Consider the following 72,089-nt stretch of genomic DNA (forward strand, 5'->3'; position numbering starts at 1 on the left):
GAGGTGAGAGCAGAGCTGGTTGTGAAGTGTCTTAGGATAATCCACTCTGACAGGGAACTATGCTGATTACAAGTTATGGCTTTGGAACAGTAAGGCTCCCACTGCTGTTCATGTATAAGTTACTGCTTTCTATTTAAAACTTAACAGTCACATCTAATCAAGAGAAATAAGGACAGTTTTATGAATTCCATGAGAAAAATTCCCCTCAGGTGTAGGCTGCATGGTTTGATCAGCTCCAGCATCATGTTTTAGCATTTCATGTTAATCCTGCAGATACTCAGCCAAGAACACTAGCTTTCTATTCTCCTGATGGCCATGCAAAAACATTTCAGCAATTTGTTATTATTTCAGCTAAACTTGCAATATGCAAATTAAGATTTATGGTAAATGAAGGCTTAAAACTATGCATTTATCTTCATGCAGAAAAGGTATCATATATTTGCAAGGTGCCAAAAATATGAAAGCTGGGCAGCAAACAAGCAAATTACAACTCTCAGAAGGCACTGGTGAGCTGTACATCAGCATTTCGTGTCCTGATGACAGGAAACAAACTATTTCACAGTTGAAGACTTTCCGAAAGATAGAGAGTTGACCCAGCCCCCAGCCTGAAGTATCTAGTTTCAGTTTTTCCACTTGAATATTGTTGAAGTGTCAGGTAAATTTAAGGTTTTCAACAAGACTACACTAAAAGAAAAAATATTGTTTTATGGAACAGAAGTATCCTGTTGAAAATACAATGATAGGAAAAAACGGATCGAGTACAGATAACATTAATACTCCCTACTATTCTCCCTACCTATGCATACACAATTAACATCATTCCCAGCCATGTGCTGATTCAGCTTTGCTGCAATTATACTAAGGCAAAGACAAGATACTGCTTATTCCATAACTCATCTTTCTGGGGTAATACGGAATTACACAGACCATGCAAGAAAGATTCAGATATGCTCTAGAGAGATGCAGTCCTGTGTGGTCTTATTCTGTGCTTTATATTTTGCAGTATTGAAGACAATAGGATGACACATGGATTTGAGAGAGATCTGCACATATTTTCCTTCATAAGTCAGGATTTCCAATGAAAAGCTCTGGAAAACAGAGATACGTGTCCAAAGATCAGCTCAGTCTGAGCCTTGGGGTCCAATTTTCATCTCAATCAGATGTAATTTCCCATAAGTCAAAGGATTCATAACCATACAAAAATCAGCACATACAAGCCAAACTCAGACCACATCTGGTAGTAAGGACAGCTGGCAATAAAGTAATACTGGATGCAGAGGTACAGGCCCAGAGTGCCTAAAAATGCGGCCAGCAGAACTGGACCGGGGGATGCTGGTCAACAGCAGATTAAACGCAAGCCAGAAGTGTTCCCAGGCAGCCAAGAAAGGCCAGCAAGACTAGGGAAGTGACTGTCCCTTTGCACATGGCTCTGGTGAAATCACATCTTGAATTCTGCAGCTTTGAGTCTGTCACTACAAGAAGGATGATGAGTTGCACAGGCACACACAAAGAGCAGCAAAGTTGGGGAAGGTACTAGAAAACAAAAATTCTGAGGAGTGGCGGGGGACTGGCCAGTTTAGCCTGGAGAAGAGAAGGCTCAGAGGAGAGCTCATTGCTTTCTATGATGATCTGAAGGGAGGCTGCAGCAAGGCCACTGGTGTCTTTCCTCAGGTAAAAAGCAATAGGACACGAGGAAATAACCTCAACAACCTGGGGAGATTTAGATTGGATATTAGGAAGAATTTCTAATATTTAAGAGTATTTAAGAGATGTGGATATGGCACTAAGGGACGTGGCTTACTGATGGGACTCTGTAGGTCAGGTTGATGGATGGACACGATGACCTTGAAGGTCCCATCCAATCTAGATGATTCTATGACTTTAACAATGTGAAGGATGCTAAATGAACGGCACACTTCTTTTTTTTCTGAATCTATGCTTTCACAACTTACAGCTTCTGGTTTCTGGAAGCTGCTTTGCCTCACCTCTAGCTTCCTGGAAGAACAACTTACCTTTAGTTATGCATAACATTTATTATTCCCTGATTTTACTTGTATGAATAATATCTAGAATTTGAAAAATTGGTGTTGCAAGGAAGTTGTTCAAGCAAGGCTCAGACTTAGCTCATATAAATACGTCATTCTGCACTTCAGACTTTCTCATGGTCTTGGAGGCTGAAAGTGGTTTTAATTAGAGACATTTGATGTCCAATACTCATGGAGAAGGGGCTCTTTCAGCCCAGACCTTGCAGTTGATCCCTGCCATGGCTGATGTAAGGGTGCTCTCCAGTGTGAGATCAGAAAATGGCATGGCAGTGAAAGAATTATATTTTAGCAAGTGAATAAAAATATGTGTTCTTAGACAGCCACCTAGTGAGCTTAGTGAGGAATCAAGAGCTGGAAGAAAATTCAGTGAACTGTGGGAGACTGGAGTTACTCTACAGTTACGATGCTAAAATTACCCGTGAGCTTCACAGTTTTTTATCCTCATAGTAAATGCAGTAACTGAGAAAGGCTCTTGAATTACTGAACAGCTGTGAGAAGATTCCTTATTACCTAGCAATTCTATAAATTAATGTTTGGGTGGAAGCTTAAGTATTAAAAAAAAAAGGTATCAAGGCTAAGTGAATTTCAAACTGTTTAGGAACAAGTGTGCATGTGTGATTGTAATATTTCATCTCACCTATATATTATATAACTATTTCTAAACTAAAAGACTTCTACTGATAGAAAAGTTATACACCACATAACATTTAAAAAAAAAAAAAAAAAAAAAAGGAGCCGAAGTCCAGAGTCTAAGGTTTGCAATTGAGAATTTGGACAGAGAGTATGCATCACTGGCGTATGTGTTCAAGGAAACACTTCTGCTACTGAAACTTGAACATTGTGAAAATAACACAAAGACTTAAGTGATACAAGAGAACCTATGACTACTGTTCATACAAAGAATAGCATCTACGTTTACTGCTGTAAGTGTACTTAGTACTACATACCAAATTTCATCCCTGTGAAAGAAAAAACAAAAAACAACTAATGCCCCCTGACAGACAGCCATAAAAGTTCACAGAAGAATATTCAGGTATGATTTCTGAGTTTGTCTTTGCAAAGTTATTCCTGGGAGATCACCGCAAAGTTCCATACTTATGGCTTCATATCTTCAGTTAGTGCTCTGGATGGCCACAAAGGCAGAATATGCAATTTCATCCTCATGTTAGGAAGATGCAGAACGTGTGGATTTATAGCAAAGCAGCCAGAGCTTGAACCTCATCTGTCCAGTGGTTACATATTAACCACTGCTTCTTAAATTACTTTTTGCTATAAAGATGTCTTAAACGAGAAAGCTACCAGCTGGTATCTTTTAAAACTGTGATCATTGAAAATGAAAAGTTCACCTGAAATAAAACATTACGACACTAATGGAAAATATATTTAAAAAAAAAAAAAAAAAAAATCACCATTCTCCAAAGTTTAAGATTAATAAGCCACAAAATAACTGTACGAAGGTGAGTAGGTCAAAGAGGTAACAAACACTGTGGATTACAATCTGTTTGGGATGCTGTATAGTTTCTACAAGTGTCTACTTGCTATCTCCCAAAAATCAGACACAGAGAACTACCATAGCTGCAGACTGTGTCAGTCCTAAACCATTGCTGGAGCTTAAAAATACAGTTTCTTTGTTCTTGCAGACTTGTTTGTAATCCACAAATCCAATAACATAATAATATACTAAAAGTAGCATACTTTGAATCCCTCTCAAACACCACTTCCATGTGTCTAATTAAATACCCTTCACACACACTAAACAATTGCAAAGAAAAAGACCTCTCCCTCATGAGGGCCAGATGATTTTAATTAGGTCTCACTCAAAAATCTTCCTGCACTCCTCGCGTGGCTCAGCTCACTTCAAAATGCACAGTCACACTGAGATCTCACGCTGTTGTCCGAGCCTCATTTCCTTTCCACATTGGTTTCTGCTTTTCTGTTCCAATTTCCACCCTGTTCCTTAGGAATTTACTGTCATCCAGCCCTCAGAGCTCCAGTTCTGACACTACCTATACATGTAGGGCTGGTATCATTTGATTTGATTTTTATCATCAGCCCAGCAACTGGAACATAAGTAGATGTTTACAGATAATGCAACTATTTCTTCTGCTTCAGTGCAATTGATATTATCATAGCTTACAAAGTCCTGTAGCTTATTCTTATGTGATTTCCTTTCTTGATCTTAAGTATTTATACACAGACGAGGAAATAGCTACCTACTACTGTTTTAAGGCAGCATTATACCAAAGACTGTAGTTACAAAAATAGTCGAATGTTAATAATCACTATTAGCCCTGAAGCCATGATGGTACTGAGTTTTCTATCTACATATATAACACATTCTTGCTTTTATGCAGCTCACCTGAAGTGTAAAATTCATCGCTATCGGACTACACAGCAGCTAATACTTCTTAACACTTGTAAAAGTGTAAAATATATTCCTTCTTTGTTACATCTGCAAAGGTTCTATGTTCTTCTTTTAGGTAATATTTGTATGGCACTAACTTCTACATTATGCAGTTAACATCTTTTCAGTGACAAACCCTAGAAGGAATCCTTCTGAGTATTTTCTCTAATTCTGTGTTCCCATCATGTTTAGAGAACACTTTTTGCAAGTATTTGACCTCTGCTCCTGAAAAGTGGATGAGCTCTGCATGTTTATAGATATCTGATACAGAGAACACCTCTCTTGTGAACAGTCATTCAGATGTTACTTTTAAAAATTATTATTTTTTCCCCTCTGTGACCTTTTGTCCTGACATAATCTTGTGATTGGAATTACCCTCTGTGGCACTGACAGTAGCCATAAGACATTACAGAATTTCAGCCTGTAGCAACAAAAATGTGAACAGCTTCTGAACCTACAAGACAGCATAGCCTTAAATTCTGTCCCAGGACTTTCATTTATTCAACAATCTGTTCAATACTGCTGCTCTGCCACTTTATATAAGCAAAAACTTCCCACAGCTCATCCAGAACTTAATAGAGTGCCCACTTCTACCGTTTGACGTTTTACTTTACCCTTGTGAGACAGTTCCCTCCACTGATCTCCCTTAGTGGTCTTAATTTTGGAACAGAAGTGCTGTGTCATAGAAGCAGGCTGCACAGTGAGATGGTAGAATCAGTTGTTTAGAGAAACTCTTATGTCATGTGGGAAAAATTTTAAAGGCAAATTATAGATGTTTAGATCCTAATGAAATGATCAGCCCTTGCTATATATATTTCATGGACATTACTAATAGAAATGCTAAAACAGTCATACCCAGCAGAGTGCTATTCTTACTACTCGGCATCAGCAAAACCTGAGCACTTTTCACCTTGTCCCTGTATCTATATATCAAGAGATCTGTGGAACAAAATTGCAGAGAGGCTACCATTACAAGGCTCTGAAAACATGGGAAAAGTGAGCTCATGTCTACCACTCACTGTTGTGTAAACATAAGAGGAAACGATCAAAAGTTGGTGCTAGATTGGCAACAACACATCCTGGAGAATGGAACAAGACGACAACTGCCCAAGTACACTTGATTAAAATCACATGTCCAGGTTAAGCCTAAACCGTTCAAAGTTTTAGTTACACTGCTGTCAGCACAACGGAAAGGTTGGCTAAGCTACAGTTACAGGTTTGGGGAGGAGATGGCCTAAGTATGTCCAAAAAGCTCTGGTCAACCTTTGATTAAGGCCTACCACTGCCAAAGCACAGCCTGGAAGTAGTTTTGTCTGAATTCAAGTAGTGGTAAAACCATGTTTTTCTTACATAATGAAAAGCACAATGCTTATTTAAGTGGAAAATCGTGACTAGTAGCATTAATCCTGACATTTCATAGTAACTCTTCTCCAGAGATCTGAAAGCAGGTGGCAAAATTGCTACAAGAAGCTGTGCCCTTCCTTCCTTTTATGAGTGCACAAATATATTTCAAAACTTTCCAGCAAGTGACAAAATAAGGCACCACTTCATTCTGCTTTCATGCTATATCCACTTCATTCTGAGCTCCCCTAGCTAGAAGCATTCTATTCAAGTTGCTACAAATGGAAGCCAGTTTATTAATGTTTCACCTGTTCTTCTGATCTATACCTCCAAAAAAAGAAAAAGTGTTTATGGAGAAAGCCTTTCACAGCCTGTCACCAAGCTCTCTAACCCCACTTTGCAAGCCTACTTCATTGAAAGTACAAAATGGAATACTTAAGTGAGCAGTTGCATTCATACTGTTTGCCTGATGGTTTTCCATATATGTGGGTCTGCTTGTATTGCTTTAAGAAACAAATAATCTTGCAAGTAAAAACAAGAACGTGTCCTTAAAATTGCCCTTCTGAAAATAGCTCAGCCTACTTGTAAGAATTCCTGCAACTTAGCACATGCTTCATCTTCAGCTGAGAGTGTTAGCCAAGCAATAATCAGCACTCAGCAAGAATTAGGAAGCCAGTTTATCACAGTGAGGTCATGGGGAAGATTATTCGTGCTTTATGTCTCCATTTATAATAAATATTCCATAGCCTGTCATGGCAAGGATGTAGAACATACTTTCATTTCCAACCTTCCTTTTCACATACAACTGATCAACTTATTCTGATAAATTCAATAGAAGCCTATTCCCTTTCATCATTTTTTACATGCCTCCTGGCTCAGAATAACTAATAATCTACCTTAGAGTGCAATGGAGATACTGTATCTTTGAAAATAATGTAGCACAGATCTAGATTAGCAAAACTATTTCCTTTTAAGGTAAAACATGAATGAGTAAATCTTCTCAGAGTCATGTAAAACATGCAATGCACTTACTTCATGTTTAGGATTCTTATGACCATCTGTTGAGATATCATGATTCAATTTCACAGCTTCATCTCTCTCCTATTCGTGTATTTATTGCCAAAAATACTGAGGGGTTGGAAAGACAGCCTACATGACACTGTAACAGCTCTCTTCCTCTTTCAGAAACACTGTAAGAAAAATCTAGTCTATTTGTCAGAGTAGAAATGTTGTTTCGTCTGAGAACAGCATCACAAAATGCAAGCAGTATTTCACTGGAATGAATCGTGGTGGCCATTAAGGAATTAGTACTACCCTGAGGGATCTCACAAGTATATCCCAGATACTGCAGTTCTCTCTGCATCCACACATAGAGGTGCCAAGGAAAATGGTGACAAAGTTAGCTATTACATAGCTTGATGGGAGTATAACATGAAAACATTTTCTACGCGTGGGACTGACTACACTGATAAAATCATTATGGCATCTAAATAGTCATGGAATTCAGAGCAATTAGTATAGTCTATAATGGGTGGCTTTCAGTATGACATCTCCCATAAGCAGATAGTCAGGAAGGAATTCTGAGGACATTAAGCACTACTTTCTTACGTTCTCAGATTCTCTAAGGGAACATGACAAAGGAGCTGGCTGTGGTATTTTTAGAAAGATTGGAGACTCCTCAGACCAGGAATCTCCCATGAGAGCACACAGAGAACAGTTCATGTCATGGTGCTGCCAGGTTTGTAAAACAGACTGAACGTTCCTCGCTTCTTTTCATTCTGAACATCCTAGCAGCCTCGAGGTAACCATACAACTTCAAAAATAAAACAACAAAATAAATCAGATTTAGAGAGGTATTAGAATGCAGGTCCCAAACCACTGAAATGTCATAAGAAAGCAGTAAACAAAGCTTGTCAGCTAAGATTTTAACAGAATGGTATCTCAAAAAGGCTTACAACATGAAAATGGTCATCAAACCAAAGAAGTACTTATTTACAAGACATTAAGATATGTTGTATGTATCCACCATAAATATATAACCTATTTTGAATGCATATTTTTCAAGCAAATTGAGTACAGACAGCTATTTTTCCTCTTTACAAAACATATGGGAATCATCATGATGGGATTATTGCTTTCCGAAATTCAGGCATAGGTTGTTGGGGAACTTCCAGTTGTAGTGTAAGAAAATAACTGCTTACAGACAAAAAAACTTTTTTTTTCTTTGAAAAGAGAGTCTAATCCTACATGTCTTAATCCTATAATTCTTGCCCAAATGATTTTTATTGAAGTCTACTGCATTAAGTATTCTCAGTGAAAAATAATAATGAAAAAGAACAGTAATATATTTTAGCTGATAAAAAAGTAGGCATTTGACAAACTTGAGAAATAACTTGCATATCTTTCTTTTCATAATAGCACAGTAGTTGCTGATAGAGTTGTATGGCATTTCAAGGACGAGTTGATTCTACAATGATGTTCAATGTCCAGCAACGTTTAAGTATTTCACAGCTAACACAGGAAATCAGGACGCCTATGTGTAAAAGGAGGAAGGACATAGATCCTGGAAATACAGCAAGGAGAAAGGATTTGTTCCCCTGCTACGGCTGAGAATTTGTTAAGATCTTAAGCAACATTGTGGAGTTTTTCAGTCAATTCACATAATCATTATTTCAGGACAAGAAATCAGAAGAAGTTTGAATGCTCAGTTAGAAGAAAACCACAGTGAGAACAAAGCAGTAACCACACCTCTAGGTGTTCAAAAATGACAGAATTTGTATTTTTAAGTCTTTAAAATTGTCATCTTGCTTTGATAACCTGAAGTTAAATAGCCTCACCCCAGCCCCTGATCTTTCCTTCAAAACATACATCCACTCTCAGGACCAGATCTGACCTGGGTCAGTTCCCATGGCCTTCTCCCAGCAGGTCCTGACATTGGTGCCTGGCCATTAACTCTAGCTGTCTAACTCAAAATACTCATCTCATTTTCTACATCCTGGAACTGTTAACATCACATCATTCAGTTCACTGGATATTCCTGTCACTATTCTACGTGCATTCTGTGACATTTTAGCAGTTTTACTTTAATCCTCTAACTTGAAACTCCTGGTAATCCACTCAGTCGATTTTGCATTCTGACATACACGGATTTTCATGTGACATGTAAAATACTGCTGTAACACCAGAAAAGAAAAGTGAAAAGAATTTTAGTGTTTTTTGATTCTTCTGAGACTGCAGCATTTTACAGCTTCCAACATTGTATACAAACAGTCGATCCTTTCCAACCAGCTATTTGCACCTGAGAGTAGCATTACCATCCCTGTACTCGAGCAGGGGAGACAAAGGCAAGAAATTTATGTCCCTTCTAACGGAACAACTACCAGTAGGATCAGACCTACTTAGAATTCAGGAAAGTCATCTTAAATGACGAATACAATCCCACCCACCTTATCGAAACCTGTCCTTTCCCATGCTAATGAAACCTCACAATTTGTAAGACTTAGAAGCGAAGTATTTTGCTGAATAAGTCTTACAGAAAATAATAATACAATGCGAGCAGCAAAGGAAAGAAAAGCCCTGAAGTATGTCTTGTGTAGCAGGGAGAATATCTCTAGTTAAGAAGGGCTACACAATAAACCTTATAAAAGTCTTCTGCAGACATAAATACATTTTTTAAAAATCTGAACAGAAAATAATTTCAGTATAACCAAATACTATTTCTTACTGAGGTAAGCTAATGTAACAGTCAAACCTCTGGCACTTAATAGCACTTAGAAAAATACACAATGCAATCTTGGAAGTGAGGCAAAGACAGATGGAAATGAACAATAAATGAACGGATGGCTAGACAGACAGAACCCACTATTTTATCTGCCGTGTGCTTCTCCTCATAATTGTACCTTTATACAATTAATTCAAAGCTCAAGTTTCTCTTCCTGACACTAGAAATTACACAAGGAGTGTTTATGACAGAGTGGAATTTGTTTAAACACAAAAGCAAACAACAAAATTAAAACCTGACAGTAAGTATTTGAGAGCAGAGGCTCTTGAGAAAATCATCTTTAAAAATAAACACTCTTGTTGTTTCCTTTATTTTTCCATATTGTTCTTTAATCTTCCTCCTAGAGGGGGTCTGAATGACAGCAAGAGATAAGCAGAGAACAGATGAAAGAAGGAAAGATGCAGCTTTGAAAAACTAAGATCTGTTTCTTTTTGTCTAGCCAGACAGTGGTATCACTTGCAGCAATATGGGAAAGCAGTAGGAAATGTGCTGGGGTGGGAGACTTGCTCTGAGCTTGCCTTACAAAGAGTGTATTCCATACCACGCAAAAATGCAGTCTTTTTCACCCTTCCCACCAAGTCTAATAACAGTATTTGATACTTAGAAGTCAACACGTACCAAATTATTTCAAAGCGTAGTAAAGCTTCTTTCATTTAAATTTACATTGCTCCTAGGGGAAGAAGAAAGAACAACAAAAAGTGGTAAAGTTTGATAGTTACTGAACAAATTTCTTGGGTTTAGCTGCAGAAGTCAGTCAAATTTTCAGTCAAATTCTTCGACAAGATTCATATAGGAGGATTGGCCTCTTCTAGTCTTAAAATCTGTAATACTGTGTACCATATAATCAAAAAGATCTCAAAGGTGAATATGGTTAATATTTTCTCCTGTCATCAAGTGGACAGTGATAATATGAGACCAAAACTTCTCCAGGGAAGAAATGCTTTCCTAATAAATATAAAGTTAGTTCTTCAAGAAATATGTAAGTTGCTCTGAAAATAATACAGTGAAAGTTTTGGTGAATGCCAATAGCAGCCATTTTTTCCGCGTGGAGGAATTCAGTTCCACACCTTTGCTTCATACACACTGCCACATCAGGCGCCTTTCTGTCACACTGCCTCCCTGCTACCATCTGTAGCACAGCAACAGGATGTAATGCAGTGTTGCTGGGAAGATTCAACCTCTACTGCCATATCACCAACATCTGCCTCAGACCTGGGCCACCAAAATGAAACAGAAGGCATTATTTTTGCGACTCAGCCCTACAATACTTTTTAAAGCAATACAACTCCCACATGCTGGTATATAGGAATTGACTCACCAGCTGCATTACACTGTATCTACTGTAACTATCACCTTCCATCCCCATTTACTAGACTCAGAGAAAGCACAATAAAACCATTTTCAACAAGATTAGCACATTTAGAATCAATCAATCAGTGTTATCGATGCAAAGGACAGAGTGTTTTCTGGGAGCAAAAGAAAATATACATTTCCATTTGAAGCTTCCACTAATTTAGATTTCTTACTTAAAAGGAGCAAAACACTTGAAGCTGTCTCTGGTGGCCAATTCCTGATGAGAATGGGGTTGAGATGGAGCACTAAATCACTGCAATGAAGGACACTATTCTTTAGCACTGATGTAGTGCGTTTTTATAGCAAAAACATCATACTGCTTTCAAAACCATGCTGTATTCAAGCATTTCAGAGTGCTGTAAAGACTGTGCAAGAGTTGTGGCACCAAATTTTATCAGTTGTGTCAGTTTGATTGGATTGTATTGTAGCTTCAGAGATGCTGTCTATGTAGTAATATTTTATTGTTTGTATCCCTGACAGAGATTGTAACATCTCCCTCTAGAAATGTGCTTAGAAAGCCGTAAATAAAAAGCAAAAATTTGCAGGGCTAGTACTCCAGGCTGTGAACAGCAAGAACGTACATTCACAATAGAACACTGTTAGCATTTTGTGATCCCTACTTGAGTGTAACTGCTATTTTAGCAATTGAATAATGATGGAGAAAGAGCTGAAACAAATTTTCTTTAGGTCACAAGGAAGGACTGCATATTGATGCTGAAAAAAAACCTGCATTTCCATTTCCTGTATTTTAGTTCCCTATCTTACAGTCACTCAACAGAGAGCATTTTCTAAGATACGGTCTTATGATTAACTACTAGACTAAAAAGACTAATTCGACTGAGCAGAAACTTTGTATAAGGCATATAACAGCACATACACAGTGCACAGAGTTGGTGCTTCTGAAGATACTAACATGCATTTTGTGCCTATCTAGCATGCTACCTTCTACATTTGCAGAATTTGTATATGCGTTCAGTATCTCAGATGACGATATGAACTCAGCTAATAGTGAGTTTTCTTTTAGCTGACATAGCGGAGAGCTTCTCTCTGAGAGTGAAGAGCTGCAGAGTTTGCAACTCTTCTGTGTTGAACCTGATCCAAAATTCATTCCAGCTGATGAAAATACTCCCGTTGGCTTCAGCATATGGTATATTAGGCCTCTGGTGCAATTAATTGCAGTGACAGTATTTGAATGCTGAAGTTCTTGAACTCTCATGCTACCTAGATACATTAAAACTTACAGAAGACATGTAAGGCTGTACTAGAGGAAGCTATTCTCCCCAGCATCTTTCAGTGCCTACCACAAAAATACCACAATTTCTCCCAGCCACTGTGAAACGTTCCTTACACAATTTTCTTCTTGAAGAAGATCAGAGAACAATATCAACTAAACCATCCCAATATTAAACAGGTAATTCAGAGCAATGAAACTCTTATTTTTAGCAGTATGTAACAGCTCAAAGGTGGACTGCCCTGGGAATTGAGAAGAGTCAACCATTTTGTTTAGTAAATTACAAATTCATAGTAAAAACCTTTATCCATTTCAGGCATGCACCTATATCACACATGCCATGCAGTGCTTGGGTTGTTCTATGGACTGAAACATGCAGTTCTCTGGCAAGAGATGAAACTCAAAACTTTTCAAGTATCACCTTATGATATATGCTTTAAAACCAGTTTCAGCAGCCAAATTTTTTGCCCCTTCTGTTTGCTCAAAAAACAAAAAAAACCCAAACCTACTAACTCTAAAATTTACATGACATGTGTGAACAATTCCTCCCCTTTATAGTTGTAGTTAACTTGGCATTTTTGTCACACCGCTGCTGTGATTAAATATGTGAGATAACACAAACTCCTACTGACAAATCAGAAACTGGAAGTGCTTAAGAGGCTGCGAGTGCAAACAGGAACAGAAAAAATATGGAATGGAGGGAAAATCCCAAGTGCCTCAGTGATGTGAGATGTCATACCTAGCATGTGAAATTCGGGTAACTTGATGATCTTATGCTGCACCCTACTTACTTCTAGCAGACAAGCAACTCCCTCCACTGTTTAGTAGAACAATGCTTACACTCCATGACAGCAGTGTGACCAAGACTTACCAAGCTACAGGCCACTGACATCTGAAACCAAGGCGAACTGTACTACCCCAAGAACTTTTTGTTTCTTTAAAATAATAGAAGAGATCACCATCAGGAAAATGAAATATTCTGGAAGATTGTTTCAAGTGAGCAAGCATTACAAGCTATCCACAGAAACTACTTGAGGTATTTTCTAGAGATCCTATCATTGTCATAACAAAATTTTCATGTGTGAGGCAGATAAATATGGATAGCAACTGAGCTGCAAATTGACCTTGTAGGCTTGGGATAGATTTAGTCACTGCTGCCAAAAAAATTTTCAGGTACATCAGAGATTTGTGCCCAGGGGTCCTCTTCTTACCCAACTAACTTGTAATCACAACTGTCAGTTTCAGAACATTCATATGACCCTGTGGAGTGTAATGCGAGTCAACCATCTGAATGTGAAATTTGTTAGACAACTGCAGCGTGCTCAGTGGGAGCAGATTGTGAGACAACAGTGATGTATAAGAGAAGATGAAAGAGCAGGTTAAAGGGTTCCTGCAGTGGTTTTGCAGGTTTGGGAATAGGTGTGCACATATTATGCCAGTGTGTCTCCTCACACACCTCAAATGAGATCGTTCAGATGCTGTGAAAACTTCAGCAATAACAGAACTTGACACCTATCTCATCCAGTATCAGGGTATAACAATGATTGGACTGCACTTTAATAAGTCTTGCCATTTCTTGTTTATCAAGGACATCGGACTCTGAAAGCACAATTTGCTAGATTGCAAGCCTGCTGTAAGAGGTACAAGCTGCCCCCCCACATCATTCTATCCATTACCCACAGTACCTCTCAGTCTACACCAATCACTCATCTGTAAATCATTTCAATTATTTAAAGGTGTCTTGAACACCACTAACTTGTATCCAGTTCCAGCAAAGCTGATGTATTACCCCTACCTCAGTTACACTGCTTTAGCCTTCAAAAACTCAAAAATCATCTACTGATACAATTAAAGGCTTTGCATAAGGCTGAACCTTTAGGCAAAAAAGACTACTTGGCAGGCCCTCACTGAGCTATCTGTAATACTTTTTTCCCCCTCGTCTGATTTTAATTTTTTACTTCTCACTTCTATTTTTCCCCATAATTTCTTACTGCTGAAGTAGGCACTTACAGAGACAAGCAGTACTGCTATTAAAAGAATCAATACTTGCATTTCATGATACTTACACTGCTTTATTCTGTTTGCTTCCTATGCCCTTCATCTGTGAAGAATAGCGATCAATTATGAAGATCTGTCAGGTTTGTTATTACATGAGATCATTTATTCTGTTAAGAGGGTAGAGCAAAGTCAGCAAGCCAAGAACATGCGAAGTCAACTACAGTTTCAATGCCTACAATTAAAGCTTGCAACAAAGACAAGCATATATTCAGTCAAAGTTTAAAGCTTAAGAACAAAGGGACAACTCTCTTCAATTCACAATATGCCCTTCCAAATTTCTAAAAAAAAAATATATATATATATAAGGTATACAGCTGTGGTTTTCTCTTCCATATCTAAGACAACATCCACTCAGATTTACCAAAACTAAGAGATGCCCAAAGTGCACTGTAGCAGGTAAAAAGTATTAGCAGTGTTAGCAGAGTACAGGCTCAACATCTGTAAGAGCTTTTAATTGGTATAATTAAGCTATCCTATCCTAATAAAAAAAGCTAGACACAGTATCATTAAATTTGCAAACACACGCAGTTGCTAATTAACAAAAGACTCAGTTTTCAAACACACATGTATCAAGTTCAGGTATAGAAATAAAGTCAAAGACAGATTTCATTTCTCAAGGTTTTGTGGATTTGCTTTTCTTCTTGAGATAAAAGACAAAGAAGAGTGCAGAAATTCTTACAGTGATTTTCAACTGTTGCTTTGGAAAAGAATTTCTGAATATTTAAACTTTTTCTCACAGTGTGAATTCTGATATTCGCAGCCATTTCTAAAAAGGACCTTTTACCACTTACCTAGTTGAAACTGAAAGCAAAGACACTGCAAAGTCCAGGAGTAATGCCAGAACTACAAGTTCTCTGCTTAGTTACAGAGCAGGTAGAGTCAAAGCACAACATACTCAAGATGTCTTCTATCCTCAGCAAACATCTCACCATAATTTGGAAATGACTACATTGAAAATAAACGCTTGTTCATTTTGTACACTCACCTGGCAGTGATTTAAAGAGCTAATTAGTGCCAAGCTTGTTTTGGAAGTAGAGTGAGGCCCCGATCCTAAATGAGCTTAAGCACTCATTACCACTCACGTGCCACCTGGAAGTAAATTACTTTGTAGCAGCTGGACCCAGTCTCTACTGGAAGACACACAAACCTTCATCCTGGCTCCTCTCTTACTTTCCTGTCAGTAAAATCCAAGCACGAAGAAACCATCACATGTGTGCTTTGACCTTACAAATACGAAGTATGGATATTCCTATTTAAACTCCATAGAATGAAGTAGAAATTCTCCAGATATAGCAGTAATAAAGCATTTAAGACTGAACTTTTCTTGTTCCTTGTTATTCCCCTGTATTATCTCATGTGTAGCTTTCTTCTAAAATACGAATAATGTTAGCATTTTGTTAGTAAATACAAAATCAGAGCCTCCATTCTACTGTGAATGCGGCCTAATGGCATTTATGTTACTGTATCTGTCCTGGGTCTGCTGATATGTTACACAAGCAATGACAAGGTGTGGAGAAACAATTCAGAAGAAAATAAATGCAATGCCAAATGCTTTATGCCTATCTACGTTTGTAATTCTGGTCATGGATCCTATCTGTTTGTACATTTCAAAGCAAAATATCTCTGAACTTGCAAAGTTAGTGCAGATATGCTCATCTTTTTCTTGCTACATAAAATTAGACACGTACCAGAAAACTGTGAACAGATTAAAAGAGTCTCTCCAGCAAAATACAAGATACCAGATATTTTTATAAACTTTGCTGCTGACTCTTGACAGAGGTAAGAATTTAAGGTGCATTGAGATGCTTATGAGATTCCTACTATTGTGAGAATATTAAGAAGTGGTTCTTTGCTGAGAAGTGGCTCTGAATAAATATCACTGTGAAGTTCCAAATTTATTTTCTTTCAAAGTCTTATGGAATAAATTTCCCCACTTTACCGGTAAAGATATATTTTCTTTAGCTGACAGCCTTGCAAAATCTGAAAGTCACAGCTGTGCATTTAGCCTATGCATTTCATTACTGCTCTTCTGATGTGGCACCTTAGTTAAAACTATTGATAATTTAAGATGAAAAATCTTCCGAACTCCTTCCCATCAGCTCTGGTTGTACAGGATGAACAAGAATAATTCAAGAGAACCTTGGAGATCTTGTTTTGGTGTGAAAGAAAGCAGACACACAGGGAACAGATCTAATGAGTGTGACTATACCTAGCTTCACTTTTCTCCCAGAGCAGAGAAGGAGTACAGGGACAAAATTCTGTTCAGGCAGTTGAAGCAGTAACTAGATTTTTTGAACTCACTTTTCTCACATTCTTCTGCAGCTTACTTACCAGTCTAGGTTGCTTATACAAAAATTATGAAATAAATAACCTCCAAATTAAATAATTTCTGTGTTCTGACTATGAGAAATACCTAATTTGTCTCTAGTTCAAGCTATGAGTAAAGGTGCCACCTTCCTAATACACAGTACTGTGACTGGCTTAATAGTAACTCCAGAGTGCAACAACTCTATAGCCAAAGGCAGCTGTGCTCCGGAGCCAGCAGATGAGGGTAGCTTATACACTATGTTCAATTCCTCTGCTCAGAGATCAGAGCTGGCAGTTTCATTAGTATCAGTTAGCACTGCTGTTCTGCTCAGAAGAACAGGAAGTTAATTGCCAGAGCTTATTTCCACATTGCTTTCGTCTTTTGTTGAGGTGTGTGAACTCTCCTCTTGTGCTGATAAAATGCTTAACATAAACACAGAGCTATTCTGGGCGTTTCTATGCTGTGTTTGCCCTGAAAGATTCCTTCATGGAGACCAGTGCTTATGACTGTGATGGCTGTAGCTGCTGTGGACCATGAAGTAAATCTTCAGACATTTTGCTGCTGATCTGAAGTCCCCTTGACTTTAGTGGAAGACCTCTGTGGAAAACATCTCACTTCAGCTTCATGCTTGAATACAATTAGCCTTGTGATGTATTAGGAAACTGGGCAACCTGCAGTACAGCCACACATTAAGCTTCAGATATAAATCCTTTTCTAACAGCCACTGAATGTAAAGAACAACTAGCGCACATCCTAAGATTCCTATAAAGTTATAACCATGGCAAAAGAGGGACACAAATCACTCTGAGATTTGATTTCCCTGAATCATAACATGGTTTGAGGAAAGTACATTAATCTGCTGATCTGGGCTCAAAACTTTCTTGAAGGTTAGAGAACTTTTCTGAACAACTATTATGAGTAAGAGAATAAAAATCTAGTATTTTATCCTATTACGTCTAGGGCTTTCAGAGGAAGTCTGGGAATTATTTAGTAATACCACAGCTCTGATGGACCATTTTCATCAATAGATCTCAAATAATTCTGTGAGAAAATTATTTCATCATCCTATTTTCTAGATGAGAAAAATGAAGCACAGAAAAAACAAAACAAAACAAAACAAAAAAAACCATTATGATGCAGGAAATCCAGAATTTGAGCTATCAGCATCCCTTTGGTTGTAATTTCATTCACAAGCCACATTGGTCAGGTCTCCCTGAAGAGATCTTGCATCTGATGCTGGTGTCTTAGTCTTCTAGAAGAAGTAATGCATAACCAAACCTTTTGGTGAAACTTGGAATATTGCCCTTCATCTCCTAAATGCTGACTGTTAACTTCAGGAATTTTAAGTGATTTGTTCTATTGTATTTATCTCTACTGTACTAGATTATCCTTCATTTTTGCACCAACCATTGTGGTTGAATGAGGTGATAATTAAACACATGCAGTCTATAGAACAGAAAGTGTTATTCAAAATTAACCATCAAAGGTCACAGAATAAATACATTGACAACTTGCTAAGAAAGGAGATTATCCAAAGTCTTGACTTGGTGTTAGTTCAAATCCCAGAACACAAGAGAGTTTTTATTCCTTCTCAATCCCTTTGTTGTTTTGGGATTTCTGTGTATTGCTTAGATTTAATTTCTATCAAAGCCATCCCATCAACAGTGTTGATGCCTGCTACATAAAATTCTCTTCTAAACTCGGGTCAGTATGTACTGAAGAAGAAGGTTATCTGTGCTATTAAATCTTTGACTTCTTGTCTTTTAAAGAGATCATTTTGCATTTTGCTATGGCAGAGCTGTAATTAGATCTGTTAATTAAGGACAGAATGAACTTTTTAAAAACTCTAAACCCCCCTGCATTTTTGATAAGTTTTCTTAGGTTGCTACTGACCTTTGTATGGGGTTTGCCACTGCTTATTAATTGTTAAATTTTAATTAGGCATGCTGATGAATGTGCTAGCCTTTACAATAAATAGAAGGTAGCTTCATTTTTAATCAGATATTAGCCAGTCTACAGTGAAATTATCCGCTTTCCTAGAACACAGTTCACTTAAGATATTTTGAGAATAGTAATTGGTGATATAAAAAACTCAAAGCCAAACAGATATTGTATAATGTCTCCCTGGTCCACAGACTGCATTGCAGTGCAAGCTGAACTACAATATTGGATCTTATAAACATTCCACAGGCACTTGAACTAAATTACTTTAACAGCTGGTCAGATATTCTTTTTTTTTTTTTTCTTTTTTTAACTGAAATTCACCAAAAATATGTTTCCCAGAGAAGAATCATCCATTCCTACAGAAGATGCAGATACAGAAGAGGTCAGACTAGGAGTGGGAGGGGACTGGAAAAGTAGTGGGATGAAGAGGAGGATCACTTCTCCTGAGCAAGGTGAAATCTGCAGCACTAACAAGTAACCTGCTTTTCTTTTTCAGTAACCTGACCTATGCTTGCATTTGTGTGACCCATCCAGGGACACCACAGAGAAACCCACCGAGAAAGTTATGAAGCAGAGTAATGGGAATCTATCCTAAATGCCACGAAACACAGAGTACTAGGAATAAAAATATTTCTTTCAGATTGATCAATAGCTCCTTATCTGAAAGAAATGGCAAGTACCTATCCTGTTTGATTAGTAGAGTCTGTAACCACCCTGCAGTTCATCCCTCACACTGCCCCTGTGAAAGATCATCAGAGAATCTTCTCATGATGAGTGGGATGTGTAATTAGCTACATCCTTTACCAGGAAGACAGAGTTAGCAGTTGCCAGCGTGTAACATCGTATAGCCACGTACAGAAATTTATCCCCTGTTTCAGTGCCATAACTTTAAGCTGTGCAGCAAACTGAAAACACCAGAGACAGGCACTGGAGTTCTGGTTCAGACTGAGTTAGAGGTAAACTTCACCCATCCTTTCCACCTAGCCCATGCCAAAGTTCAGAGACCAACAGCACTCTCTTATCAAGATCCACTATGTACATAGCAAAATGCTGCTATGCTCAATGCTGATTTCCTAGCTGCTTCACCATTTGCCTTGAGAAGGAGTACAAGTGATTCACTTTTTACCGGAAAACTCAAGTATCTATTCCCAATGGCTGGCTAACTTGATAATTATGATGTTATCTGTATTATTAGTGATAAAATGCAACGTAAATGTCATTAGGGATCATCCAAACAGGTTCTGAAAGCAGCTGAAGCGCTCTGCTCAGAACAGCATGTGTAACACTGGAGGTTCCCTGTCCTCTGACCACCTCCAAGCATGTGGTCACTGCTGTTTGGTTTGATGCCAGTTCTTCAAGTGTTGAGTGCTGCTTTCAAGATTTGCACTGCAAGCAGCAGGGCTGATGATTGACTAGCTAGGATGATTTCAGGCAGTCATGAAAGCACCGCTCTTCAAAGGCTGGAGCTCTGGGAGCATTCTACCATACTGCGGGAATATTTTGCCAGCAGTACACCTAACTGCTAACTGGCCTTACAGTGATGAAAGGCATGAGAATTCAAATACAGTAGGCAAATGAATTTTCTGGGCCCTAATAAGTATGCTTTCCCAGAAAACAAGTTTCAACAGACTTCTGATGTGGGACTCAGTGATATGTGTTTGATTATCTCCTGACATTGACAGAGTTCTAAGCCAGTTTTCAGAGTGTTTAAGCAACCTATCTGCTGTTAACCCTGTTTTATCCACAGATGTTCCTGGCAAGTCTACTGAGAATCAATTCTTTTGAAATCACATCTGATTGCATGACTGGCTTCACTTCTCCTTGCAACGAAAGAGCAAGAGAAATGTCTGAAAGCTTTATCCCTTACTGACATAAAAATGACATTACATCTTCGGCTCAGGATGGGGCATGCTTCATCTCATACTCCAAGACACAGGCTAATGCATCTTATGCAGCACTGTTGTTGATTTAAGTGCGGACCAACACTCTAGAAATACAGTTGTTACTGCAGCAGAAAATGAGGCATGAAATAGAAGCCACATATCAGTCTTTTTAATAATGATCTCCTCAGAGCCATATTAACGAGCTGGAAGCAAAGAATTATGGTTGAGCAGAATTTCTTTCCCTTGAACTTCGATAGCAGCAGGACATGAAGGAGCTGTAATAGAATGTTATTTTACAAGAAGTAAATAATGTAATAGAGTCTATAAGGATGTCAGCAGGAGAGTTAGAACTGTCATAGCATAATCCTGACTTGAGCAGCAATGTGTGAAAAAGTAGCCTGCAGCAGTTTTTCCAGTACTTCAATAATTTCTGCTTTCTCACTGATCTTTGTTTACTCTACTTACCTTGTCAAAAAAATGTTTTACCTTATGTTAAAATGCAAGTTAAAAGAGGGAAATGTATTCCCAGAAATCCCAACTTTTCAAGCATACATATTTTCTTTTCTTTTTTTAGTTGTGGTTGTGGAAGAGATGGGAGAATTGTATTCCCTTCACTTAAAAAATATGAAGAGTAGTAAAACTATAAATAAAAAGAGAAATCCTATGACTCTGTTGCTTTTCTCCCCCTTCTTCTGATGAATAATTCAAAAAAATGGCTGTATTACACCTCACATTCTTGTGATATGATGGCAGTTTTTCTAGAGAGTCCTCAAATGTAAGCTCAGGAGGGTCATGAAACTCCACAGTTACCATTACCGGAATACAACACCTCCTTCCAAGATACTGTAGCACCTTTTTATCATTATCAAAACCAGCCAGAGAGGACAAGTTTGCAACTAAGTAAATCACTACATAAGAAACTGAAGTTACAAAAAGGAGGACGGGGGCTGAATCTTTTTTTATTTTAAATCACTGTTACAGGAATGTATTAAAGACTCAAGTACAAACTACACTTAACTTCCATGATAACTCTGTTCCTGCCCTGATATCATGTGAAATATTCAGAGCATATACCTCCAGAAGAATACTGTCATCAGTCTTTCCTGGCCCAAATTAGATGTTCCTTTCAACAGTATCTAGGTGCCTAAAAAATGAAAGTGGTCTCCTTTCAGATTGTTGCTTCCATTACTATTCTGCTAGTTGGTGCTGTGTCACAACCCAAGATCCCATGCAATTATCTCATCCCCATCCTAGTCACAGTCAGGAATGGTATGCCATGCTTTTAATTCTCATTGTGTTGGCTCCTCTAAGTTTGAATTAGACCTTTAACATCAGTTTGGTGTAATGTGTTTGTATGGAATATTTGTCTCAGCTTTAAGGAAATACATTTGAAACCTTTCACTGAGAATATGAGAAATTGCATTGTCCTTGAAATTGTGTTAGGTCCTTCAAAGCCATTTAATCTCAATTAAAGCAAAGCATACAAGATAAGGTGCTCTGAAGATGCATTAAAGCATGTTACAGTGCCAAGCCTCCATGCTCTTTGACACATCCTAAAAGCTCTGTGGCACTGGTTTAAAGGTATGGTTCAAAAATCTCCCTGTGACCCATTATCCATGGATCATTAGTATAATTCAGAACTATTACAGTGTATTGTGCCAATGCGTGCTAACAAGAACTGCTAATGTACGAAGTCTTGACATGATAGATTGTAATGCCTCTGGCTCTGTCATGTCAATGGAAGCTTATGCATTAAGTAAAACACACCAGGGGATCAGATAGCTAAAAGAATGAGAATGGACTACAAAGCCTTTTAATTCAAAATCACCATTTGTAATCCATGCTGGAGCTGCAAAGCTTGACCTTGGATGGATGGTCAGAAGTTTATCTGATAGAAGTTTAGCATTCTCAGTGCAGTTCTTCCACCACAGGACAACATCCTTCATATGATTCCTACTGGGATCCTAAAGACTGCAGGCAATATGAAACCTGGGCTACTCTCACAGCTGACTGAACACAAGACATTTCAGGGCAACATGAGCAAGTTTATGCTGCCATTGATTTTCCTCTGCTAATTCAGAGGATAAACAGAAGACTCAATTCTCCAGAGTTATCAATCTGGCACCTTTTGAGTACATTTAGATTGGCATGGGCTTTTGTTTTCTATTTTCTTTCTTTTTTTCACCTTACTAATTACATGTTAAGTTCAACAGTGTTAACAGATGTCACTAGAATATAATTCTCAAGGATTTCAAGAGCAAAAAACAAGGGAATAATTGATGCAGGAAAAATGTTTAGTCATCACTATTGTCTAGAACTGTATAATAAATTATTGTAATAACAATATTGAAAATACATTTTCTTAAATGCACACTTCAAAGATGGTTTTTGTACAGTTGTTTTGTTATAAGATTTTGCCAAAGTTGCCAACAAAATGTTGAATGACAACCACACAGGAAGTAGACAGTGCACCAGTGGGAATTCACCTGCTGCAAAGATGAAAAGCATTTGCTCATGGTTTTTGCACTGGTCTCACCTCCATGTCTGTAATTTGTTTCATAGTAACTTCTTAGTGTGGCAGAAAGAGTCACATCAGTGCCATGCTAAAAACTACAACAATCAAGAAATACATCAGTATCAGTATATTCTACTTCTTTTTCCTACTTCTCTTTTGGGCTTTGAAAATCATATTCATATTTCTATTCTCCTTAATCTGTTAACAGTGATTTTTTTTAACATAACTCACCTACTACATAAATTTGTTAATGCATTTATTGCTGGTTTAACTGATAAATCTAAGAAAAGAATTACATAGGACCCTTTAGTAATTAATGCCTACTTAGATTGCAGTATAATAATGATCTCAGAAGCACAGAGTTCCCACAACTCTCAAGGAAGTCAGGGAAAGCTGAAAAGATTAAACCTCTCTGAATAAAGAGCACTTTTAATAGATCCACACACACGTGAGCATACATGCTGAAACTGATGCCTGCAAAATTTATAACTTCAGGTACATCAATCGTTGATTAGTGGTTGAACTTCTTTTTGGAGTTCCATTACCATTAAGTTTGCCTAGGTATTTTACACTAACATACATAGGAAATTTTTGATATGTAACTGTTTAGGACTTGGCGAAGCAGGTCACAAACAAGTAAGCATGCTTACATAAGAACACTCAGTTCAGAGTACATGTGAGGTTCATGTACGTAGACTTTTGTTTGTTTAATGCTACCTAGGCCTACTGCCAAGAATAACACTGATAAATGTAGAAGAACAATCTGTGAAAATTGGTTTATGTGTAAGATGGGAATCTCTGTGACCTTTACTAGAAACTGTTTTTATCTTTTACGAGATCACAGTGCTGGAATTGTATCAGCACATTGGGTTCAGACAAATCCCTCCTGCACATCCTGAGCTGGCTGCCTCAGGCAGGTGTGGGAGCCCATGGCCAGGCCAGCCAACAGCCAGCGGAAACCTGGCCAGAGAGAAACTGCCTTGTCTAGCCAGCTGAAAGCATGGGAGAAGCAGTTGTGTATATGTCTGCATCCCATCCGATCTTTCTTTTCTATTTTTTTTCCCTCCAGCATTGCCCTGGACTTTGGGATGAGGTCTGCCCATTCTGAGTGTGGTATCAGGGAGCTACTACCCCACTTGGAGGAAAAGTAGTAGCACCTTTTTCCCTGTTATTTGCCCACAGGCTCTGAAGTCTCAAACACCAAAAAAGAAATTGGCCAACAGACTCAACTATATGTCTACTCCATACCATGGAAAAAAAGCGGTTCCAACAAAGCAAATTTTGCACTTTTATCATTACAATAACATATTCTCCTTACTTAGTCTGCTGCTTAAAATGTAAGTAGAACCTGGCTTTTATCATATTAGCAACCTGGTTCAGGCTCATAGCTCCACTACTTTTGGTACTATTTCAGTGATGAACTGTAGATGGAGTTATTAACCCACCAGAAGCATCTGACTGAGGGAAAAGGCCCTCAGCACGTTCTTCTCTGAAGCATTTCTAAGCTCTCACAATTGTTTGTTGTACTAAAAACAGTATATTTAAGAGCATAGGAAATGCAGCAGGCTATTTGAGGCACTGAGGCACAGGACGGGTACCTGGCTGGAAATGTCATATGCTTTCTTGTCCATATACCACCTCCCACTTCTGAATACTTCCTTACAAATTGTGGATGGATACAAAAAGATGAAAAGTCATAACTCTTAACAGGAACAGGAGAGATCTCAAGATCGAAAATCCAAACTAATACACAAAAACATTCCTAGAAATATAAACAACCTGGACTAAGTTTAATTTAAGACAGATCACTTTATCTTCCTCTTTTGTCTTTGTTTTCAACTGCTTTTGAACTTAGACAATGACCCTTGCTTACCAGCATCACCATTGGACAAATACAATCAAAATCACCTTCATTTTCCAAGACATGCCTATTTTCTACTGAAAAGATTAGGTTGGCATTCCTTCCCCGTGGAACATATTATTTTTCTCTCAATTTCTACATACTTGCATATTTCTAGGGAGCAGAACACTCAGTCATTAGTAGGTTAAGAAAATGCCCTGGAACTACATCATAAGCAAGTTTTATTCCTGTTCAGTGATTTATTTAAATGCTGTTATCTCTGAAGGATAAGAAACAAATCCTTAGGGTAGTCATAGCAGAAGGAGTTAGAGCACAAGAGGATTTTCACCTTCAGATTGAATTAACTGACTCTATTCTAACATGAGGATAATCAACCTGGATGGCCAAAAAAGTATTTTCTGAAGACTGTAGCACATGACCAGCAGAGATGCTCTGCTGACCTGAAGGTGTTCTGGGTAATCAATCTGAAACTTCAGCTGTGGGAGTAAGTGAATTTTAGCACAGACTGCTGGGGCTGATAACAAACACCCAGCCCTAACAGGGATCCTGGAGAGCTGTTTGCTTTTAAGAGGCTCTTCATCTTCTCCACCTCTATCCATTTTACAAGGGATTTGGTATACATTTTCTTATCACTCTCAGCAATACGAAGCTATCAAGATACAGTTTGTACAGGTAGGGAAGCTGGGCTAATCTCTTCTAGCCAGCTGCTCTCAGCAACTGAGTGCCCAGAGAAACATGGAAGTGCTGTTTTGCATGGGAGAATCCACAGGTGAACCTCTGGAGCAGAGGGGACACACCAAGCAGGGCACTGCTGCTGATGCACTGCACAAAGCAGGAGACACTGCTCCGTGTTTCAAAGCATCCCTGCAGTGCCCTGAAGAGCACATTTGTCACAGAGCCTGCAGGCAAGCTGGCTTAAGAGGTTCTCATCCTTCAGCTGGACCTGCTCTCCTTTCTTCCCATCAACTTAGGGTAATAAGGAAGGGACAAGATAAGCAATTTGCTTGGAGATCAGTGTAACTTGTATCTTTTCAAGACTCATGTAGATTTCCTTTATGCTTTCTGAACATGAATGAACACACTGATTATCTTAATAATACCTGCTCCTATACACAAAAATACCCCTATTTGTACACACCTAATTTGTACATACCTGATTGCCTAAAATCAGACCTTTAATTTACACAAGATCATTCTGAAAATTGCCACAAAGATATTCATTATTGTCCATCAGAGAAAGGTTGTCCTAACAGCTTCCACCCAGGCTATTATAATAGGAACATATGCAAGTTATTATAATGCAGATAATACCAAGATATTCATTGCACACAGAAAATCATCCCCATTTCTAGGCAGCATGAAGACCATGCCTTTTAGCTATCTTAAATGTATGCAGGGTTACTATTTAAAAATAAAATGCTTTGAGAAACATTTTTATAATTGTTATGATACTGCAATTGCTTGAACTAAAAAAAATCCACATCTCGTGAGACAAAAAGTCTGATGGCTTGCTAAAAGAAACAAGTCTTAATAATGTATTCTTGTTAAGATCCTGCATGGAAGAACTAATTGAAAAATCTGTCTGATTCTCTGTTACTCTATGCACACTTTGGATTGCTCTGATAAAACAGCCTGAGATCATCTACGCTGTTTATACAGCATTGCAGAAATATGGATTCAGGCTAATATTTATATGCTAGTAAATGTATAACGTTTCTGATACAGTGCATTAAAAAGACAGTAGAATTGGTAAATGAGATTTAATAGAATGGATGATTGCTATCCTGAGTACTTTTGATTATTGGAAGAACAGCACTGTAGAGTACGTTTCCTTCTGTTAAGGAACACTAGAGGTCTCTCTAAACCTATATCCTTTTTATGCAATTTCTCTTTCTTTTGGAGTCCTTGTATACGAACACTTATTTTGGACCACTATTTATGCATTAGACAATTTACCTTATATAACCTGAATGCTTATTTCGTAACACCCACTTATTGAATTAATTGTTTAATGGGCCAATTAACTTTAGCGATTTCTCTAAGTGCGCAAATGAGATAATTCTCTTCCTCTACATAATACGACACTATTGTAATGCAAAGTTAAAGGAGATTGGATAGCTTTAGTCTTTCGGGCATGATCCAAGAATTATTGCAGGCCGCAGGACTTCTGATATTGACTCCAGCTGCATCAGGATTTGCAAAAAGCCACTTTGCTACAATAGAGATGTCCATTATCTGTATCACTTTAACAGAATCATGCATCACTCCACTAGCTAATGCACAGTTTAGTGTTAACTAATCTGTCTTACATTTTGTAATTCTTTCCAGACCATCCAGCTGGTTGGTTTATAAAGCATTTTTCACACTCTTTTCACATTTAGAAAACCTGTCTTGCACACTCAGATGGCACTCACTAAACAGTGTTATCAACAGAGCACGCAGAAATTCCTTCCCTTCAGCATCTTAGGCTGACTCCTGTCAGAATATGCATAAGGATCTGCTTCAGCACCATCATCATCCCTATATTAACCTGTGTAACAATGCTGATGCACCTTCCAGCCGTTTCCCCCTCTCCTCCACTGCAATTACCCTTGGCAGGAGTTGCAGGCCTCTAGCACTCTGAGTTTGCAGCCAGGACTATGCAGGACTGCAAAGCAAAGGGCTCTCTCCCCTCACCTCCTGCACAGTCCTGTCCCATTTTAACCTGCTTTCTTCTTCCCATATCATCTTTATCACCAGTTGTTGGAAAGAAGTGAGCTTAGGATTAGACCAAAAAAAATTACAATCTACCTTACCATCTACTGCCATGGGTCTAGAATTTGGCTGTATCAAATGGATCAGTTAGCACATGCCTTGCATCTGTTGAAGCCCCTCATAGTCAAGTTTCATGCGGTCATCTAGTTTATTGTTCTTCATAGTAAACAAAAGTCTTTTTTTTTGGTTGGAGGATGTGCTATTATTTCCAGCTGGGGAACAGAGTCTAATGAATATGAATTTACTGAAGGAGTACTCAAAACATTTCTGGGCCAGGAATGGAACTGTAAACTTGAACACTTGTTGTTCCACCATGCATCGGGTAATTTTCTAACCTGGCAGCATGTAAGTAAGACTACACAAAATGTAACTATTTTTTCACAAAATGCTTAATTACAGAATTATAGAATTATAGAAGTAGTATTACTGCATTTATGGAGTTCAAAAATGGGTTCAGAAGGCTTTAGAAAAGTTGATCACCACAAGTGGTCCATTACTAATCACTAAATATAGAAGTCCACATGCAACAGTAACAAGTCCAGCTCATCAGATAAGGGGAAAAATTCACTGTTACACACATATTCCTTAAACACCATCCTTACCTCCCACCTTGATCCCTTCTAGGGGCAGGGTATTTATGAAAAGGGGTCTGTGTTAAAGTTACCACTCCAGCTGAGAAGACAAACAGGAAAGGGGTAGTAAGTCATGTACTGCTGAGTGCAGTTAGGGGTATACAACACAGCTAAAATTTACAAAGAATAAGTTATTTTTATGGTTTTTAGATTCTCCTCTAAGGTTTAGAGACTTTGTTCCTGCAGAAAGTATCACGTCTTATTTCAGAACGGTTGGTTAATCATATGTAACATAACCAGCAAACAATAATCACACACCTTGCAGAAGACTAAGCTTCAATCCAAGTGTTTTTCTCCTTTCATTGACAGGAAATCAATCCTTTCTGAACCAATACATTGACCTATCACTCACTAGATTACCAGCTATGGAAATCAATACACAATAATATAAGACAGAAGTTTGAAAAGGAGCTTTTCTTCTGTGTTCAACCCAGGCAGACTAGAAGGATTATAAGGGTAATTTTGAAACTAAGGGCACTGCAATGTTGCTTTTGTTTTGCAAAGCAAATGCCAGTTCTACAGATGTAATGTCAACTGATGGCAGCTCAAGGCTATATCCGTTTTTATTCCACAAGCGTACCAGGAACTAGCAGTGCCAGGAGGCTGCTACAGAAAATGAGGGGATCTAAGCAACTACTTGTTTATGTATGTATTGTAAATATTCCTCTGGTAAAGCATGGTAGACACAGCACTAATTGCCCTTATCTGCTTACTGACTTCTGTGGCTTCATCTACTCAATGTCAGGGCTGAAGGAGCTCTTTGTTTGGCAGTCACTGTTTTCCCCAGTGAGTGTCTCTCTCAGTCTGGCTTTATCTTTCAAGGGAGCTGGATTTTGTCAAAAAAAAAAAACCAAAACAAAAAACCCAAAACCAAAACCAAAAACAAAAACAAAAACAAAAAAAACAAACCAAAACTAAACAAAAAAACCCCACACCTGATCTTCCTATTTCTCATTTTCATACTGAGCCATCCTTCTGACACAGACTTTATTTTCTTTTTCCCACTATTATTTTTTTAAAGCTGTAACTCTAGCCAAACAGAAGTATCAGGAGAAAAGCTTAGTTCCAAATTTTAAAATATCAGTGTGGGCCTTTTTCTCATATTCAGTAACTTCTCTTAAATCAGTTGAAACATTCTGTGCCCTTTAAAACATAAACACTTCCACTTTTATTCCTAAGGATTTTTTTCTCTTGAACTTCTGAATTGCATTTAAGCAAATTTAATCTCTAAACAAACTGAAAAGATTGTTTTCTTAAAACTAAGGATGAAACTTAAATTTTATACAGTTTTGCTATTTTGGGCAAATAACATTCTAATTTTATGGAGATCTGCAACCTGTGATTATTAACCTCAACTGACACCTCTAATAAATCATTATTCACCCAAAACTATTGCTTGTTCTGGATTAATTCTCCAGTTAGGCAGACGGACCATCCATGACACATCCATGTGATCATTTTGCCATTTTTTGCATCCCAATGGCTTAACTGATGTTATGTTTGGATAATAATGTGTAAAAAGTAACTTCATTGGTGACACCCCACCCCTGATACTGAACAAGCCTTACTTTCAAACAGCATTTTGATATCCCCCCACAGTCCTAGATAAATGGACAGACCAATACCATCACAAATCTATCTGTTGTTATTTTACACTGTATAACTTGGTTTTAAATGGGATATAGTTTGGCTCTGAATATTTTCATTTAGACTCCAACTGGTTACATGCTGTTACCATTAAAATAACATTGGGTAGGGAGAGCAAATTCTAGATAAAGACAGTGAGATAAATCTTTGCTACATGCAGAGTTACACAATCTTTAAAATAAATGCAGCACAAGATGTCATTTTGTGAAGTCTAATTTGAGCAAGTCTTAGAGGTAAGAAAATTAACACAACCTTGCCAAAGTCTGAAGAACACACGCTGAAGTACCAGGATTCATGGATTTTAAATTAAAGAGATGGAGCTATGACTATGACTTGCATTGCTCAGGCCAAAGAACTTCATCCACTAAATACTCTTATCAAAAGAATTATTGTTTCCTTCCATGTAAGTAATCCTTAGATCCCGTAAGTTGTGGCTAAATTATAGCACACCTTTCAGGAAGGCATCCAGTTTCTTTCCATCCTATAATGCTTATGAGTCCAGGCATAAAGCCTAATAAACCATCTCTATTCCATTTCATAATGCTAGAACTTCATCCTGCTATGTGAAAATAAACTTACATTGCTGTGATGTAGCACTCCCATGTACCACTGGCCTTAACTCTTGCCAAGAATTCTACCTTTACTCTATGAGATACATATTTCTTCACTAGTGATTACTGAAAGAAATCTGTCAATGGGAGGACCACTATCTACAAAAGGAGAAGTAGTTCCCTTTTGGTTCTTTTTGCAAATTATTGAGACACTTGGTGGAATTAAAAAAGTGAACCAGAGGTTGGAAGGAGGAGTGAAAAAGACAAAAAGAACAAGAGAAGGAGCATGAAAAGATCTCAGATTTATCTTGTGTGCCCCAGTGGAAACATTTTGAAAATAACACACTGAATGTTACCCTTGGCCTTCCTATACCATCAGCAGGGAGAGCTATCTCCCTGTGGTTATAGAACTCTGGTTAAATAAGATCTGAATCATTTTCAGGTGCCTCTTTATATCCTGGAACATACAGCTAGAATGGGTATATTCCTTACGTAGGTACTGGTTTTGTGAGTAAATTTGAACCTGAACTGCAGTTAAGTGTCTAGATAAATGTAAACTGAAAATGGTCCTATATTTATTTTACTGGCAGGGATCTGAAATCATCCTGCAGCTTAATGTGCATTTCTACTACATCACTGCAAAACAAAATGTGTTCAATAAGCTGAATCCCAACAACTCCAGGGTAGGGAGACATTTTGTTGTTCTAGTAGACCTAACTAGACGGTGACTTATGGTAACATAAGCAAATAAAAGATGTCCCAGCTGCAACCCATTCTCCATTCTGGTTCAAGATTTTAATTTGAAAATGGCTATTTTTAGGCTAGAGCTCAATTGAGGTTGTTCTCTCTCCCCAGCATGTAGCTGATTGCAGATAACCCGTTTGGGGGGAGTAGGACTGAACTAGTGCAATCTGCAAACATTACGAATCAGATTGACTGAAAAGAAGAGCAGAGCTGCAGAGACCTTTCTGAGATTCAAGTCTGATCTCTGATACTCTCTGCCTTCTCTTAAAGATCCACTCTTTAGTTATAAGTGACACTTCTTTCACATTTTAAATAGCTGGCAGAAAATAAAAAGGAAAAGACCCTAAAATGCTTCTGCCAGACAAGTCAATGCATTTAAGATTAAGCTGAACATTTCTGTACATCTGTGACCTTTAAAATCTGTTAGGAAGGTGAGATGTTAGGATTTAGTCTCAGCCAAGTGACTGATATTTTTTTCAACTGTAAAGCAAAGCTATAGTCTGTAGTCTAAAGTCTATTTATAATCTTCTTTAACAGCATTTGCTATAAAGATACAACTCATTTCTTTGTAAAAATAGCCTGACTCGGCAGCAATATGGTATATTTAAACAAAACAAAGTGAGGACCAGGATCTTGCCTCCAAGATATTTATTAAGGAGCTGTCAATAACTGTCCTGCATCTGAAGGTGCTTTGTTAATATGAAAACTTGATAGTATCCTTGTAAGATAAGTGTCGATAAGGATATTCCATTGATCTATTTATTTTCTGAAAGCAATTGGCAGTGACAGTAAACAGGAACAGAAGCAGCTTTGCAGGTTGGGTATTTGTTTCTCAAGGTGCCCCCAGAGATGTATGGCACTCTATACCAGCCTCAAGTACGTGCTTGTGCACCAGGACCAGGACAAGGGATGGCCGCCTATTGGTAGCAATGCTTAACACAACCCCCTTTCACTCTCAACCTGATATGCTCTACTGGTTCATTCCTGACAGGCTTCAGGAAAGGTATACAGACAGACATAAATATTCGTTTGGCCACAGAGCACTTTTTTTCTCTCCTTAGAGAAGTAATTGGTAGGAGGAGGAGATTTTTGGGGTTTGCCAGTATATTTATGTCTTTATGGAGTGCCACAATGAGACTTGCTGGGGAAAGTGAAAATTGGTAGCTGTGGGGCATGGGTTTGTAGTCAGTGAAGATATCAGTATAGACAGGCAGTTACACATGACTGTATATCCTCAAGCCAGAACCTGAACCAATCAGCAGCATTTATACTCAATAATGGTGGAAAGTGGGCAGTTATCTCAGTGATGATTCATTAAGGCTTCAGTGAAGTTAGATGCAAAGCTGAAACTATGCCTATTTGGTTTAGACAAACCATTACCCTTTTGTGCAGCCTGCAGCACCCTGTGGGTTCTTGTCTTCTCTCTTAAGTTCAAGGGAGGTTTATGCTTTTATGTTTCTGTGGCCACCAGAATGTGAGTAGATGCGGGATCAAAGTAATAAAATGATCAAAATAACAAGAGAGAATGTCTAAACATGAAGCTTAATATTTCTGAAGAGACCTAGAGAAGGAAGTTTCTAAAATTATGCAGTTTCCAGGCAGTTCTTAGTATCTTTTTCCCCTGTCATATTTGCCCTCATGCACTGCTACTGCATTTGCTCTAGTAAAGGACTTCATGTAGGTTCAGTTTCATTGTATGGTCATAATATTACAGCAAATTTTCAAAAGGGGTTGTTCTCCCACTGGCAGGATCTAATGGACATTAAGCGGTTCCTAACAACACTACTGAAAACGCCCTATCTAAAAGCAAGAAAAAGCAGTAGTTAAATCTGCTTCTTTGTCTTTTCTTTTGATGGTGGGGTACTAGAAGTAGACTAGAAACACTGAAATTCTGATTAAATTTCAGTGGAAGATAACAAGACTCCAAGGCTACTGTACTGCATCAGCAAAGAGGCTCAGTTCTGTCAGAGCCTGCTGTACACTGTGCCACTGGTGCAGTCTAGCTAGAAATGAGCCATGACTGCACTGATGAGACTCCCTTAGACTAAAGAGGTCTTTGGAGTAGAATAGAGTGGGAGCTGAAAAACTATCAAGCAAATTGCCAGCATGCCACTGTACTTTTCAAATCCTTGATTTCTGAAGGTATGCCAAGAAGGGTCAGTGCCAAACCTGTCAATTATATACTTGGTTACACTCTTCAGATAAAGCTCTGTGTGATCTTAATCTACTTACCTGGACCTAACAGCAAGACAGGAACAACTACAGCCTGTGGCCATCAAATGCTTGCACGGCAGTTGCAGCCATCGTACAAGTATGCTGCTTTTGATACTTAAGCTATCAATAGTACTGCTAACACTGTAAGAGCTGTAGTCTTTCATATGCAGGGTGAACGTGCTGTAGTGGTAAAAGCTGATGTTGCTTTTGCTCACTAGGATCAGACCTGGAAATCTTGCCTTCATAGCCATGAAAGATGGTAGGACACTAAGCACAAAGATGCGAACTCTGTTCCCCTAGTCCTTGCATTTGGTGATGAGATTTATTTTCTCGATAGAAATATCCACCCTACTTCTGAAAAGGCAGTGATCTAAAAATGTGTTTAAACGGTTGCATTAAAAAATATTTTAAAAAGCACATATAACAATAGATACATGAAGTACAACAGCCCTAAACCTCTGTGTCAGATCAGAAAGATCAAATTTGTAAAATCTTAATATGTCTGGCCACAAAATGACGGCAAAAGTGGGTGAAAGAAAGAAACTGAAAAAACAACACTTTGAACCATCTAACAGAGACATTTTTTTTCAGGGAACAACCTGATATTCTCTTAGCTGTGTGTGCACTAAAAGAGGCATGAGGCTGAAGAATACCAGTAAATCAGGTTTCTTGCATTCACTGGAAAAACAGATACAGCTCAAATTTGACACCTTGGCACTTCAATGTCAAAAGGAAACGCATGCTTGGTGCCTCAGAGCTGCTTCAAGTTTTCCAGTACAGGGAAAGGTGGAAACACTGCATGAGTTTTTGCAGACCGATCCCTCTGGACATTCAGTCCCACCCTGCCAGTCAAGTCGAATGGATGCTGGCTGGCTGCTATCCTCTTTGTCTGCCCTTTTGTCTTGAATACGACCGCCTCATCACTGGCATTTGGGGCGATGGCCCTGCCTGTCCCCTCCGGCACAGAAAGACTTCCCCTTATCTTTACCCCAGGGATAAGTTCTAGCCTTCCGCATCTATGAGAACTGTCTCTATCACTACCTGCATGCCTTTTTTTCGTATTCAGTAACTAGAGAAGTTGGTCACGAGGTTTTGCTCACGGGGATTTTCACAGGAAGGAGATGTTATTGAATTCAGCAGTGTCACCTTCCTTATGCAACGCAGCAGCATTTGTACAGTGACAAAGTAAAGCAATTATAGACAAAGGAGCCTTCTAGACTACGGATGTCTCAAAAACGAGGTGTAAATAAACTAGACAAATTTAAAAGCACATGAGAGTTCAGGTACTGAAATGAAATCTCAGGTAAGCACCCATATTCCTTAATACCACTAGGATTCAAGTATAGCACATGCTCTTGAAAAGAACCAAGCAAAATCATGTGGGGCTGGCACAGTTCTGAGCATCAGAAAAGGATTGAAAGATAAATATAAGGGCTTGATGTGGGCAAGCAAGAAGCAGTTATTAACCAATCTCTAAAAGAAAATAGTGAATCAATGGAAGAAGGTCTGGTTTCATTCTGCATACTCAGTTTAGAATTTCTCAGCTTCTCTGAAAATATTGCTGGAGTAACACAGCCCATGTATTTCATTTCTCCGAAACTCACAGGTTCATTTGCTGTTAAATCTTGATATGAAAACATTAATTCCTAGTGCTGCGTCTCTCAGAGAAAGAAGCAGAAATGTAAAAACCACACAAGTAGCAGGTAAGCATCCCGGCTACTAAATCTTTCTCTTCATGTCTGGCCTTTCTATTTTGGTTCTTTGCTGAAAGGAAGTACAGGACCATACCTAAGAAACATGACTGTCAGCATTCATTAAGACCAATGCTTAATCTCGGTTGACAACATCAATGTCAGAATCGTAGCCGGGAGCTGGCAGCATTTCAATAGAGGATTCTTCTGAGCTCTTACACACTACTTCAATAAATAATCCTACCGGGAAATATGGAGAAGAGCATTTAAAATGATTTTAGCTGGCACGTCACTACAAGGTTGAACCATCATGTAGTGATGTGCCCACTGCCTAATTCCACTGTGAAATGTTGAAATACAGCTTTTAGCTCCACGGAAGCATGTAGGCCTCTATTTACATGCAAATTGATGCTATTCATGTGTGAACTACAGCAGGTACTGACTCTGCCAGATGGAATAATTTGGGGATAGGCCCATTCTCTTCTGCTGAGGGCTGCATGTATCCACACTTACTGTAGATAATTGTTGGAGTTTCTATGTCACCATAAGTCCCAATTAAATATCTGTTTAAATAATTGACTTTTTTTTTTTTTTTTCCAAGTGAAATATCATCACGCACATAGCAGCATAGACTAAAAATAATTACAATAATTACACTTGCAGTACCATTAGTAAGAATAACATCACTGGCAGGAATAGTGAAGCAGGTGGTTCAGGGCAGAGCATCAGGAAACCTGGAAATGTCATTGCCCAGTGATTTCGGACTTGCCATTTCATCTTGTCATCTCTTCTCCCCTTTGTTTTCTGTGAACTATTCATGGAATAATACTTTGCTCAGCTTCCTGATTTGAGGCAAGCAAAACCCCAAACACTACTGTGACAGACATTAACATGCATTTTGCTGCACCAGCCCCCACATGACCTTCACCGCCTGTGAGGGTCACTTGATTTCAAACAATGACAGCTCCTTTCCACAGAATTAGGATGAAATTGCAAAGCAGTTGGTGGCTAAACTGATTGATGAAAACAGGCCTAGCCTGGCTGATAATGCTCTGTTTGAAGCGCTGATATGCTTAATATTTGTTCAATCATAATCAGAAGAGAAATTAGGATTTCAGTGTGTAAACCTCCTCAACACACAGTGGCCAACAAACACAAGACCTAGGAGGAATCAAACACAATCAGCTGATCTATTTACAATTGGAAGCTACAAAGGGTTTTTTAGCCAGTGATTTTCGTTCTCTAGAAGCTGCAAAGACAGATTTTGACAGCTACACAAAGAAAAGGATTTAATTAAACTGAAGAAAATGAGGTAAACTGTGTAACAAAAGAAAGGAAGAAAATACACCTAGACTCTGGGACAGGATACGAGGGGCTGACCTTGCCTCCTGCTCTCCTTCAAGCCTGTTTCTGTAGTGCATGCTTCAAACCACACAACAGGGAGCAGCCTTGCTGCTTCCAGCCCACACTGTCTGCATTGAGCCTGCAGCCCAGGTTATTATTATATGGGCAGCCCTCTGAGCAGCCCTCCAACAGACACCTTTCTGATTTTGCCCCATACAATCTGCTTCTGCAAAGGACACTGGAAATGTTACTACAGAAGGCAGTTAGAAAGGAGTGTGGCAAAGCCAGTAACATTAGCTGTACATTCAGGAATCCATACATGGAAATTACTGAAAAAGTCATACACAAACAAAACAAAAGAAACCCCACAGCCAAACAAAACCAAAACTAACCAACCAACCAAACACACACAAAAAACAACAATAAAACCCCAACCGGAAAATCTCTAAGTTCAGGCTAAATATCCAGTCATGAGCAAGGTTGGCAGAATCTCTCTTTTCCAATGTCTCCTATTCCTAAACCATTTTTGAGCATTTGGCTTCATTGCTCCCAGCCCCTGGAACTCTCCCAAATGCCTTTACATTTCAAGGTCTCGAGGGTTAGTGGATGGGTTTGCTTCACCTGTAAATGCTGGCTAGTACTGCAAAAGGTAGACAAAAACAAATCCCTGCAGTGGGAAACACAGCAGCATCTTTGAACCACAGAAAAAATCCCTTTACTGTAATCCCTAACTCAGAGGATGATCATCAAAGTTAATTCTCCCTAAATACAATTTCCAAAAGGCCATTTAAAAATAAGATCACAGAATCATATATTGCTGCAGAAGAGAAAAGTAAGATCTAAGGGGTAAGCATCATGTACAAAATGGGACACTTTCAGACACTAATGCCTCAATCTTTTTTTTCATCGACAGAGATGAAGACACATCAGGAAATAGTCCTTTCTGGACTTTTTATTTTCTACATGTGATTGATTTTAGGACACCAGTCTTGTGGCTCTTTAAAATCCAATCTTTCTTTGTCAATTCTATGAGATCATAATAATTAGCTCAGAAAGTGGAATAAAGGGCACTACCATGAAATTGATATCCATATCTGTGACTGCTCGTCTCTTCAGCAGATACACACATTTTTGTGAATGGAAAGATTTGATTTGCTTCCCTAGCTCACCAGGAGTTAATCAGCATACACTGACAGACCTGGCTGATGTGTGATACATTGAAAAAATTCAAATGGATAAAAAACAATGAAAAGTTATTTTCTGCTCCACACTTCCACAGACATTAAAAACTGTCATACTGGATTAAATGTAAAGTCCACTTGGTCCACTTGCTTTCAGTCTCAGGATGGATATGGAGAGAGTACAAAAACAAGACTGTGCAGCTAAATGTTGTCGTCTCTGTGCTCAGTAGTTCAGTCACTGTAACAAACCTGGATGATGTCATTTTTACTCAGGTGCTCTTTCAATAGCCACTATTAAGTTTGCCTTTCATTTATATCTAATTTTATCTTTCCAAAAACCATGTAGCAGTGAGTTCCACAAATGACTTATATAGCTTGTGAAAGAGAACTTCCCTTCTTTCTGTTGAATTAGTCACACGGTTATTTTCCTGTTTTCCAATCTTGCGAAACAGCAATTTGCAATATTTTTCCCTTGCATTATGCATGATTTTATGAACTTCCATGATCTGCATCACCCAAGCTTTTCATTTTTCACCTGAATATTCTGATAATTTCCCTATTGCCACTACACATTGTGAGAATCAAGTGTTGTTTCTGCATTAGAATTGTATAATATTATTTTTATTTTATGATCTCCACTCTCATAGTTCTTTTTGGGAGTCCCTCTACTTAACTTGGGGAAGATCTCTGATAAGTTTACATCACTTATCGTATAGACGAACCTTCCCAGGAATGCATACTCTGTATATAGGTGTATATATGTATATTTTGCCACATACACTGCAAGAATATCCTTCATGAGAACAAGCCATGGCATGCCCGAGGAAGAGCCTGAAGAAACATTGGGAAGGCCTGACATCATCCCCCAGTGCTCTTTGTTTAACGATGATGACTTTAAAGAAAATCACCATATCAATAGGACAAGGAGAGCACCGAGACATCTTGGATGATTACTGACAGGCACCAGATAACAAATAAATTAACAAGTAAATAGCAAATGTAAATTCTTCTGATAAGATTGTGAACCTGGAGTACCCAACCATTGGGGAAAAAGGGGAGGGGGAGGCAAAGAGGAGAAAACAGGGTATAAAGGCTGTCATGTTGTGACCATAGGCGCGCTCCTACTTGTGGGACGCCCGCCATTGCAATCGCGAATAAATTTTGCTTTTATCAGAGACACGGTCCTGACAAAATTACTTGGATTATTTCCAACAACATGAACTTCCTCTCCAGGATCTGTGATAATGTGGATTAGTACAAACTCTAGCTCAAGGCCTGCTCGTAACCTCCCTTCAATGGAAAGCTTCCCTATTTATTCTTACCCTTATCTTTTAACCATTTTTCAAATACAGAAGAGGACCTTCCCTCTTATGCTTTGACAGCTTAGTTTTTACAAGAGCATCTCATGAGACATCCTGTCAAAATTGTTGAATGAAAACCACTTGTATGAAATTTTTCTATTATGAATTAAAGAATTCAGGATCAGCGATCTATGGAAAAGACTGTTTGATTTCTGGAGAAAGAAACTGTGAATCATTTATAGGATGCTTTCTGACATCTATGTCAAAGTAGATGCTGCAGATGTCATTAAAATATCGTAATTTCAATATCTTATCTGATGTTTTAGTAACATATGTGAGTAATGAAACTGCTTGTTTTCTCTAAATTGTATATAATATCACTTTCACTTCTTCAATTTTTCATTGACAATTAAAAGAAAAACTAAGATGACCCAAAATGAAATAGAACAAGATGAAGTTGCCTTCAGGCATGTTTGAGTGAGGCTGAAGTGCATGCCTGACCTCACAAGAGACCCAATTCAGAGATGGAGGCCCTTGGCAATTCTCAGCAATACTGGTCCAGGTACAAGGAAAACAGACTCAGAGCAGTGGAAGACATTGCAGCTGCCTGAATCAGCCTCAACTGATGCTGCATTGCCATGACACATGCGTGGGATGTATTGTTCCAGGTACAGGCCAGGTTCCCTGCCAGTACTGGCAGCCACCTCCTGCAGCTCTCAGCCACACTGCAGCTGCCACAGAAAGTCCCACTCTGCCATATTCTATCCAAGCTTGGCATCCTTCCTTTCCAGAAACATAGCAAACACTTGAAATAGTGCTCTGATGTAAAGCTGCTTCCTTTTAAACCTTTTAAGGGAAGGGGAATTTAAAAAAAAAAAAAAAAAAAAAAAGAGGTGGGAAATGAGGAGCCCTTTCAACTACTTTCCTCTAGTCACAGCTATTCTGAAAGACCTCTGTCCTCCAGATTTCCTGACATAAAGTCCCTAAACCTTACAGGCAACATTCCCAATTCTCTTCCCTGCTTACTTGCCACAGTCTTACTAGCTGCTGCCAGTCCTCCTCCCCTGGCACAACCTAGCTGACATCACTGCAAAACTGACTTTTTCCCACACTGCTGAGAAGCAAAATAAAATGGAAATGTATTCTGCTGACATGGAGGAGGTCCTTGTCTGTCTGAAAAATAAATTACTATGATTTGGAGATCTAATACAATAGGAGCAGAGAATATGTATGAGAAGGCTTTCACATTCTGTTTCCTTAACAGGTCAGGGCAGGAAATGATCTCATAAAACCATAATGCAAGAATTAGTAATGTCTAAAATAAAACTAACTCTTTACATTTTCCTATAATTTTGTTAAGAGAAGTATTTTTCATCTTGAAAAATCCATGCTAGTTTTTATTTTATTTTATAACCTTCTGTTACTTCCTGATGAAAAATCACACAGAGATAAATCCAGAGTCATCTGCGCCAAATACTTAAGAATATAAAATATCAGAGGCATATTGTAAATTCCCAAAGCCATACATTGCAAAGCTAAGAATACCAGTGTTAAGATTACACTTAAAAGACATCTGCAAATACTAAGGCCAGTAAAGGTCATTAAACAAACTTAACATTTCCCTGTATTTCAGGCAAAATGAAGAGGCTGAATTCCTGCTGTAGGTGCCAAGCCCACCCTGTTTCCATACTGCAGTTACCACCAGTTCCACACAGTAAGTTATCATAGCAGAGAGGGTTCCTACAAGCTATACAGGAAGCTAGACAACAATTTTAGAATAAAAGCTAAAAAGGGAACTTTTAAAAGACACAAAAATCCATGCAAATGATCTAGAAACAGGGAAGCATAGCTGCTTGATAAAATGGAGAAATATAATTTTAGCATAATTTAACAGAACATTGTTGAAATTTTTCTTTCTTAGGTGTTTTGTGTTGGCTGGGAGCCATTTACTCCTGCACTGCAATTGAAGAGAACATTTGCCTCCTTGGTTTTCAACTCTAATATCTAACAGCACAAGCAGAGCTTTTGTTATGCATCAGCAGCTGCCAATATTTTAATGAAAGGCTCCAACAAGAATGGTTGTCTTTTACTTTTGATTTATTTTTGCTGGCAGCTCTTCAGAGTTTCAGTCCCTGGTTCACATCCAGCCCTCTGTAGCTTCTATGCACAGTTCTCAGGATCTCCCAGTATTCTCCCATTACAAACTGACTCACTATGGTCTCAGCATCTCTCAACAAAGTTTCCAGTTCCTGCCTTTTAAACTTTTGTTTTCAGCAATGCAAATTCTCAATTCAACCCTCATCTCCTAATAAACTGGAAGGAACAGTTTCTATCTGATATGTTCATGCTTAATCTGGGCAGTTAGCACAGTTTATGTCCTTATCCTATAGTCTGAATTTGTTTTTCAACACGAGAGGTCTTTCTTTGCATGCTAGTTTAAAGTATTAAAAGTTGTAATTTTCAGTTCTCTTTTTCTTTTTCTTTTTAATTCTTGTATGAGCATGTATTTCACTAATTCTCCATCCAGAATGCTGTGATAGCTGCAGGCAAAATTTTAGGCATCTAAGGAAGCCTGTGCTTAAAACAAATAAATCTATAGAAGTTAAAAACATGTTTAAATGCTCTCTTGAATTGTTATCAACAAAAAGATCAGTGGACTCTGCACTGGACTCAGGTAATGCTTTATACTATTTGTAATTTATAACAACAGCACTTAACCTGCTTCCCTCCCATTGCTACATTCCTAGTTATTTTTACTAAGTTCTAATTGAGAAAAAAGACTCCATAAGTAATAAATGTAAATTGATTTGTACAAGAATTTACAAAATCATAAAAACAATATGAATTATATTCCTATTCATGACAGAATTTAAAAGCATGGAATTTACCCAGATTTAAAAAAAGGTCCTAGAGAGATTTGTACCTTCCCCATCTGTACTGGTTTTCAGGATTCATCTTGCCATGATGGGTCAGTGGAAATATAATATTATTAAATTATTATATTGCTAAATAGTGTCACTTTCTTCTGATTCTGTTGGGTTTTAACGTAGAACAGTACAAGGAAATGTTAACCTCTCCTGTTCTCACTCCTTCAGTGTGATTTCTAAAACACCTGACATAATCCTTTGCAAGTCCTTATTTCTCTGTAATTACATTAACATGATGATGTGCCTTCATCTGGGGCTTCATCTGGATTTCATCTTGTAAGGAAAAAAAGTCCTGGATGATTGAAGTGCCTTTTTCTTATGAAAACCATCTTCAAAGCCCTAACCTCAATGCTTCTAGAGATCTGTCAGCTTAGAAGTAACACCTAACACCATCAAATAATTGCCATTATCACATCCAGGGCAATCACTGCCCCCTCCCCACCACACCTAGGTTTTCAGAAAACAAAAAGGAGGTTGTTTTTCTCATCTTTAGAAGTTGTTAGCCATGAGTGTGACTTAGATTTACTGAATTACTCTACTGTAACGCCCCAGGAGTAGCTGGCAGAGATTGATTCCAGCCACACTGAGGATGACACATATCAAACTCTTTCACAGATGCTTATTCACCCATCAGATTACATAACATTGACCCTGGAATTGCTGAAAACTAAAATGAGTAAAAAGAGAGTTGGATGTGTTTTATCTGGGATGCCAGGTCATTAAGACTATTCTGGTAAGATATAACAGAATGGTATGATGCAGACTTTCTACCTCAGGCTATGAACTTGTCATCTTACGAGTGAAGTGATGCCAGTCTGCTTAACTGCTTGAGCAATAAATAGAAACTCTTTTTTAGCACATAATAAAAGCAATGGATAACTTCTACTTAACTTTTCCTTCTTCATTCCCTCTTCTAACAGTGCCCTGAGCTCTGCTGGAGTGCTTGTTTAAGAATGTTTGCTGTTGATACTTGTAAGTAATTAGCCATAGTAATTGTGCTATTTTTCATGCCTTGAATGACATTAATTGTTTACAAATACAATGTCACAACCTCATGAAGTGGTAGAATATAGGGCATTTTTTGCAACAGAGACCAGTTTCAAACAATGCTGATGATGAGAAAGAAGAAAATCTATATGTATCTCTTACCATCTCCCACAGCATGTCATTAAGTAAACTGGAATGTGAACAAACACAGGATTTGGGTCAGCACTGTAGAGCTAAGATGTCAAATAGCCTAATGCTAAATTTGCATTCAGTTAGGTATTCCATTTCAAGATGGTTACTTTCCTACAGCAGAAACCTGCCTTTGGCAAAATAGAGCAAATACAGAAAGCATCCAGTTTTCACTTCTCTATCATAAAGGCTGCTTCAGAGTACACTACTGAAAAATATGCTATAGTTATGCAAAAATATATCTTTAGGATTTATTAAAAATCATACATTGGTGAAGGATAAAGGTTTACTACAATGACCAATTTCTTACTCTCTCTTGCTACTCATAGGAATTAAGGCAACTGGGTCCATTTGATTTCCTGCATCCTACATGACAGTTTTCAGTTACCTCTATCTTTAGCCCAATATCCTGACCCAGACTAAATCCCTTTGATTGTCAGCAGACAAACTCATGACAACCACAGCTAGACACTGGAAAAGCCTGATGGCAAGCTGCACTGTGCAAGGCATCGTTCACCCAACAGTGCTGAAAACAGCTGGCCCTTTTCCTACAGCAGTGATGTTACTTCTGCCTTCTGAAGAATATGTCTGCCTTTCAGTTAATGGCTTCACACTGAACTAAATAAAATCATGGCTTATGTTCAGCATCTTCTTACAGTCCAGGCATTCTGTTCCGGTCCCTTTTTCTTAGGTCTTTGGGCTTTTAGTTGGCAAAATCTTCATCCTTAGTTATCATAACAAAATCATGTTTACAAAGAAGGAAGATAATCGGGTCCCTTTAAAAATCAGGTTTATGGGAGCTAATCTAAATGTGAAGTTAACTCATTTTTAAAGCTGCAGGCTAAAATGTCATTAAAGCAAAAAATAAAGGCCCTTAGAAAGAAAGGAATGTTAAGAGCAAGGAACGGAGACATTGGGTTACAGAGTTGTTTCCTGCCTAGCAAACAAGGAGCAGAACTAACCATTTCATCTTCCCATCTCACATAAACAAACAATTGATAATACAATAAACACAGCAAAAGTGAATCTCAATATTGCAAATATTTTTATGCTGAAGTGCAAGAGAAATAAGGCTCTGAGGTTGTATAAGCTCCTTAAAAACAGGCAAGGTAAGACTGCAATATTACAGAAGATCATTTAAAGCCTCTAAAAACCTTTAAAATTTCTCTACTTTGACTAGCACTTTAATAAGGCAATTCCCAATATTTGACTTGCGAAATGGCCTAGAATGTAACAGTTGCATCAGCAGCGCGTAGCTAGGTTGTCTCTTATTGGTCCTCTGTGAATATTTTAAAGACCCTTTGTATTGTGATGAAAGCCATACCTATTTCAAGGCTTATTTGCACAGAGGGAGTAGTTAAAAGTTTTGATTATTGGGACCGCAGATGGTGGGGCTGATTCTAGGAGTAGCAGCCTATCTTCCCTATCCACAGCATCTGGAGACCACTGGCTCCACTGGCACCCTTTTTTTTTCTGAATTAAGTTCTTTTCATCCGACAACAAATCTGTGACTCACATTGTTCATTTCAGGAATCCAGCTGGGTGTCACATCAGCTTTGTCCCCATCTTTAAATATATTCGTGCCATCTGTCTTATGGTCTCAACTGGTAAAACAATTGCTTCCTAGGTTACTTACAATCAATTCCCAGTTGTTCTGAACAGCTTGAGATGTCTCACATCTTACTCATTGTCTTGTGGTAGAGACCAATAAATGATTTTTATAGGAAGTTGATCAGTTTAGGATTCCCTTTACTGACATTTCAGATGCCAAGAAGTTCAGATTTTAGCTTGATATCTTTGCACTTTTTCCCCATATGATTTTGGTTTCCTTTGCAAAGAAATGTGTTTGTCTCCATATGCCTCTTATCTTGAGCTTTCAGTGTCAACTTTAATTAGAAATTGAAAATCAGTTGGTTTGATTTATATCACTATTTGTCATTGCTGCTTTTGTCTTTCAGACAATTACATTCAGATGTTAACGTCAAATTAAAATTATTCTTTATAGGGTCATAAATATGAAATATGCAATTAAAACATTCCCATCAGGAAATAATAGAGTATGACAGACGGTTGTTCATGACGCTGCAGCAGCACATCCAGTCAGCACTGTCCTTGTGAGAGAGTGCTGTGAATCTGTCGTTCAGACCTACAACTGCAAAAAACTAAATTATATCTGTGGCTGCAGGTGTGACACAGTTCAAATTCTGACACCAAAAGAGTTATATTTGCTTTCAGCCCATGTGATTATGATGAAATTGTCAAAGTGAATGATGATGCATCACCCAAATGGAGAACGTGGGTGGTCCTTGCTGAAAGCTGTATATCAGGAGCAATCCTGTCCTGTGGCATCCATGGGAACAAATCCCAGGATGAGAAAAGCTGTGTTCCATGGTAGGTACAGCTGCTCTCTTGTGGATATGAAAGGTTAACTATATGCAGGGAGAAAAATGTAGAATGTAGAAAGGCAAAGTCCTGAATAAGCAGGCCAGCACTTGTTACATAGATCTGTAAGCAAAATCACTTCCTCCTATTTCATTTCCAAAAGAACATCAAATTCCAAATTTATTCTTTTGGATTTGAAAGAAAACCATCCTCCATTAGAAGCAGCTCCATGTTAACCACTAGGTTCTAGTGACAATGGGTGGGTCTTTGCCTTGATGATTTTAGAAAGTTCTGGGCTTTCTCTTTAAATGAAGGGAGATTGAAAAAATGTATAACTTTATGTGGGCAGCTTCTTTTTCATCCTGAATCTATAACAAGCATTTCTCTTTCACAAGGAATCTTATACAGTAACTTAGCTGACTCTATTCCTCTTATACATGAGCTCAGTAGTGTAAGAATTTCCAGCATTCACTCATTACCTTACTCGGAAGTGGTGACAGTCTCAGATAATCCGTAAGCACTGCTAAGAGCTACATGTGAAGAGCTGTACATAAAGGACTTTTACACTGAAATATCCAACAAGTTATTTGATTTATCCTGCAAATAATGGATTAAGTGCTGCATACTCATGCATGCTAGCTACTGGAAAGTTATCTTCAAACGATTCAAGCTAGTTATTTTCACACTCTCCAAGATCAGTTTTTGTCATTATGAATTACTGCAGCCATCCGTATGTCCAGAGCAAGAGAATATGTCCTTCTACCTCACAGGATCAAGAATCTCCAACCCCCCTGCCACAGGCAGGGCCACCAACCTCCCCATTTAATACTAGACCAGGTTGCCCAGGGCTCCATCCAATCTGGCCGTGTGATAATGGTAGTGAAAAGAGTACTCGAGGGCTCCTGGAGGAATATGGGAATGCAAGAATTTGAAAGGACTGATGGCATGAAGAACAGACTGGACATTAAAACTAAGGGAACAGATAAAATATTAATTTTAGCAAGCATCTAGGATTTGCTTGAATGCAGAGAAAAGAAAAAGACACATAAGCTCAAGCTTGTAGTGAAGTACTGCCTCCTCCATCAATGAACAGCAGCAATTCAAGGTTTCCAGAAAAATAAATAAGATAAATTATTTCCAGAATGTTCAGGATTCTATTCTAAGGGTGCTATATTTCTACAGAATAGTTTTGATCATTCAAAACAGTTTTGAAGCAGAATTTATTCTTTTCTTTGCCAGCCTGTGAAGCTCTGCTTTTATGACAAGGTGTTGCTTATCTTGGAAATTGTTTTTACCATCTGAGATACTACAGCTCTGTGCAGAGTTATGGAGACGTTGACCATAAAATAACAGTATCTGAAGCACTGCTTCTGAATACTGACCTGAGTAAAATCAGTCACATTTTTGGATAGCACCCAGGTAGCTCTAGCCTTTGTATTTTCTTCTATCCCAGTAGGTAAACTGAGAATAAATTAGGGCATTTTATTGTGATACAAAAGAAACAACCTGCTACGTTGGGCTTCATGGGTCAGTGCTTTGATGTCTGTGCCAGTAGAAATCTAAGATAAAATATATTTCCTAACTGTACAGGGAGAACAGTAAAGAATATGAAAGCAGCTCAGAGGGTAAGTAGAATAAAACATGATTAATTGAGATAAGTTTTCAGTAGACACAGCATTTATCTGCATGAATAAAATGGGAATTGTCTTGATTTTGCTTCCATCACAGTCCATAGCAAAGCAGCTGTGTTTATAAAGGGAAGAAGGGAGTTAGCACCTACAGTGCATTTGCTTTAGCAGATTGGTGCAAATAGGGCATCTTTACATATTTTCACCTTGTAACATACTAACTCAGTAGGAGTGAGAGGTGGTAAAAAGACTGAAGGACTATATTCAGTAATTTGCCTGGCAAGCCTTAAGAAGGGTCTCTAAGACTGTGCAGTTGGAAAGTTTATCAAAAAGCAAATTAAAATGCAAAATATGGGGGAGTCATACTTCAATGTCACTACAAAAAGTCCAGTGAATATCAATCTAAATTAATTTTGGCCTCTTTAATCAAGCATCTCTTTATGAAATACAAACAAAGCCACATCAGTATGACATGTTATTAAAGAAGAAAAGAGATGTGCCCTAAACTTCTGGTGACAATTTACATAAATGTCATTTGAGGCAGCAAGGTTAGACCTCAGGGAGAACATTATAATACTGCAAAGAGCATCAGCAACTTCACTGCATGCAATACATGAAATGAGGACTGGTGCCCAACAACCTGAGGTGCTGGAGGACTGAGGCAGAAGAAGGTTAATCAGTTATCTCTGTAAATCTTAGAGCATTTTCAGAGCATAAAATGAATGTAAACATCATAAAAAAACACACTGAGAAAAACTGTCTTTTTTTTCTTAAAAGAACTATGATCTTTAATTCATTCAGAAATTCTAAGTTTAGTAAAAGGTCTGTGAAACTATGGTACATGTGAACTATGGTTCATTTATTACATTACACTACTATTGTTACAGTCTTTGTACTACTGCAACTCCCAAGTCATCAGATGAAAGCGGGACCCTGTAATGCCACACATTTGCTTAGTGGGAAGTCATACTTGGTGTTTTATATTCTAGAGAGCTGGGAAATAGAAGGAGACTGATTTCCCAGCTATGTACTGAAAATGGCTGGTTAAATCAGAGTTAAAGCTTGGGAAATACCATTCACAGCTACTGACCTAGTCAGTACATAGCCCTGCTCTTGCACCCTATATGGCTCTCATATGGGTATTCTTCACAAAAAGGTCATTGGATCATGCTGAAATCTCAGTCATAGCCAATTTCTCTCATCAGGTCTCTAATGTGTGTTTTGCTTTCCTTCCCTCCAGCCTGTTTATCATTTATTCCCATTCTCCTATATAAAAAATGAACAAAGACACTTTCTAAAGGCCATTTCACAGCTTTAGGGAGCTGTATTCAGGAGAGTAATGTGTGATCTAAGGCAAACTGAGGAGCATTATTTTCCTATCACCACCCCACAGATGATGGGGAGTGACAGATTACGTGTCAGTCACAGCACACTAGGCAAGGGGCCAGTCTGCCAGTAGTTCTGTCCTTTCTGGCTCCAGCCAAAGCATTGTTGAGAATGAAAGAATGGTTTATAAATAGCACACACTGAAGTCAGTCTATCATAGAGGCTGCAGATCAGCCTGGTCTTTATTCAGGCTGCTCGAGATGATGTCTGTGTGCTCATGTACGCACAGGTGTTGCACACACAGCCTGTAAGGATCACGTCCCAGAGCTATTCCCTTCCTAGCTGTCACCTTTATTTGCAAGAAAAATAAAACCTACTGTGAACACATTTAGCTTCACCTCCCTTCACTCATGTTTTTCTCCTCATCTGATAGATTTCACATTAACTTGTACTTCCTTAGAACGATTTAAATAAATAATTTTCAAGCATCTAACATTTCCTTGAGAAGCTGACAATGAAAAAAGAACAGATCTTACTAGCAATCATATTAACAGGTGTCACACAAAGTGTAATATGGAGAGTAGGCATTCAGTAACACAAGTGAGCAAAATCTTCTGCCAAACCGAAATGAATCAGTCTGTAAGAATCAGAAATGAATCATTAAGCATTCCTAAATGCTCACGCACAAAGCTATATGGATTTTTGAGAATTTCTGCTTACACTATGAAATTATATCTATTTCTTTGATCAAGCCTGAATGTCCTCAGTCTGCTGAGAAAATTTCTGAGCAGGCGCAGAAGCAGACAGGGGACACATGACATTTTAATGCAGTCCTCTTACTACTTAACCTACGGCAAACCCCAAAATATTACCTCCTGTCCAGGATTTTGTGGAGTGTAAGACTCCATCCTGTAACTGAACTCAGATACCAAAAAATGTCTCCTCTGCCAAGTGACAAGAAGGACTGGTAAGGAGCCAGCTGTGTCAGACGTGCAGCAGCACTACCTGCTGTAGGTGACTCTGGAATTGCTGTGGCATGGTGGTTTTCAACAAAAGGCTTTGACAAGGGACTGATTTTCTAATGTATACGTCTACCTAGTATATTTTTAAATAACCTAATTTTTATAAACTTTTTGCATTAGTCACTGCATTTGTTCTTGGTGCTGCCAATAGAAGTGAAGATGGATAAGGGTGTTTGTTTCAGAAGAGGAATCCTAAGCTGCAATAACATTTTATTGCCAAAAGCTAGAACATAACATATTGAAATCAAAGCTGTATCCACATTTTTTAAAATTATCATTAAATATCATTTATCGTGTTTTAATCTTATGCACTGAATATCATTATTCCTGATATATTGACCAAGAATAAAAACTGACAAGTCACTCAGCAGCTGAATAATTATGTATGTGCTTTGGACATATATTGAATCAATTCAGTAAGGATCTAAACAGGGACTCATACCTACCAAAATCTGAATACCTGAATATCTGAATTTTTCAGGCATGTATTTTCTGACTGTTCTGCATCATTCTCAAACACAAATCAGTCATTGCCTAGTGTGTTAATAATTGTAAAACAAGGAAATCATATAACAGCTCTTCTGCGAGACTGCATAGATTGTTTGTGGAGTTACTCCTGTAGCAGAGGGAGTGAGAAGAAAGAGAGAGATGTAGATAGGTAGAAAGACCACTAGATCTGTAAGTTTACACTATGCTTGTTCTGTCATTTACATTCATACAAATCACAGAAAGAGATAACAGTTCTTGTCATGGGAAACGTACACACTCACACTGTGGCTGCTATGTGATGCAAAGGTACAAATGTTATCTTCCTAACAGGATTCATTTACCCTTTAGAAAAACCATGCGTTGCAGTCAAAACTAGTTTCTAGTATCTGATTCACAGGCTTTTCAAACCTAATTGAGTATCTCAATATTGCACTGCTACCTGCATCTTAAATACATCCTGAGCAGAAAACACATCTGGCTCTCCTTCACTGTTGCTGAATTCCTATTTCTTTGTGCAGTTTTTGCATTAAATGAGTGTTCGGCTGTGGAAATACTTCTTACTGGAAGTAGTACATAGACATACACAGGACAGCTGCCATGAGCTCACATTACCTCCACTGCCTCTTGCTTTCTGTCTGTGTACATAATGCTGAACTCCTGGCAGGCACCAGAAGAATGGCGACATGCAGTCCTTTGTATAGCAGCTGAAAATAGATGTGTTTTAAAAGAGAACCTAAGTGTTATTTATAAATCACATCTGTTACTGTCTACATAGACAGAAGCTGCTGATTTCAAAAGTCCTCCACTTCGGAAAAATGAGGATTGCACTGCCAATTTAAGGCCAGATTGCACATGGCTGAACAGCAAGCTGAAGAGTGAGGAATGGAAAGCTTTGCCCAAGGGTAGCAGGATACCGTATGAGTTTGTTGTTAATTCTCTCCTAGGAGGTTTTTGAAGCAATTAAAAGACTAGATAAGCTTTTACTTATGAAAAATCATCCTCAGCTAACGAAAATTGACACAGTTCATTACTTGAACAGTGAGACATTGATACACATGGATGAGTATATGGCTTGACAGCTACATTGAAAGCATTGGCAGGAAAACCAGGACCTATATTAACAAGAACAACTATGACTGAGAATATTAGGCCCAAACTTAATCAGTATCAGAATTTTAAAGCTTTTGTGCCCTGGGGTATTTAAATCATACACTAACCACTTAAGAAAAAAACAAAAAAAAACAAAAAACAAATTTGATTGCTATTGCTTTTGTGGTCACTCTTCTAACACTGCCACCCCAGCCAAAGGAGACAGATATTAATTTTGGCCCTGATCCTTCTCTGTGACAACTGAAAATATAATGTAAATTATAATATAATATAATAAAATATAATATAAAATATAAATATAATGTAAATACAACTGAGACAATGAGTTAGCTATTTAACCTGAATCTTGACATAAAATTAATCCTGCAGATTATTAGGTGCTTCTAAACTTGCAGCAGGAATTTCTTGTGGTCAGCACACTCTGTTCCTTTATCTCTCAGTGGAGAAAGTACAGAACCTTCCATACCATCAACTGGAATCTGCAGGGATGAACGTGGCTCTTGGAAAGAGTAAGAAAGCAGTGAAGACTGGCTTTCTGTCAAAACCACTGAGTGCTAGGCTTCTCTGAACTTTTGAAAACCCCACCAGGAGCCCAGTAACACTACTTGGAGGCTGAATACTTTTCAAAATCTTCCGTTAATGCTTTAGACTTCCTTAAACCTACAACATAAAGGACCATATTATCAAAGATTAAAACAAATACCTTTCATCTCAGTGCCTTCTGAGTGAAGCTCTTCTTAGACGTTAGCATAAAGATTGGGAAAGCAAAGAAATGGAAGCTATACCACTTATCTCTGTAATGCACATGAGTAGCAATGGTAAGGTACCACAAATATTGCTTGGCCAGATCCTGTTTTGATATTCCAGTGGTGCATATAGTTCAAAAGCAATATCTTTAACGCTGAATACCCTAAGTAATTATTTACTGTAAAAGATATGAAATCCATATAATTTTTCCTTTCATTTTCAGTGATTGAGTCTGGAAGCCCTGACTTAGGTAAGCTTCTGCAGAAATCCACAAGGCTTACCTGAGTAAAGAGTTCAAGAACCAGTCCTGTATATGCACATAAATTACTTTGGGAATTGCAAGACTGTAATGTAACACAAAAAGAGCCCATAATGCATGCAGGCTTCTGACAGTTTTTTGCAAACATCAAGGAATATGACACCTACCCTTAATATGTTTCTGTTCTGATTATGAATCCCCAACTGCACTGAGTCCATCTTTGCATATGCCAGATGAATCATTTTTCCAACCTGAGCTGTCTGGTATTTCTCTGAGTGGATGCAGATCTTGTTAAAAATGAAATATAGAGTAATGGGTGCTTATAATTTAAATGAATCACTGCATACAAAGTAATTTCTTTAAATTATCTGCCTGGTAAATCTTGACTCACCAGCATGACACATTTGAAATTTTAAAAATTTGAATATATATTATTTAAATACCAGTACCATTAATTGACATTCAACAGAGAACAATACGTTGTTTGAAGACAAATCCCAAGATACCTGTGCAACAAAAGCTTCTAAAGTCAAGAGAAATTACACTGGCAGATGGAGAAGAGGTTATGAAGGTTCATTCTTTTCCCTTAGACAGGTCAACCTAATGTTTACCTTCATCAAATTACGAGGAAGAACATTCATACATGGAGGAAAATGTTACCTACCTCATTATCTACAGATTCTTTACTAGAAAAGCCACAAAAGGTTTAGAAAGGTAAGACACGTGGTTGCCCAGAGAATCAAGATTGTATATGTACATGCTATTTACAGAAGCTGGAGAAATGCACAGCATTAGCTTTATCCAGCTTCTCCTGAAGCTGGGTCAGTGTTAAACCTCCCTCCACATGTGGCCTGACGTATTTGGAACTGATGAAAATCTTTACTTTTTACTGTACTGTTGACTTTGGTGTAAAGTTTTCTGATGAAAAGGCTTTTTAACAGTAATACTTAGCTAATTCTCAGTAGTGTACCTGAAAACAATGAACTTAAATAAGCACATTTTTGTTGTAACTGGCATTAAAACCAATTTTGAAATTATTTGGGTTGCTTTATATCAAGGAGTGGAATCTCATTGACTTCAGACAGCTTTGAATAAAAATCTAAAATTTTCTCTCACTTGATTTCAGATTTGTATAAGGAGGAAAGCCCAAGATGCTTCCACTGAAGTAAATGGAGCCAGACTTGTGGAGAACAAAGCTAGATTCAGAACAGGCATTTCTAAACTGCATTTTGGCAAAGCTAGTGTAAGAGGGTTCGAAATCGGATTCCTGCTATGGTCATTCTGGAGAAGCATTTTCCTTTCATTTTTTTTGTAAGTGTTTTAATAGAAGAAAGTGCTTTATTGGCAACATATTACCAAAACCAATTGTATTTACAATTTCTTTTTATTGCCACTAAAGGAGCACTAATTCAAGTTCTGTGTGCAATGTAATGCTATGAAACACCAATAATCTTATTTTTATAGTCCTACACATGTAGAACAGCATAGGTTTTCTTCTATTACATAGTGCCCAAGTGGCATTATGCTTGGTAAATACAGCTGACAGTCATAATTTATTTTTCTTTTATTTTCATGCTTTTAAAATCATGCCCTTTTGTTCAACATTAAGGCTAACTCTTCAGGTTAAGCAAAACTCCTACATTTTTAATGCACTTCAGCCAAAAAGCTGTTGCTGTTTAATCCAGCTTTCTCAGGCTCAATTAGAATTCCCAGAAATATAGTAAACATAACAGGTGTTTATAACACTAAAATATATAAAGCTTTAATAATATTTTGGTTTGCACAGTTCACTATTTGGCTTCTTTACATGTAATGCCCATCTTTTTCTTGACTTTGTTGGCCTTTCAACCAGCACTTTAAAGACTGCACTAATTCAATCACTGAGTAAAAAGCCAGCTAAGTCAGTTCAGCTATGACTTTTTCCTGGAATAAACTACTAAATTTCATAGGGAAATAATATTCTGATTCTAAATAACCTGCTGCAAATACAGCAGTATTAGAACAAAGGAAGACAAACTTGGCAAATGCCAAATTGGACACTAAGTTGGACACTCTGTTGAGTAGGTAAAGCCTCCTATCAACCCATGCAACTCAAGAAATGTGCTCAGAAATGAAATCCACTTAAGTAGCCAGTATACAGCACAGTTTGTAAAATCCCACCTGGAAAGCAGTATGGGTATATGCACTGCTCCTGAACAGAACTGACTCCTGGAATCTCCTTTGCCAGGCTACACAAGTCTTAGCAGGAAGATTTTGGGACTCATCTGAAGAATGTACACTCTCTCTAATCTTTGCAGCTATGAAAAACCTGGAATATTTTGTAGTTTGACTGGCTGATTAGAGTTTCACAAGGAAGATGACATAAGTAAATCAGAAAGTGCTACTATGACCATCTGTCAGGAAGATGTCATCAGGGAAATTGCAACACCAAAGCTGTTGGTGGACAGTTCAGAGCTTTCTGTCCTTTGCAAAGGATCATTAGACCTGATTGCGCCTTCAGAGGTAATTTTACAACAGAGGAATATCACTGATGAGCATGCGTTGATGTTTAACCTGGCAGGTGGCTAAGCACACACTTGTCTGCTCACTCCCCAATTCCCAGGGAGCGGGGGAGGGAATTCGGAAGGAAAACAACAACAACAAAAGTAGAACTTGTAGGTTGAGATAAAACTATTTTCTAAGATAAATAAAGGAAAAAGATAATAGTTCTGACAATATATATGCATATATATGTGCACGTATATAACAAGTGCGCAAGTAATTGCTCACCATCCGCTGACCAGTGCGCAGCCAGCACTCTGAGCAGCGGAACAGAAGAGATGAACTCCTGTCCCCTTCAAAACTTCTTCCACATGGAATCATACAGTATGAAATATCCCTCTGGCCTGTTTAAGTCAGCTGTTCTAATTTTGTTTCCTCCCAGCTCCTTGGGTCCTATGCTAAGAATGGCCTTGGCTCTGCATAACGCTGCTTAGCAGCAACAAAATTCATAGCACATCAGTGTGTTATCAACAGTGTTTTTCTCCTACAGTCAGAAACATAGCATCACACCAGACACTCAGTAGAAAACTACTCCATCCCAGGTGAAACTAAAGCTGTATGGAAAGGATTAAACACAGGGTAGCAGATGACAGTGAGACCTGATGAAGATAATGTCTCTACCACACCCCGTATTTGACTCATGTCTTCAAATGGAAATACAGGAATGAATCTCACTCCTTTGTAACCTCCATTTGGTTACAATTTGTATTTAACATCTGCCTTTGATTTCCTGGCTTCATATAGTCAGTCCAATGGTTCCTATTATCTAGCCCATGCACACCACTAAGTTAGAACTGGCAAGGTGGGAAAGGTAATGATTGAGGATAGTGGCAGAAAGCCCTGACAAGTACAAACTACCTAATCATTAAACAAAGAGAGCAGCTGACAATCTTTTGTACATGTTTACATGTGTATCTGGCCATTAAATATGATACAGTGTTTGTCAGAGGAATGCATAGAATGTATGAACAATGTACCACTGCTTTCTTTTAAAGAGTGTGCTTGGGGTAAATTTCTGGAAGACTACAGGTGAATGTCACTGTTGAGAAATTGCTGTCTTTGTTCACAGCTGTGTAATTTCCAAGCTGATATATTGTCTACACGTAGACGGAACAAATGTGTTGTCCTAAATCCTGAACTTTTTTTTTGTTTTCCTTTATAATAATAATAATTTTTTTTTTACTTTTCCTTTTTCTTTTTTTCCAGCTGGAAATGAATATATCCCATCAGTGTGGCAACCCCAGAGTGCAAATGTGACTTCCCAGATTCCCCATTAGGTCACTTATGTCTACCACCTTATCCAGAATACATATTTTTTTCAATAATGCTAATAAAATTGACAGCTAATAAAATTTCCTCAAATTGCATAGTGAGTACTTTTTGTGTATAACATTTATTTAACATATTTTTCTGTTAACTTTTTATCCTTTAAAATAGAAATGAAAGTAACATTGCTAAATGCTGACCTCAAGAATTTAAACAAGCCATGGAATCGAATATGTACTTGAGCTTGAGTAAGTCGTATATAATGATAAAGAACAGCACTTTTTCAGGTGACTATTATTCCTGGGGATCTGTCGTAATACTCTGAACAGTTCAGTTGGTATTTGCTATAGGTATAGGATGCTAGCTGAAACTAGTAACAGATGGGAAGAACTTGGAAATGTGAAGTTTCGAAAATGGCAGAACGGCAAATAATAGTAGAAAGAGCAGTAAAGACCTGTAGACAATTTTCAAGTGTTTCCCCTCCCCGGCATATTTTTGTACATAACAGACATTTTTTAACAGTGGTAAACTTACAAGCACAGCTTCAAAAGTTCAGGTTGAGAGACAGTGACTGAAATCATACATGTGAGATATTGGCCAGATGCTACTGCTAGCGTTACACACCTGTGCACACCACTGATTCTACTAGAGCGACTGACCTTGTGACTGAACAACTCCATCAGCTCCCCTGTTTCTAATTAAACTTTCAATAAGATAATGTTGTGGATTTTATGAACATACAATGAAAGCTGGAGGTGGTCCACTGTAAATAATTTTCCACAGAGCTCGTGAACGTACTGTATATCATTTTGATAGTCTATAAAATGCTTCCTGTATTTGTCATTCTAAGATCATTTATAACAATGAATTATATAACCTACAAAGATTATGTATTACTAAACCATAGTTTTGTATGTGCACTAGGATGGTGGCCAACTCTTCCCAAACTCTTTAAACCAACATAGAAATCATATATTTAATGAGCTTAAATTTCTTTAGTTTAAAACATGAATGTGCTTAGTGGGGAATTTGCTAGTTTACATCTGAGTTGATAGTCATTACCGTGTAATTTTTAAATTAACAGTAAAATAAATTTTCTAGAAGATAAAAAAGAATATTTGGAAGGAGTTATATTTTGTCCATATTCCATCTCTCTTCACTGTTCAAAAAACTGTTCTTGAGTAAGTAAAAAAGAATGCTAAGAAATTCTGTTTCTTTGTACTTAATAACATTTTCTGTTCTTAGAAGCAAGCTTTTCTGGAAAAATAATTGATGTATCAGACAATACACCTTCTTATTCCAGAAGAAATTTTGGTAAGAATTTTTGCTTTGTGTTTTCTTATACAGTTTTTTTTTCTTTTCTAAGAATAGCTGAATTACTTACGCTGTATTAAGAAAGATCATTTTTAAAATATGCTACTAACTGTTTCAGTGTACCTTTTGATCAAGGAAAGAATTTGGCCAGCCATGAGTAGGTTAACCAATTAACATGCACAAAGCAACAAATGTGACAGCAGGTACTTGCTCTCAGTTGTAATTATACCTATTGTGACATAATACTGTTGGAATTTTGTGCCCTAGTTGCAGATGTTAGGTATTTGGCAGGTCAGATTCCAAGGGAAGAAAAAATAGTATCATGGAATAAAGAGAATATTCTTAAAGCAGCTTATTTTAGTCCTGTATGCAGCAATCTGGGAAACGGTGTTGCCCCAAATAATTGTGACTGCAGAAGTCATTCAGCAGCCTTGTCCTGTAATGTCTAGGACTAGATCTATGGCTTGGCTCTGCCTTAAACACTGGCTCTAGTTTAAGAGACAAGACAAATTTCTGGACTGCTAGTAGTACTTCATCCAAAAAAAAAAAACCCAAAAACACCTCGAGCAAAAATCATGAAATGTCTCTTCACGAGCTACACATCACTTGTCTGCTATTGAAGTAAGCTGTGTCTCCACCTCGCCTTGGGTGACTTTTACTGAAAATAATGTACATGTCCTTTCTTTTAGCACCGAAAGGATGACCAGGTTAAAAGTCTGAATAATCTGTACTCAGATTGAAGAACTACTTTTCTTTGAAGAAACTCTGGGATAAATTCTCTTTGCAAGGCTAAATTTTTCAATCTAGTCCTTACCATGCAGAGAATAAAATGTACAATCTGTTGCTTGCCATCACTTCCTTAGGCAAATGCACATGAAGGGAGAGCCTGGAGTGTTTTGGGAATATGAAGAATAGTGTAACATTGAAAGAGGTAGGTCAGATGGGACAAAACATAATAAATAAAAGAGAAAAGGATGACAGGTGATGTACACGAGGGTAATGTCCATACTGTACTCCTCTTGAAGGGTCTTCACATTTCTCTATGACTCCTAGAAGGTCATGATAGGTTTTTGTATCTGCTAGTTGTGCTATAGTTTGGGAATTAACATAAGAAAAAATGCCACCTTATTTGTAGTTTTTCAAAGAAAATTATTCATACTGGCAATATAATAATGAAACAAGATGAGAAATAGCATCAGCACTAGCACAATTCTAACTCTGATTTATTGCTCAGTCTTCAAAAGGGATTGATTCATTTTATCCCATTGTGATGCTCACCACCATTTTACTTACTTGAAAATGGATGTGTTGATCTAAATATCACCCATCAGAACAAAGCAATTAGCATCTCTTAGATAGAACTCCAGTATCTCATGGCTACAGTACTCCAGCCCAAAGCAATTTACTAAGATGACAAATCTCTATGTAAACCTAAGAAAAATAAATGATAACTCAGTATCAATCATGCAACTTGTAGGGGTGTGGTTATTATGAAATAGGCATATTTATGCGTAGCATTTAGCTGCTATATAGCAAAATACCCAAGGATATTATTGTCTCATGATAATCACATCCCATGCTGGGTTTTAGTGCTTATAATTCTCACTTTCCTGTTAGAAAGACCATCTTCTATTAAGCTTTTTACATTATCAACTAGCACAGACAGTAACTGAGCCTTACCTCTTGTATTTAAAATAATTATTAGATTAGTTCCATCATTGGTTTAGAAATCAATTATTTAGAAAAATCTCATTTTAGTACTTTTCTAAAACAGTCATTTTTTTAATTATTTATTTGTTTGTATAGCAGAGCAAACTCGCAAAATTGACCTACCAAATTTATATGCTATGCAAATACATTTACAGAAAGTAATAGGAATGTGTTTGAAAATTATTGTTTTAGAAATATATTCTAATAGTTAGAACTACAAAAACAAATTTTAAAATGTTTTCTTGCTGTGGCATCTGTTGAAGAACAAATTCTATTAGCTACTTATCCTGCTTCCACAGTTTATCTAGCAGTTCAATTCATGAGGGAAAAGAATCACCCCCCCTCACTCCCTCCTCTCTTTAACATCATTCACAATGAAGAAATGTAGATGGGCTGTGACTGATGTCTTGGAATCTGAAAATGACAGACTAGGTCCCGAACTTGGTTTTGGTGATGTGATGTGATGGTACTTTTTTCCTGGCAAGTATTACTATTCAGAATCCTACAGGTGGTAGCAGGGAACTGTTTCATCGTGACTCATATTTTGAGGCACTTCTTAGTTAATGGTACTGACTTAGTACTCAGTCAGTACTTCACAGTTCTGGAAACAGTATTAACACTGCTGAAATGTTCATAAACTATTCTGACCAGATAGGACAAAAATCATAATAACAAGGATAATTAAGTGCTGCAACAGGAGTCAGATAAGACTGTGGGGGTCTCCACAGGTATTTTCCAACAGTCCTGGTTTGAATTTAGAGGCTGGAGCAAAGTCCTCCTACAGTCCCTCCCAAACAGCCTCTTTTCTTCTCTTTCTGAGGTGCAGAGGAGGCACCACCAAGAGTCACTCTGCAGAGGAGCTCCCAGCTTTGGGGAGAACAGGGTTTGGGCTTTTAGCTCTGCTTTCAATCTTTTTCAGAACAAGAGGATACAAACCAATAAGTAATAGCCTACTGACCCCTGAAGCAGAAAAAGCTGATAAAGAACAAGTAAATGAATAGTAAAGCCCTGTGGTTACAATCCTGAGAGATGTACTGTTAGAACTCAGTTTTCTGGGAGCCGAAATATTATAAAGTGATAAAACTGCAAGTTTTTAATATGTTTATAGTTCTTCCGTATGTAAAAGACTCAGCTCAATGCCACAGGCAAACTGCACAACTCCTCCAGAAAGCAGGATTCATTGCATAGTCTCACTGATATAATCTGTTCTTGAGAAGGTGGCATTATTGCAGTTTAAGTATATAGATTCAGACACATAGACATAGATTTGGACTGTAGTAATATAGATTCAGACTGTAGTAATACCAGTCTACCTTAGACAGATGAGAATAACATGCAGATCTGGTGTTTGTTTTGGGAACTTGCAGTAACAAAAGGAATGGTGCCACTACCCAAAACAGAAATTCTGGACCAAGATCTTTTTGCAGATTCAAAATCAGCATCTTGAATCCAAATCTAAATATAAGATTTCTTTTTCACTTATCACTTGGTTGCACTACATCTCCTGCTGGTTATATGTTACTACTCTCCATTTACAATCATCAAAGTGAGATGATCAGTTCCTAGTGACCTGTGTTACACCAAAGGTTTGAGTCCAGAACCTGTGCCCAAATGCCTAAAACAAAATCCAACCCTACATCCTGCCATTGGTTTTACATTAGAGTTTTTCTGAAGATAAACATAGTGAAGATGGTTTAGACAGCTTTTATTTTTCTTTCTTTAATTTTGCTAAATAGTAAAGCTTTTAGTTAATTTGAACAAATTGTGACAGTTCTCACTAATGATGAGGATGTTGATGCCTCATATTATTAATATTACAATATTAATTAAAGTCGAGCTGCATGAAGGAAATCTTCACCACTTGCATTCAGCATTTACGTATGGCAAATGTTCTCATCATCCTATTTTTATCATGTGGCAAGCAAACAGGAACAACTCAGAAAGCACCAGAGCTGTGACAGGAATGGCATTTTCATTTGTCTAAAGATTTTGTAATTTCCAAACTGTTTTTATGCCCATCAGATAGTGAATCCTATCACTTCAAAATTCTCCATGAAAGAAAATTCCAACCATAAACCAAAATACTGTCTCAAGTCAGCTATTGACAGATTTTATTTCAACAAAAATCAAAATGTTTCATTTGGCTGCAACTATACCTTAATATAGAATACAAGATAGAAATACTTTATAAACAAGAGTCCCTTTTGCAAGGAAAAATTACATTTATAAGGAAAAAATAAAATATTTTGTTAGAAAATACAAAAGCAGGATAAATCAGAATGCACTTTACCAACACATGATTTATAGAATCAACAACATTAAAAGCCTTAAAAAGCATTTAGGTATGATGAAAATGTACTTTCCAATAAAATTTCAAAAACATTTTTCAATAAACAATTAAAAAATCTCAGGAGAAACTTCCAGATCAGTTAGTTCCTGATATATCCCTTCTTGGAAATCAGAGGCAAAAGTCCCTTTTAGATTTACTGCCAAACAGTTGGTTTCAACTCAGATTGCTTCCAGCATAATCCTGGCTAAGATTACATGAGACAGCACAGCTGATTGGAGCCATCCTTGGTGATGAGGGCTAACAGAATCTAAAGGCTTCCAGCTACTTCCCCTCATTAAGGTTCTTTATGCCTCCCTCTCCTCTGCAGGGTACTGCACTTCACTGTCCAGAACACTTTCAAAGGAACAAACCCATTACCTCTTTTTTCTATGGCTGGAAGAACAGTTTCCATTCACCTAAACTTACTTGATCTATAAGGAAGTAAAGACGACTGAAGTCTCTTTAGCATCATTCTGACATGGATATTCTTAGTTTTCCTAAGATTTTGTTATTACATATGCAAGTACTCGAGTTCAACTACTGCTTGAGTAATCCCTTGAGTAGAGCATTACTTCTCCTTAAAACTGTAGTACAGCAAAACAAAATATGCTAGCAGCCTTTCCTTTTTTCCTTGTGTCCGTTAATATATGACATCTTTGTTCTGCTTGCAAATATATTTGGAAAGGAATGTACTCCCACTTAGCAGGTCAGACTTCAAGTGTACTCTCCAGTGTAAATCAGGAAATGCTCAAATGAGCTTCACAAGTTTGCACGAATAAATTGCTCATGCCTTTGCATTCCTAATTACCCCACATGACCAAATGTTGAGACTCTTAAAAGTTAATAACAATCACTTATTTGAACAAGGATACAGTATTACTAGATGCATTTTTCTGTTTTATTTGCAACTAAAACAGACTTCTGCAAGAAGATATAAAAGTCAAAGAAGGCAATAGAGGCAATGGAAGGATACTCCCACACGTTATAAAAATGCTTGAATTTGGCAAATATTTCTAAAGTTTATGCTCAATGAACATAGCAAGAAAATTACATACGACAAGCTGCTTATTATTTTTTACATTTAACAGCTATATCACAACTGTTTTTGCCTTATTTTGAGAAGAGCAATTTCTCATTGACCTTAGACTTGTGAAAATTAGGTGGAATTAGGTATAGTATGTCAAAAATGAACACCTGTTTAGTAACATAAACATATTTAAAAATCAACCTTTCCCTCTGATTGGTTTTAGTAAGAGCAACCACTGATTAGAAACAGAAATTTGAAACCATGACCTTCCATGACAGCAGTTAATGTGCGGTGCCATTAAATCCTGTTATAGGATCCTCTCATTAAGAGAAAAGGGCAGTTTTCAGTAACTAATTTTTTTTTTTTCTTTTCAAATCAGCATGACTTATACAGTTCTGAACAAATCTAAAGTAAATAAAATTTCTGTCCTGAATCTACGCTTGCACAGGAGGCTACAGTCAACTTATATATAACATGTAAAAATAAAACATCAAGAACATCTTTCATGACAAGTAGTTGTGTTTTTCTTTAGTAAATGTTTTGAGTAAGAAGGGGTTCTTTTGTGCCACAACTCTCCCTAAAGTACTGGACAAGATATTCAGAATGCAGGTAAGATTGCTAATCTAAATAATGTCTGATAAGAGAAAGTCTGCCTTTTTGTTTGTTAAACTTTTATTAAGGCAAACATGGACCCACCAATATCACAATTGTTTACATTCTTAAATTTTCTGATTAGTACTTCGTGCTAAAGTTCAAACTTGGAACAAACATTTTTCACATGTAGGAAACATACAACTGGGATTTGCAAAATCATAATCTTGTCATAGCAGATTATTAAATGATCAAAGCAATAAAAATATGAATTGGGGTTTAAGCTTTTATGAAAAAGCAGTTATATTGTAGGATCAGACTTTTTAATAGACTGCAGGCATTAAACAGGCCTTGTATTAGGCTTTGAAATTAATGAGTCACTGTATAACATTCCAGTCTTCATAGATTGATAAGATTAATGCTTGCTTATATAGCAAATTCAATGGCTCATTTAATTTCATATGAATGTTTAAAGTTAAATTGCTTTTGGATTAAGTCTAAACTCATTATTCACTTTCATGTGTGAAAGAACTTTCATTTTTCTTTCATTTTACTTAATCAAGTGCATCATCATTAAGCAAAGGCTATGAACTTAGATAGCTGAGAAATAAGGAAGTTTATTAATTTAGCTTAAAAAAGATCTATTTGTTAAACTTAATTCAATGACCATTTAACTTTCAATAAGAAGTGAGGAAAAATAGTGACTGCAAGTTATTTAGTTTTCCCATCATAATATGAGAGGGAGAAAGTGTAGGTACTTTTGGGCAATATGGTTGCAGCATATTAATCTCCCTGAGTTCGGAAGGCGCCTCACGTTAAACATATTTTTGTATTCATGTCTCTCGTTTGCATTTTGAAAGACTGATCTCCCCTCATTGCTACACAGTAAAATTTTTGCTTGGCTCACAATGCATATAAAGTGATTGATTTCTGTGGATATATGTCAGTTTACTTCAGCTATAGATGAATCTGCATTGCTCACCTGTTTAGAGGGGTATTATCAGCTGGGCTCAAATATTGCATTTAACTCCAGAGCTGGGGGTGCCAAGCAAAAACTATAGTATCCCTTTCAAATGGGAAACATTAACTTGTCAACAGAAGTCATGCATCAGTTTCCACTGCTATTCTACACAAAATGCAATCTATTACCATACACATTCACTCTCATCACAGAATTAGACATTGTGCACTAATTACAAGCTCCAGAATAAATATATCTTAGAAAACACTCACACATCCTCTTAATATGTAAACCACAGTGCCTTGGATAAGGAGCATGGCTGAGGGACCACAAAACCCCTCTCTGGGATTTACCTGGGACTATCAGAATTTTAGAGTGTTACCTAATGAATTATTCAAAATGAATTAATAGCTTGGGAGAGTCCTTCACCTCTCCGACATGACTTCATTTTCCTTAAATAAGGCTTCTCAGCAGTCAGTCACTGGAAAACAATTTTGTTTTCACCTTTCAGAGTGTGTGCAACTACTTGCACTATAGACAGTGAAAAATATATTTTCTTGCAAAACAGCAGTAATTTCACCTAACTGCAATGCAATCTATAGAGGGGTCTCTGGGAGCTTTGCTCTTCTGGTGCAATTACCACAATTACAGACAATAACCTGAGCAAGTCCAAAACCCTGGGCAGATCCAAGGGCTGCTGCGTCCAATCGAGTACTCTGTTCTTTAGGTAACATTGTTCATTTTCTCTGAAATGATGTGCAGCATTCCATAATGAAGTGGGAAGACATTTTAAGTGGTTCAGTGTATATAAAAGGTATTTTTAAATGAGAAGACATCTTCTACGTTGTATTATATTTATCTGTTCTTTTCCCCAAATAACATCTTAGGAACTGTGGAAAGATCTGCCTGTTCTACTGCTGCATTTTATTTATTTATGAATTTATTTAATTAACAAGAGAAACTTACTTTTCCCCATAATTGACTTTGCATAATGTGTCTAATGCCAGGATGTTATAGTGTTATATAATGGTGTGAATCTCTATGCAAAGACACACACACCCTATAAAGAACTGGGGCCTCACATCTCACTGTGTGATTTACTGTAAACTATAAGCACTTGTGAATAGAAACACCATACGTAATGCTTTTTATGATACTTGAATTAGTGTTAATCATACAGCAATAGAAGGAATTCAAAACAAGCCTATGTCTTCCTGCTGGCTGCTCTTTTACTCAAGAAAGCAGAAAACAGCAGAACTTCTAGTAAGCTGTCACTAAAACTGGACATTTCAAACTGGATAATGACTTTGACTTCATGCTGAGTCAGGGACAAATAAAATTAAGATTCCTCTCTTCCTCACCTCAAATGTCAACCACACAGAACATGGGCATGCAAGATCAGTGAGTTTTATAGCACGATACTCCTGCATAAACTGAGAAGCCACAGGAGTTATTGCTGTGTTTTCTCTTCCATCTTACATGATGGGCAGACAAACTGACCTGGCATCAGTGGTAGTGTAATTTGTTGCTGCTTTTGGTTTACAGAAAATTACTCTGCCCTGTAGCAAAGGAGAAGAGAGCAAGGAATATGTCTCTGAGGCACATTTCCTTTGAGGCTATTCCAGAAAGGGATAGCAGCTTATGTCCTTTTTTGATCAACAACTATCTTTGAAAATAAATCCGCCCACAATTCCCAGGAGGTTTGATACAGCTCCTCAATCACTCACAACTCTCAAGGGATTCTGGTGCAGCACATCCAGTCCTCTCCTCATTCTGTCTCCTCCAGGGAAGACTGGTTGGGGTTAAAGCAGGGAAAAGAGTAAGGACTATGGGCTGGAAATAACAATAATGAAAATAGTAATGTAACATGGCAGCAGTAGTGATATGAAGGCTGAAAGAGCAGCAGTGTTGTGGAGATCAAAGCAGTGGGGAACTGTTCTTTGTACTATTAATATCTTCCGTATTTTTAAAGTGGAGAAGAAATGTAAAAGGCAAACTTTATACTGTTTTCCCTCAGGCCACCACCATTAGAGGCACTTGATAAACCTTGCAGACTCTTACAGAAGGACAGCAGGCCACTGGAGTATAGAATATAACATGTACTATTTAAAAAGCTAACATGACAGATACAAGGCAAAGCAAGTATTCAATTTGGGCTATCATGAAAAAAGTAAGAAAGAAAAGCAAGAAAAGAATCTTTTGTGACAGTTTGCCAAGGAAATGGCCCTGTGGTATCTGGAAGCACAGCCCTGAGCCAACAGAGTGCATGGGTATGGGCTGGTTTGCAGGTATGTGAAACTGTCCAGAACAGTCCTGGGAAAAAACAGCTCCCAAGATTTTCTGTCATGCTTTTCTTTACTCCTTAATCTTAATGGAAAACCTTTAGACATTGTCTTCTGTTTCTAGTCATTCCTAAAATAAATTACTGCTTTCCTGCCCACACTCTTAGATCAGAGACCCTACTGGGCAACGCAGCATCTGCATAAAAAAAAACCTCGTTGACTCCTGTACTGTTCTCTTGCATGTTTTGACTTCAGATCTTGCTAATCCACACAGAAAAGTCAAGTTTCTTTCATGTACAGGAAATCAAATGAATTAAAAAAAAAATGTCCTTTAGAAAAATGGATTAAAAGGGAAATGGATTCCAGAAATAGTATTGGACAAAGTGCCAAGTGATTCAGTTTTGTTTTTCTCGTGCCGTCTTATATACAGTTCCCCTCTCTGCTTGCAGCTAAGCTGTAAACTCCTTGTGAGTAGAATTGTCTCATCTGTAACTTAGTTGACTCAAGGAAAATGAGAGGTAGATCATTACTGTATCACTGGGTAACACAATAGGACATGCATTAGCTTTAGAAGCTGGATTACCGTGTAAATTATTTGCCAAAGACGACAATGGATCTTGTAACAGCAATACATTGCTTGAAAGCAACTGAATATAAAGAATTTTTACATTATAAACAAATGAATTGGTTTAATGTATTTCCAACAAAACAATCTTCCGTTGGAAAATACTTTTTCAGAGAAATTGAGCTTCTCTTATTTTATTGCTTATTAAGATTTCTCAATAATGTTCATTAAAATTCCTTGTTGGAAGCTTCTAATGATTTGTCAAATTTGATTACTTATTTCAACATAATCCACTTTTAGTATTCTGTATATTTATTTGCAGTTTCATGATCTGTCAGTGGAAAATTTAATACTATATCCTATATAATGTTGTTGAAAACAGCTTCTTCTCTACTGTACCAATCAGCTAAGTTTCTGATGATACTCTTGTAGCAAATCTTTCATGGTGCCACTTCTTTCGCCAGAACATGACATCAAAATAATAAAAAAAATAAAAAAGACAATTTAAAGCCTAAACTTTGAGTTTGAAACGCACATTACTTTTTGAAGCTGCTATTTAGAATTTTCCTTTTGTATTAAAGTTATTTGTTCCACTTCTGAACAAAATTGAACTTCAAGATATCCACATTTCCTGAATAGAAATTCTATATTTTGTTGAGCTCTGTTTAAAAATTCAGTATGTTATGCATTGCTCTCGTTGCTCAGAATAGTGCTATTTAGAATTGTGCTATTTGTGGAATATTTGACAATTATTAACAAAATATCATTTCAGCCTGGCTTATAACTTCAGTTCAAATTCTATTTGACAGTGTTTATGTGCTAGCTGAAGTGTTTTTCATGTGTTACAATGACATCTTCAGATGTCTTTCACTATCTTACAGTTTTCAAATGAGGCAGCTCAAACAGGACTCTTTTTAGTGGCAATTTCATGAAAATCATCTAAAGAAAAAGGTTATTTAGAAGAAAATGGAAGGGGGGAGAACACAAAAAGTAAATGAGGCAATACATTTCCAGCTAGGTTAAATGTCAGATTACAATTCAAAGACGCAATAATGGTAGGTAACTGCTGTCAGATTCAAATGACTGAGAAATGATGGGTCTGATTCTATAGGTGCTGTAGAATCTGCCATATTTGGCCATGGGTGATGGGGCAGATTCTCAGTAGATGTAAAAATTCCAAAGCCAGCAAAATGTCAAATGGATGATGAGAAGTTATACCAGATGAACATCAACCTCAAGTTATATTAGTTACATACGTATATCACATACATAGAGAAGCATAAGGTAATGCTGTATTACTTATGTTAACTTTCCTCAGTTTTGAAAGGTGGTCCTATAATTACACTGTCAAAATACTTTTTTTTTCAATTAAGCAGTACAGTGTTGAAAGGCCCCATTTCAATGAAATCCAGACTGTACACTTGTATGAGACTAGGCATGTATTTGAGCTTGACATAAGCTTGCAATGAGACACACCTTGCCACACATAATACTTGCTCTAGTGTTCTCTATTTGCCTTTTTCTTTTGGTAGGAAGAGAGATCCTGGTATTGCAAAATCATCTCCTGAGTAATGCATGTAAAAACATAAACAAAAATTGCCAAATTCATGGTGGAACGGCACAGACTTCATGTTTGCCTTCCCTGTAGTGGTTTGACTTTTAGGAATAAATATGCACATTTCCCATTGGCCTCTAGCAAAATGTATGCGGAATTTTTTCTTTACCTTCCCCACTCCTTTGTGAATTATGGAGAAGTAAGCACATTTTTAAGTACAGTTGTGCAGACACTGAGATACAGCTCCACTATGTGCAAGACAAATTGAAGCTCATTTATGAAAGTACATCTGAAAATGCCAAGGGAGTAGACTTATCAAAGCAATGACATCAAGTTGTCACTCATTCTTCGTACATGCACCTGTGATTGAGAAAAGTGTTTTCTTTAATATTACTTGATATTTGAAGAGAATATGACAAAATGAAGTCCCATCCCTTCATCATTTACATTATGCCTTAGGGGTACAAAGTTGATCTAAGACATTCTGATTTATGCCTATTAGTGAAGCTGTATCCACAGATGATTAAAAGGCTTATTCTGATTCCTATAAAATAGTCAATATCATAGTTAGGGAAACCTATTAGGTATAATTAAATTACAGCTATAAATGCCATGTATCTGAGATATTTTATGATAAATACCACTTGATATGACAGCCTTTAAAAGAATTCATCCTGTCCACCCTTCTTCTAAAGACAGACCCTAAACTACAGGGCATGAAAAGTGATGCACATTAAAAAAAAGGAAGCTGTCCTGCTTAAAGACTAAAGTCATAAATAACCTATCAGTCTCTTGTGCAGACTACATCATGAAAGGACAAGCAGAAAATACCTTCTGTCTTTATCTAATATATATATATATCTTTTGCAAAACAAGATGTAATAGAGACTTGCAGAAAGTGGAAACAAGATACACACCACCATGTGAACCTAGGAGAGAGATCAATGTACAATTTACATAAGTCACTGTAAATAAGCTTTGGATGAGATTGAGGCAAGAAAAGAAAGGCAGTGTGTTGTAAGCAATGCATTTCTCACATTTGATGTGCAGAAGAGATATGTAGCAGTTCTTACTCTGAACCATGTGCAATTAACTCAGCAGCAAACATTAGGGATCAAGAGCCAGGAGCATATCCAAATGTGCACAGCAGCAAAGAACAGACAGTTATACTAAGATCAATCCTGAATATGTCTATTTGAAATTACTAGTTTACCTTTACAAATGTAATGAAAGGTAGACAGGCTGCAGATACCCTAAACAAAAAATAATAACAATTAAAAAAATTTATTACTAAATTGTTTCAATTTGCTTCAGGAATGAAGATGTAGAAATTATTTCCACTTGGAGAAAATTGTAGTTAACTAGTGACACTGGGGCAGGTAGCAAACAAAAACTGCAATTGAAGTTGACCTAAGCTCAATCTAGTTTGATACACTTGCTGGATAATGCAAGCATCATGTGCTTGGGCTAGGTGTAAGAAACTTCCAGAGCAGTAAAAACCTACAGTTGTATTCAATTCTGTTACGGAAGGAGTTCATGCTATCCCATGCTTGGTAGTTCACTATAAATACATATAGAACTATTGCAAAACCCTCCTTATGACTTTTCCACTTCTCAGTCCTTTGAAAAATGTACTAAAGGCTGCAGTACATTCAGTCAATTGCATGACACACTCATATTTTCTAATACTGTTTTCTCCTAAGAGTCTTCATTCTAATAGTAATTCTCATTCTGTTTTTCAGACTGCTACTTCCCTGTGTATAAAGCAATTTCTATGCTCAAGCAGAAGACAAGTGATGGAAAGCAACAGGGCACAGGCCCTAGCAAGGGATGCCCATGCCCAGTGACCAGGTTGTCCAGTTCAGTGACAGAAGTATTTCTATGTGAAAGGGAAAAAAAAATCCAGAAGTTATACGCAGTTCTGAAGCATGTAAAAAGTGACCTGGGAGAAGAAGTACATGGCTGGTTTGGAGTGTCTTAGTAAAAAAGAAAGTTCTGTACTGTGACCAGGCATTCTACAACCATCTGAAAAAAAGTAAACTGCACCCAGGTCCCAATTAAGACAGGGATTTTGGCGAGTGTCTACAATCACAGAATGGTTTGTGTTGGCAGGGGCCGTTAAGATCATCTAGTTCCAATACCCCTGCTAGTTGTAATTGTTTTGACTTTGGGGAAAATGCTCATCTGTTCAACACTGGAATGAATGAAATGAGCTCTACAGAGTTATGCATACAGATGAGACAAATGTTAGTTCAGGTGGGGTATTATGCTATTTTGGGACAGATGTTCAAAAAGAGTGAAGTCGGTGGCACTAAAATAGAGTTGAATTTGGCCCTATCCATACATTTATACACCCTTCTGCACTACGTCTTTTCCTTTCCTTCATTTTTTCATTCCAGTGTCTCACTTCACAACAAACTGTATGAGACAAAGCCTCCTCAGGGAACAGCCAGAGATTTGAAATTCACATCACTTTTACCCTTAAGCCTGTCAGATGATCAGATAGCCGAGAAAGTGCTAATAGCTTATGCTCTGGTGAAATATGTTTTTCTGTACATGATTACCTTTGTATTTTGTTCCCCTTATCCCTGATTGTCAGCATTTTAATTAAAAGTAGAGGTGTGAGAACATGGGAAAACCTGTCTGCAGAACAAGGAGAACAAGGCTGACTTTGATTTAAGTTAGTGTACTAAGTTTGTAAATTTGGAACCCAATTTTCCGCTGCTGTCATTTGGAGTGGTACCACGGAAGCTGATGCTGAGCAATTCCAGGTTTTCTTCAGAGACACCTACATCTCCACAAATACGGCAGAGGGAGCATAGTGACATCAGACAGTAAGCCTTGGAGAAACCTCCCATGGGTGTTTTAAGCTGCTATTGCTTCTCTGATTTCAAGCTTATGTCCTTACAACTCTGGGAAACCATGGGATGGCTGCTCAGCTTCACCAGCTGCTCAGCTCCATCAGGGCCAGTTTTCTGGTGCTTAAAATCTGTCTCAGTCAGCTCTATAGCTGAATCTAACAGATCCAGCTTTTGTCTTCCAGAGACTACTGATCTGTAATGAATAAAATAAGTAGTCTGTTTAATTTCTCAGCTGCAGTATTTTAGTGTTCATTAACATCCAGAAGGAGCACATTGATTTTCATTTGGCCATTCAGGACAGGTGAAAATGGAAACCTCCTTAACAAGCACAACTGAAATCTCTACAGCTCATAAGACACATAACCAAAGAAGAAGACACGCTACCATGTGGATATTCACTCCCCTTTACTGCAGGGGAAAAACTTCTGCAGTAGGATGGGACAAACAACAAAGGACAGGAACATTTTCAACTGTCAGTACAATCCTAGTTATTTTATTTGCTGACTTCTGTGGTACTTTATGTAAGGTTTAATTATATACAGATTCACAGCCACCTAATATATTGACAACAGCTCTGGCTTTGACAGGGTTGGCCTGTTCAAAGTCACATTTAGCCACAATTATGATCCAGAATTAGATCTCCTCCATATTCCCTGGGAGACTCAAGTGGTAGCAGCCACAGATCTTTATTGGATTCACCATTGTGCAGCTCACTCACTTCTAGAGATGAAAATTTTACGCTTGAATTACATAAAGGCTTTTTGAAAGTAGGTAAGCTCTATTGAAATTTTTAGAATAGAAACTGTGGAAGAAAGAGGAATCCCTATGCTTCTCTTTGCTGCACAGTACTTGAGATTACTGTTTTCCTTTTCTCAAGATTTTTCTGGTAACAAAACCTACTTTTTTCATACCAACACAAAATTAGCTCTCCATTGCAAGGTAAAATGGTACTGTTTTATCATAAATCAGTGAGAAGATTAGAATATATGATGTTTTTTTTCAGGTGGAGACATAGTGCAAATCAACCAGCCAGGTAACACAATAATTTGACAGAAAACAACAAGATGAAAGGAAGTAAAACAATATGATACAGATGAAAGGTGATATAGCACAAACATGACAAGAACTGGGCATGAAGTAATAGCATTAGGACTTGAGATAATATGAAGTGATGAAAAAGAATCAGCCTGATATGTTTTCTGATGATGCTGCATAGGAAGAAGCATTATGAGGATACA

General features: G+C 37.6%; 1 long non-coding RNA gene across 2 annotated transcripts; it reads right to left on the reverse strand.

The window, feature by feature from the left end:
• Positions 1-402: 402 nt before the first annotated feature.
• Positions 403-15,302, reverse strand: LOC128082199 (uncharacterized). 2 transcript variants are annotated; one of them, XR_008207587.1, is made up of 3 exons: positions 15,199-15,302; positions 14,222-14,320; positions 403-1,088 (listed from the first exon to the last, which is right to left on the reverse strand). It is a non-coding gene; the product is annotated as an uncharacterized LOC128082199 (long non-coding RNA). The 2 variants fall into 2 exon arrangements; XR_008207586.1 differs by lacking the exon at positions 15,199-15,302 and adding an exon at positions 15,005-15,190.
• Between the last annotated feature and the right edge of the window lie 56,787 nt (positions 15,303-72,089).

Source organism: Tympanuchus pallidicinctus, unplaced genomic scaffold (assembly GCF_026119805.1).
Source record: "Tympanuchus pallidicinctus isolate F22 unplaced genomic scaffold, pur_lepc_1.0 scaffold22, whole genome shotgun sequence".
NCBI lineage: Eukaryota > Metazoa > Chordata > Aves > Galliformes > Phasianidae > Tympanuchus > Tympanuchus pallidicinctus.